This window comes from Staurois parvus, unplaced genomic scaffold, assembly GCF_062004578.1.
Source record: "Staurois parvus isolate SC_StPar_1 unplaced genomic scaffold, SC_StPar_1.0 ptg000827l, whole genome shotgun sequence".
Classification (NCBI taxonomy): domain Eukaryota; kingdom Metazoa; phylum Chordata; class Amphibia; order Anura; family Ranidae; genus Staurois; species Staurois parvus.
In genome coordinates, this window is record NW_028318623.1 from 7,892,274 (window position 1) to 7,948,866 (window position 56,593).

The window sequence follows — 56,593 nt, forward strand, 5'->3', positions numbered from 1 at the left end:
TAGGGGATCATGGGGCCCCTGTGTCCTTGCCCAAACTCAAAAAAGCCTATGAAAAAGGTACCAGGGGCATCTTATGGGGCCCCCTACTGACCCCGGGCCCTCAGGCAGTCCCGGAATTTCCAAATGGTCAGTCTGCCCCTGGTAATACCTCATCTGGAATATGCAGTTCAGTTTTGGGCACCAATTCACAAAAACAACATTGGGGAACTGGAGAAAGTACAGATCGCGGTGCTGCACACTCCCATTTATAAACGGCCACCCGCCCCTGCACTGCCACCATCCGGCCGTTTTATATAGGTGGGCCGGACAGGAAGTGGTTAAACAAATCTAGTACTGTTCTTGCATATATTCAGTTGAAGTGCATGTAAAGTCAAATCTTCTCATTTTGCATTTTAGATGTAAGAGTAGGAAGGGTTAGAACATCTGTCAGTGGTTAGATCTTCTAGGGCCCATTTACAGTTAACTGTGCTATTATAAGTTTTGACACATTAAAGCGTACATTCCCAGAGTGTAACCTTTTACATCAGAATAGTATTGGTATATATAGTGGAAAGCTAGGTGGAAAAGCATGAACTAAAAAGAAATGTCCTCATATTTTATTGTGTTCTTCTGCTGAAAAATAGAAAATCTTTCCGATCCTAAGATGTTCTTAGCTGTAATACTATTTAATTTATATTAACTCCACACGGTCCAATTTTTGCAAATGATACAACTAGACATGTGCAATTCATTTCATTACAAATCAAAATTCAGATGAAACTTTCTGTATGCTGAGATTCCTATGTATCCGAATCACAATAGTAATGACATGATGCGATTGTTTGGGTCCTTTTTTTTCTTCAAGGTTTTATTTAGCCAAAATAATCCAACATTATAATGAATGATCCAAACTGATTGGGATCCATTTTCTTTTTATTTTGCATTAACATTTTTCACCATTATAAAAATATGTGCTCCATATGAAATAAAAACACATTGCAATAAATATAGTAAGGTACAAAAGCGAGATAAGATGATGATTCCTACTTTTTGTGTTTGGGGTGGATGGAGGTGGATCCATCAGAATCCCTGAATCATAACATAACAAATGAATCCGATATTAATTTCATTCCATTTGTTCTTTTGGATCAATTTTGTTTTATTTTGCATTAACATCTTTCAACATTCTATAAAAACACCCCTCACAGCTCATTCCATTTCTTTGTGTGTTGGACTAGCAGGGATGACTCAGAGTGCATACGTAATCCCCTGAAATAACCTGTTAACACCGTAAAACAAATATTGCCAATCTTCCAAAATCTATTAAATTAATCATTCTATATGTGGAAACAAAATAAATTACCTTAACCAATGAATCCCACACGAAACAATTTTTTTGTCGTGCACATCTCTAGATACAACAGATATAAATGTAATTCGATACTATAAAAAAAGATGGGTGGGAGGTATTTATGGAGGGATGTTGTATATTTTCGGTCTATGCATTAAAAAATATATATATATAATATTGGTTACATTTTAAAAAAAGGTAATCTTTATACCAACGCTGACTCTAAATCCAATTCTAATCCAAGATGACAAACATGTGGTCTGGTCCTCCACAAGTGAACGCTTTATTCCAATAGAAAAAAAAAGTCTATACTTTCTATTTCCCTCAACTTTATTTATTTCAGGTACTTATATAGCGCCTTCCATTTATGCAGCGCTTTACATATATATTGTACATTCACATCAGTCCCTAACCCTCAAGGGGCATACAATCTAAGGTCCCTAACTTACATTGATACATACACATACTAGGGACAATTTAGACAGGATCCAATTAACCTACCAGAATGTCTTTGGAGTGTGGGAGGAAACCCATGCAAGCACAGGGAGAACATGAAAACTCCATGCAGGAGGCGCCATGGTTGGGAATTGAACCTATGACCTATTTACTGCAAAGCAGACATGCTAACCACTAAGCCACTGTCTTCCTCACAACCCTACTTACAGTATCTACTGTATATAGGGCTACAATATCTAAATAATGCTACAACTGAGCCATTGCCCTGTCGTATCACCACGTGATGGTTTGCACTCTATCCCCTGAAAAGGAACTGAAAAAAAAAATTGGAGATTGAATTACTCCTTTCTTTTTAAATGATCCTATTAGAATGCAAACCCTCAAGGCTGATATGTTGGAGTAGTTTTCTACCCATTATGCACTAGATATGCCCCCAGTGATGCAGTGGAAGGCCCACAAAAGTATAAAAAGGAGCACCGTACAACAGTCATGGGTCTCATTGATCAGCAATATAGACTGGAACTGGCACACAAAAAGATAAAGACCAAGTGCTACATTGGTGGAACTGACCCAAATCCACACTAGGTTGTTGGAGGAGCTGGGAAAATGAAAATATGTTATTTAATTCATTGATAGTCTTAATTAGACCCAAAGTATTGTCAAGGTATCACATCCCTATATAGTCGTATTAAAAAGGTAAAATAAATGCTTGGGATTTTTAATTGGCCCCAAGAACACAAACAACTGAATTAAAATTCACAATTTATTACTACAATTTATTAAGAGACAAAAGGTAACAAAAGGAAAAAAAAAACTTACATAGATTCAAAACCACCATATATTAGTACAGCACATCTTCAAAGCTTCAAGTGTACAAAAAAAGAAGTACACTGTACACTTTGAGCATTGAAGGTGTGCTCTCCACATATATATTGCATATGTTTTGAATCTATGTACATTTTCTTATGTTACCTTTTAAAATTTTGCAGACTATTGTGTCTTTTAAAGCGGTAGTAAACCGCAAAAATTAAAACAAAAATCTTCTCCCTGCAAGTTAAGAGCATGATGTGCTAGTGAGAACTTTACTACCACTTTGGGAAATTGTATTATCAATATTGTGAATTTGAATTCAGTTGTTTGTATTCTTGGTGCCAATTAAAAAAATTCCAGGCCGGGTGCACAAACTAGATATGTCATGGCATCCATTACAGTGCAGGAAGAATTCAGTCTAAGACTGTGGACACAACAAACTGGTTTTAGCTCTATTGTGACGTTGCAACTTGAACATATGTCAGGGTCCAAATCCATTCAAACATGTTTACACCAAATTCAAGAGTTCCTTTTGCTACATGGCTCCACAATTACACCCAAGGCTGATTTACCCGAGCACTACAGCAAATGGAACTCGGTAAAAGCCTGGAGCCTGGTTGGTCTTTCAGTACAATATTATACAAACATTTGACAAATTCTTGCCCCACACTTTGTTACAGCTTTCAACTCACTCTTCTCATCTGCCTCTCCCTCCCCAGAACCATGTACTACAGTACTAGCCAAGAAGGGTGAAGTCCCAACCTACCAAATTATCACCTAATCTTGCTTTCGAACATGGACAAAGCTGTTTGAGGTTCTAGTGAACCTATTACTTCCATTGACCATAAATAAGACACATGGTTTTCTCTTCTCAATGGATGCCATGAAGGCGTTTTAACAATTAATTTTGCTTCTTAGATTCCTATACCTTTTGCAAGCTGGAACAGGATTGCCTCCCCATTTTTTTCCCCCATTATACAAGAAAGCCATTTAACTCTTTTATATGGCAAGAAAAAAAAAACAAAAACACAACTTTGGATTATCAACTTGGCAACCTTAACCTGTCCTAAGCAGCAAGGAGGCATAGGTCTCCCAGACAAAGACATATTTCTAGGCATTCCAAATCACTACACTTGTAGACTGGAACTTGTATGTATCCCTGAAGGACTGGATTACCCTAGAACAGTGATTTTTCTCCAACTAAATTCGATTCCTTGGAGCTCCTTGCATTGTATACCCAAAAGTGTCCATGGTATCCCACTTATAGTACCTAACTTATGTTGATTCTGAGATGCTTGAGAAGAACTATCAATTTTCTTCACACCAGGTCCAGTGATGCATATTGAAACTTTCAAAAACTTTGAAATCCCTCCACGATTATCTGAGAAATTTACTGAAAGAATCTCTAAAGAAGATCTGGTATAGATGAAGGGAACACCAGCTGTTCTGCCTATCGCCTCCATTTTCTGTCACTCCAGGTACTGACCTTTAAAGTAGCTGGTGCAATGCCCCTTGTAGTAAGCAACCATTTAGGCAAAGAGACCACGGTAGCAGTATTTAAACAAATACAACAGGTGCTATTAAGTGCACGAAACAATTGCACACAAACTTCAAAAACAAAAAAGCCATGTCCCAGCGATATAACAGAAAAAAACAGCAGGCTGTCCAGCCTCTACATACACAGATTTAGAGCTTTCACCAATCTTTGCCCTAACAGACTTCGCCTGTCCATTCCCCAGGCTGGAGAGCTCTGATTCTAACTTTCAAGGGAACCTAAATTACTAGACAAGGAGAGCAAAACCCGGAGTGGATAAAAGGACCAGAGGCCTCAAAATCTGTAACAAAGGCATGTGAGATGTGTAAATCTATTTTTCTGCAATATACAGTATATGCTCACAGCTCATTGACCTCTCTATGCTTGTGTGATTTACAAACGCATACTGATATGTACATGGTTGTGTGCAGCACCTGGACAAGGCCTATTTTAACCCTTTCCATTCAACAGGGTCTGTACGGCCGGGAGGTGGGAAGGATCTGCTGATCACGTGCCCACTGTGATTGGCTGTCAGTGTTCTCATGATTGGGACCCGATCCCAATTGTGGGTGGGGTCATATTTTGCCCTGCATGTGGGGGTACCTTTTCGTGCAGAGCACTCTCATCAATGCTGATCAATGCCTGGGACCAGGAGGAGGCTACAGTCATGTGAACAGTCGAACATTAAGGCAGTTCCCTGACTTAGAAATTAGCTTACAGTGTGTGTAGAATCCATTTTGCTTGAGGTGATTGTAGCCGTATTAGTGCACTTGCGACAGAAACAATTGAGTACTGTCCGGGATACTTTTTTTATTTGCACTTACATACAATTTTGAGGACAAGCTTTCGGGGTATGTCCCCTTCTTCAAAGTCCAAACAGTACTATTACAAATCACAAAGTTTAACCGTTTCAATACCGGGCAATTTTACACCTTCCTGTCCAGGCCATTTTTCAGGTTTCAGCGCTCTCACACTTTGAATGACAATTGCGCAGTCATACAACACTGTATCCAAAATAAAATTTTATCATTTTCTTCACACAACTAGAGCTTTCTTTTGGTGGTATTTAATCACTGCTGGGGTTTTTATTTTTTGCTAAATTAACAAAAAAAGACCAAAAATTTTGAAAAAAAACCCACATTTTTCTTTGTTTCTGTTATAAAAGTTTACAAATAAATAATTGTTCTTCATAAATTTAGGCCGAGATGTATTCTGCTACATGTCTTTGGTGAAAATAACCCAAATTAGGATGTATTTTTTAGTTTGTAGGAAGGTTATAGAGTTCACAAACTATGGGATAGATCTGATTATTGATCAATCCTGAAGTACTGACGGCCAAGCTAATTTCTTGAGGTCCAAGAATTTCAGAACAGTACAGATATCCCCCAAATGACCCCTTTTTGCAGAGTAGACAGTCCGACGTACTTCATAAGAGGCATGGCGAGTTTTTTGAAGTTGTATTTTTTTGTCATAATTTTTCGGAAAATTAAAAAATTTAAAAAATTATTTTCACTATTTTTTTTTTTACATACTGTCACCAGTGCAGTACAGCGTCATCATATAACTGGCATGGCGGTTAACAGAGACACTGACTGGTGACAGTATGAAAAAAATATATATATATTTTTTTTTTATTTTTTTATTATATTTAATTTTTTATTAAATTTTTTTATTTTTTTTAAGATTTTTTTTTCATATTTTACTATGACCAAAGTAGTACAATGTTACCATAGTAACATTGTACTACTTTGGGGAAGTGATCAGTATTTTTTTTTTTTTTACACAATTTGCTTATAGAATTACTTTGCTATAAGCAAGCATTTACCTGAATGAAATCGATTCATTCAGCTTTTTTTTTTTTTTTTTTTTTTTTTTGTGCTTAGCTGTGATTTGGTCACAGCTAATCACATGACATGTGCATGTGATTAGCTGTGACCATTCACAGCTAGGCACTAGTATACAATGGATGGCATCATGAATGAAGCCATCCATTGTATACAACTGTCATGTGACCTGCTGTGATTGGTCACAGCAGGTCACATGGTACCAGCAACGGGAGCCGGTACTCGGATCTGTCATCGGCCGTGTCCGAGGTGCACGGCCGGTGACAGATCGCACTGCTGCGCCGCTCTGCATTAGCGCAAACTGCGCATGTGCGGGAGCACGCCAAATGGCGTGCACCCGGAGTGAAGAGACACATCTGAAGCCGCCAAACGGCCATTGGCCGGGCGGCTAATGGTTAAGCAGAATGTTAGAAGGGATTGAGAAAACAAAAAAGGCTACAGATAAGATACATCAAGAGCGAGGGGGGGAGGGGTGGGGATACTACACTCACACAGAGGGGGTCAAGCTTCAGCTAATAGTCATAAAACTGTCGGATAATGGTTGAGGAATCCCATGTCCAAGTTAAGGCTGTTATCTTTTGTGTCAAATAGAATTATCATTCCTAGTACAAATGTTTTTCTTTCCTGGATAGATTTGAATTTTCCTTTCAGAACCAAAACATTGAGGTCTTCCATAATGTGGTCTGGTTGCGTGAAATGGTGCCCCACAGGTGTGCAAAGGTCATCTTCTTTATGTTCCTTGAGGTATGTCTGTGCAAATTCATCCTTGTTTTGCAACTTCTGTCCTGTTTCGCCAACATAAGATCCTTTGTTACATTTTCTGCACTGGATAAGGTACACAACATTACTGGAGGTGCAGCTGTATGAGCCGGAAATATTGAAGATCCCTTTTGAGTGTCTGACACTTTTTGATGGATTGATTTGGTTGCACATTTTGCAGCATTTCTTATTGCAGGGTTTGCTTCCATTATTTGTGACATCATAATCAGAAGGAAGTTTCCTACTGATTAGTTTATTTCTGATGTTGGGGGGTTGTCTGAAGGCCAGTATTGGGGGTTGCTGGAATATTTCTTTCAGAGTTCCATCCTCTGTTATGATGGGTTGTAAATCTTTGATTATTTTTCTTATTCCTTCTAGTGCCGGGTTGTATGTGGTTATTAGAGGTACACGGTTGTTTGTTTTTTTCTCTTTGTACTGAAGTAGATTTTCTCTTCGGGTTCCCAAGGCTGTGTTTATGCTGGTGTTGATAGTTTTGTCCTTGTAACCTTTCTTATGGAAGGAGTCTGCTAGTGTCCCGAGATGTTTATCTCTGTCTCTTGGGTCAGAACATATTCGGTGGTATCTAATGGCCTGACTGTGTATGATGGCACGTTTCGTGTGTTGGGGGTGGAAGCTAGAACTGTGGAGGTAGTTGCCTCTGTCCGTGGGTTTCCTGTATATTGAGGTGTGAAGCGTATCATCCCTGATGTATACTGTGGTGTCTAGGAAGCTGACGTGTGTGTTTGAGTATTCCATTTTTAGTTTGATTGATGGATGAAAAGTGTTCATCAATGAGTAAAATTGTTTTAGGTTTTCTTCACCTTCTGTCCGTATGATGACATTATCATCAATATAGCGAAGGTATCTGTATGGTTTTTGTTCCATGCTGTTCAGGAATTGTTCCTCCAGGTCAGTCATAAATAAATATCCCTGTATAGTAATATCCCTCACAAGGATGGATTAGCTGCATGTCACAGATCATCCTCACCAAACAACAAATACACTGCTGAGGATGTTACGCAGCTCATTGAATTCATACTTACACACAACTACTTTGCTTTCAATAAAGACATCTATCTTCAATGTATGGGCACTGCGATGGGAAGTAAAATGGCACCCCAATATGCCAATTTATTTATGGCTGACCTGGAGGAACAATTAGTTAAATCTTTGTTGTTCTGCTGCATCTGGCAACAGTTACATATCGATCTTACATTTATTTATGTCAGGTACTTATATAGCGCTGTCAATTTACGCAGCACTTTACATATATATTGTACATTCACATCAGTCCCTAACCCTCAAGGGGTGTACAATCTAAGGCCCCTAAGACACATTTATACATACACATACTAGGGACAATTTAGACAGGCTCCAAGTATCCTATCAGCATGTCTTTGGACTGTGGGAGGAAACCCACACAGGCACAGGGAGAACATGCACACTCCATGCTGGAGGCACCATGGATGAGAATCAAACCCATGACCCATTTATTACAAGGCAGATGTGCTAACCACTAAGCCACTGTGCCATTTTTACTAATGAGAAAAAAATATATAGAGAGAGAGAATGATTTTTTTTTTAAATCTACATTGATATATATATATACATATTCTTACAGTATATACGCATATTTGCACACATACACATATATATACTGCAAGGTACTGAAGACAGCAAGATCAGTTGATCAGCAGTGCTGGTGGGCAGGGTGTAATTGATTCCACCTCTAGTGGGTGGGACCTAAATGTCTCCAATATGGTGGGTGGGGCCTAATTGTATCCACTGTGGTGGGCGGGGCCTAACTGACTGTTTAAAGAAAAAAACAGCTATTTGTCATTTCTTCTTGATCCACGCACTGAGCACAAGTGTTTGTGATTGTTCTGCAAAGGGACTGCAGTTAGAAGAGATTTCTTTGATTGATTTGTGTTTATCACCAGTTAAATCAGCGAGACAAATATCAAATCGATTTCTTTGATTGATTTCTGTTTGTCAGTTATAATATCTGCGAGACAAAGATGGGAATGCTGCTGAGAGCATTGATCTTTGTTATTGTTCTGCATCTGGCAACAGGTACATATTTTTCTTACATTTTACATATATATATAATTTTTTTTTTTAAATACACACACACAGTGAGCTGCACCAGGATGGCAGTAAGAACCGGACAAGAGTTCTATTCCTATTCCCATCTATTTCCAAAACTAAAAGGTTATTGGCTTACTTTAACCACTTCCCTCCTGGCCAATAGCCGAATGGCGGCCGGGAAAACGCTCTAGATTACTGGGTGGACGCCCTCCGGCACATGTGCAGTTTTCGCGCTTGCAGAGCCGCGATCTGTGTACCTCGGACACGGCCGATGACAGATCTGAGTACTGCCCCCTGTTGCCGGTACCATGTGACCTACTGTGACCAATCACAGCAGGTCACATGACACTTGTATACAATGGATGGCTTCATTCATGCCATCCATTGTATACTAGTGTCTAGCTGTGAATGGTCACAGCGATCACATGCATATGTCATGTGATTAGCTGTGGTGAAATCACAGCTAAGCACAAAAAAAACCAAAAACAAAAAAAACCCTGAATGAATCGATGTCATTCAGGTAAATGGTTGTTTATAGCAAAGTAATTCTTTGCTGTAAGCAAATTGTGTAAAACAAAATACTCATCACTTCCCCAAAGTAGTACAATGTTACTATGGTAACATTGTACTACTTTGGACATAGTGAAATATGAAAAAAAAATCTTAAAAAAGAAAAGAAAATCAATAAAAAATTAAAAATAATAAAAAAATTAAAAAAAATTAAGAAAAATATATATATATATTTTCATACTGTCACCAGTCAGTGTCCCTGATTGCCGCCATGCCAGTTATATGATGACGCTGTACTGCACTGGTGACAGTATGTAAAAAAAAAAATTGTGAAAATTATTTTTTGCATTTTTTAATTTTCTGAAAAATTATGACAAAAAAAATACAACTTCAAAAAACTCGCCATTCCTCTTATGAAATACATTGGACTGTCTACTCTGCAAAAAGGGGTCATTTGGGGGATATCTGTACTGTTCTGATATTCTTGGACCTCAAGAAATTAGATTGGCTGTCAGTACTTCAGGATTGATCAATTTTCAGATCTATCCCATAGTTTGTGAACTCTATAACTTTCCTACAAACTAAAAAATACATCCTAATTTGGGTTATTTTCACCAAAGACATGTAGCAGAATACATCTCCGCCTAAATGTATGGAGAACAATTATTTATTTGCAAACTTTTAAAACAGAAACAAAGAAAAACGTGTTTCTTTTTTCCAAATTTTTGGTCTTTTTTTGTTAATTTAGCAAAGGGATAAAAACCGCAGCGGTGATTAACCACCTCCCATCCGGCCATTGTATATAAACGTCCGGACGGTGGCAGTGCAGAGTCGGGTGGCCATTTATAAACGACTTTCCTTGCCCCCTGCTTGCCACATGGCGTCCTTTCCAAAGCGCGCATTGCACATGCCCACAGGGCTGCGCTGCGGCGCGATCTGTCACTGGCCGTGTACCTCGGACACGGCCGATGACAGTTCAGTGTACCGGCCCCGTTGCCAGTACCATGTGACCTGCTGTGACCAATCACAGCAGGTCACATGACATTTGTATACAATGGATGGCATGTGAGGAAGCCATCCATTGTATACAAGTGTGTCTAGCTGTGAATGGTCACAGTAATCACATGCACAAGCTGGGCCAATCACGTGTCATGTGATTAGCCGTGGCCAAATCACAAAAAAAAAAAAACCCTGAATGAATCGGTGTCATTCAGGTAAATGCTTGCTTATAGCAAAGTAATTCTTTGTTTATAAGCAAATTGTGTAAAAAAAAAAAAAAATACTGATCACTTTCCCAAAGTAGTACAATGTTACTATGGTAACATTATACTATTTTGCTCATAGTGAAATATGAAAAAAAATATTAAAAAAAGAGAAAAAAATGTAATAAAAAATAATAATAAAAAATGATCAATTTTTTTTTATACTGTCACCAGTCAGTGCCCCTGATCACCGCCATGCCAGTTATATGATGACGCTGTACTGCACTGGTGACAGTATGTAAAAAAAAAATTGTGAAAATTATTTTTTGCATTTCTTCATTTTCCGAAAAATTATGACAAAAAAAATACAACTTCAAAAAACTCGCCATGCCTGTTATGAAATACGTTGGACTGTCTACTCTGCAAAAAGGGGTCATTTGGGGGATATCTGTACTGTTCTGATATTCTTGGACCTCAAGAAATTAGATTGGCCGCCAGTACTTCAGGATCGATCAATATTCAGATCTATCCCATAGTTTGTGAACTCTATAACTTTCCTACAGACTAAATAATACATCCTAATTTGGGTTATTTTCACCAAAGACATGTAGCAGAATACATCTCGGCCTCAATTTATGAAGAACAATTATTTATTTGCAAACTTTTATAACAGAAACAAAGAAAAACGTGTTTCTTTTTTCCAAATTTTTGGTCTTTTTTTGTTAATTTAGCAAGGGATAAAAACCGCAGCGGTGATTAACCACCTCCCATCCGGCCGTTGTAGTGCAGTGCAGGGTCGAGTGGCCGTTTATAAACGACTTTCCTGGCTCCCTGCTTGTGTGCGCTCCCTGGGAGTGCGCAGCACCGTAATCCGGTGCCCACTGTGTCCTCCCGACACAGTGAAACACCGATCATCGGACGGGACCTCCGTGCGAGGTCCCGATCATGTGATCACTGTCTAGCCAATCAGTGATCACATGCAGAGTAGTAAGCAAATTGTCACTTGTGACATCATTGCTTACTACATGTGAAATCTGTGAATGATCACAGAGGTCACATGGTACAAGGCTATTCACAACAGCCTTGTACCATGTGATAAGCTGTGAGCAATCACGGCTCTCACAGTATTTATCAATGGCTGCAAGAATGCAGCTAGAGGGAAGGAGAAATGATTGCTTTTACTGCCTTTTTGGGTGTAAAAGAAATCAGTGTAAAAAGAAAAAAATCTTCACCCCCCACAAGTAGTACAGTGACACTGTACTGGTGACACTGTACTGCTAGGGTGACAGTATGTAATAAATAAATAAATTAATAATATAAAAAAAATAAAAATGTAAAAAAAGTGTTTAAAAATTATTATAAAAGCTAATTTGGGTTGTTTTTTTTTTTTTACTAAACATATAACGGAATACATTTTGGCCAAGATTTATGATGAAATAATATTTCTTTTCAAAATTTTTGGACTTTTTAATTTACATAGCAAAACAAAAATAAAAATCCCAGTGGTGAACAAATACCACCAAAATAAAGCTTTATCTGTCTCAAAAAATGCTAAAAAATTCCTATGGGTACAGTGTTGCATGAGCGCGCAATTGTCATTCAAAGTGTGATAGCTCTGAAAGCTGGAAATTGCCCTGGGCAGGAAGGGGGTAAAAGTGCCCGGTATGGAAGCGGTTAAGCACTGAGCTATAACTACTTGACATTGGGCAGGTGACAGTTGGCAGTTTTTGAAAACAAGAGTCAGTTTGACCCAATCTATACATATGTAACAACCGTAGTGAGTGTGCCCGTCCAGGGAGTACATGGTCATAGGTTCGAGGCTGGACATGAGATAAACGGTTGTTACATTTTTTGGTTTTTTTGGGGATTGTTTTTTTTAACATTCATTTTCTCTCATTTTATCTATTTGGAAAGCCTTTCATGGTCTCAGTATATTGTTCTGGAAGCATGGTGACAAGCCTTATCTTCCCTTACACAGTGAGGGGGTTTTCTTATTAACTCTTTAAATAAAAAAAAAAGTGATTTTTTTTTTTTTAAATTTCTTAATTTGAGCTGCCTTTTAGTGTCACCTATCAGTGCCAGCCAGTGCCACCTATCAATGCCAATCAGTTCCACCTATCAGTGCTGCCAAACAGTGCCACCTATCAGTGCCAGTCAGTGCCACCTATCAGTGCCAGTCTGTGACGCCTATCAGTGCCCGTCAGTGCTGCCTATCAGTGCTGCCTAACAGTGCCAGTCAGTGCCGCCTATCAGTGCCACCTATCAGTGCTGCCTTTCAGTGCCCATCAGTGATGCGTGTCAATGCCCATCAGTGTCACCTACCAGTGTCTCCTCATCAGTGCCCATCAGTGCCACCTATCAGTGTCCATCACTGCAGCCTCATTAGCGCACATCAGTGAAGAAGAAAAATCACTTATTTACAAAATTTTATAACAAAAACTAAGAAAAAACTTTTTTTCCCCAAAATTTTCAGTGGTTTTTGGTTTGTAAGTAGGGTTTGATGTGACCGGGGGAGGGTAAATGCACATGTCGGGGGTGGCGCCTACATGCAGAAGTTGTTTGCGCTTCACGTTACAAATCTGCGCACACATCGGAGGGGGTTCAGTAGTTCTAGGCCCATTATTCATAGGTAACCCTAAACCGATGACCTGTAGGGGCTTTTAAAGCATCATCTCTGAAAAAATATTGGGTCCTGAAGTTTGCCGCCATCTCATTGGTGTACACAATTCGAACCACCTCCCACCCGCCATATGAGGAAATAACATGTGGGCGGCGGCTCTCTCATTCTGGGAGGGTGTCATATGATATCCTCCCACTCAATCTGCGCACGTGCGCCCCCGGGGTGGTTTCGCGGTGATCGGTGGTGCTCTGTGTCCCTGGGACACAGCAGAAGACCAATCGCAGTAAAGAGCTGATGACGTCGGCTCTATCATGTGATCAGTTGTGTCCAATCACAGCTGGTCGCATGTAAATAGGAAATGCCGGTTATCAGCAGTCCACTCCTCATGCTGATAGTTCATGAGGAGGAGAGGAGAGCAGGTAAGCGGCATTCCTCAGGGGGACATCTACACTGATCATCAGGGCAGTCATCAGTGCCCTGATGATCAGTGCCACCTGTCAGTGCCCATAATTGCCACATACCAGTGCCCATCAGAGCTGCCTTTCAGTGTTGCCTATCAGTGCCAGTCAGTGCTACCTATCCGTGCCGCCAATTAGTGCCACATATCAGCACCAGTCAGTGTCACCTATCAGTGTCCATCAGTGCCGCATAACAGTTCCAATCAATGTCGCCTATCAGTGCCACCTATCAGTGCTGCCTAACAGTGCCCATCAATGATGCCTGTCAATGCCCATCAGTGCCACCAACCAGTGCCTCCTCATCAGTGCCCATCAGTGCCACCTATCAGTGTCCATCACTGCAGCCTCATTAGCGCACATCAGTGAAGGAGAAAAATCACTTATTTACAAAATTTTCTAACAAAAACTAAGAAACTTTTTTTCCCCAAAATTTTCAGTGGTTTTTGGTTTGTTTAAGAAAAAATAAAAAACCCAGAGGTGATTAAATACCACCAAAACAAAGCTCTATCTGTCACAAAAAAAATGATACAAATTTCATATGGGTACAGTGTTGCATGACCGCGCAATTGTCATTCAAAGTGTGACAGCGCTGAAAGCTGGAAATTGGTCCGGGCAGGAAGAGGGTATAAGTGCCCTGTAGGCTAGTGGTTAATAAAAGCAAAAAAAAACCCAGTTGATCCTGCCAGAAATCTTATCAGCTCATAAGTCATGGCCTGGACTGAACGGAGCTAAGGGGAGCGCCAGCATGACTGCGGCTTGCAGATGAGGCGGAGATTGGATTTGGGTGGGAGGATATTCAGTAGGTAGGGGTGGTTACTCACCTGATTGGAGTATTGGAGTTTGAGGGTGGTCTTTCCAGGATGAGGAGAGGGGTTGGGACTTGCTGGGTGTCAGTCGGAGCTTGTGCCAGCACGGGTGAGGTTTCTCCCGCCCTCCCTCCCTGGACCTGTTTTGCTGTTTTGTTTTTGTTATTCCTCTTGTCCTTTGTGTTTGTCGTGTTGTTTGGTTTTGTTTGGGTTCCTTGATTTTATCTTCTTTCCTTGATCAGCATTTTGTGTCCTGGGGTGTTTGGCGTTTTTTGTTTTGTCATGGCAGCCGGCAGGGGTCGCTGGGTCTTTGAAGGCGGTGTTGGAGTGATCATTTGGTGGATTATGGGTTGGGCCCATCGTAGGTAGGGGTGTTCCTTCCCAATTATAAGGTCATGTTGGTAAGGTGGGAGTTCATTGGCTGTATCTGGGACTACGTAGTTGTAGTATTGTCCCCGAGGCAGTGTAGTAGCGGCTGGGGGCCTTTTCATTGGGTGTCAGATACAGCTGAGTTATTGATGTGAGTAACAGTGCCTTCGAAGACCTTGGACCCGGTTGGGGTCATTACTGTCAGTTATTATTTGATTGTACTGTATGAAGTGTTATGTAAGAGTTATGTTAATCCGTTGCCGCCCAGCCTATAGCCAGATGGTGGCCGGGCGAACAGCTCATCCCTCCGGGTGGACGCCATATGGCGTCCTTTCCAGAGCGCGCATTGCACATGCCCACAGGGCCACGCTGCGGCGCGATCTGTCACTGGCTGTGTACCTCGGACACGGCCGATGACAGTTCTGTGTACCGGCCCCGTTGCCAGTACCATGTGACCTGCTGTGACCAATCACAGCAGGTCACATGACACTTGTATACAATGGATGGCATGAAAGGAAGCCATCCATTGTATACAAGTGTGTCTAGCTGTGAATGGTCACAGCGATCACATGCACAAGCTGGGCCAATCACGTGTCATGTGATTAGCCGTGGCCAAATCACAAAAAGAAAAAAACCTGAATGAATCGATTTCATTCAGGTAAATGCTTGCTTATAGCAAAGTAATTCTTTGTTATAAGCAAATTGTGTAAAAAAAAAAAAAAAAAAAAAATACTGATCACTTCCCCAAAGTAGTACAACGTTACTATGGTAACATTATACTACTTTGGTCATAGTGAAATATGAAAAAAAATCTTAAAAAAAGAGAAAAAAATGTAACAAAAAATAATAAAAAAATGATCAATTTTTTTTTTTCGTACTGTCACCCGTCAGTGCCCCTGATCACCGCCATGCCAGTTATATGATGACGCTGTACTGCACTGGTGACAGTATGTAAAAAAAAAAAAAATAGTGAAAATAATTTCTTTATTTTCCGAAAAATTATGACAAAAAAATTACAACTTCAGAAAACTCGCCATGCCTGTTATGAAATACCGGACTGTCTACTTTGCAAAAAGGGGTAATTTGGGGATCTCTGTACTGTTCTGACATTCTTGGACCTCAAGAAATTAGATTGGCCATCAGTACTTCAGGATCGACCAATTTTCAGATATATCCCATAGTTTGAGAACTCTATAACTTTCCTACAGACTAAATAATAAATACTAATTTGGGTTATTTTCACCAAAGAAATGTAGTAGAATACAGCTCGGCCAAAATTTATGAAGAACAAATATTTATTTGCAAACTTTTATAAACAGAAACAAAGAAAAACGTGTTTTCAGTCTTTTTTTGTTAATTTAGCAAAAAATAAAAACCCCAGCGGTGATTAAATTCCACCAAAAAAAAGCTCTAGTTGTGTGAAGAAAATGATAAAATTTTAGTTTGGGTACAGTGTTGCATGACCGCGCAATGTCATTCAAAGTGTGAGAGCGCTGAAACATGAAAATTGGGCTGGGCAGGAAGGGGGTAAAAGTGCCCGGTATGGAAGCGGTTAAGCAACTATTTTACTGAATGAAATTGAGTTTGGTTGTGATTAGCTCTGATTGATCATTTGTGTACCATGTGATCACTGTGACCAATCACAGTTCACAACACAATTATACACAGTGAATGGACTGCTATGGCCGTTTTTGCCCCAAAAGGAGAGTCGCGTGGTTATTTCAGGTGGGAGAAGGTTGAGGGGGTGGTTGTTTTATTGGTTATGTGGTAAGTATTAGCCTCGATATTCTGCATATCCCTCAGTCATGTACTTTCTGCCTCTGAGTCCCTATGTTGGTGACAAGCCCCAATGTTGGTGACAGTGGGAAAAATTAAGCCCCATATCATTGATGAAAGTGAAAAACACTGCTCAAAAAAATGAAAGGAACGCTTTTTAATCAGAGTCTAGCATCAAGTCATTTAAACTCCTGGGATATGGATCTGGTCAGTGAAGTAGCAGAGGGGGTTGATAATCAGTTTCAGCTGCTATGGTGTTAATGAAATTAACAACAGGTGCATTAGATGGGCAACAATGAAACGACCACCAAGACAGGAATGGTTTTACAGGTGGAGACCACTAACATCTTTTTCCCTACTCATCTTTTCTGACTGTTTTTTTACTAGTTTTGCATTTGGCTAGGGTCAGTGTCACTACTGGTAGCATGAGAAGATATCTGGATCCTACAGAGGTTGCACAGGCAGTCCAACTCCTCCAGGATGGCACATCATTATGTGCCATTGCCAGAAGGTTACTTTAGGAGAGCTGGACAGGCTGTAGAAGGTCCTTAACCAATCAGCAGGATCGGTATCTGCTCCTTTGTGCAAGGAGGAACAGGATGAGCACTGCCAGAGCCCTACAAAATGACCTCCAGCAGGCCACTGGTGTGAACATCTCTGATCAAACAATCAGAAACAGACTTCATGAGGGTGGGCCCTGTGCTCACTGCCTGGCACCATAGAGCCCAATTGACATTTGCCATTGATCATCAAAATTGGCAGGTCCGCCACTAGTGCCCTTTGCTTTTCACAGATGAGAGCAGGTTCATCCTGAGCACATGTGACAGACGTGAAAGGGTCTGGAGAAGCCACGGAGAATGTTATGTTGCCTGTAGCATCGTTCAGCATGACTGTTTTGATGGTGGGTCAGTGATGGTTTGGGGAGGCATATGCATGGAGGGATGCACAGACCTCTACAGGCTAGACAATGGTACCCTTACTGCCATTAGGTATTGGGATGAAATCCTTGGACCCATTGTCAGACCCTACGCTGGTGTAGTGGGTCCTGGGTTCCTCCTGGTGCATGACAATACCCGGCCTCATGTGGCAAGAGTTCCTGGATGATGAAGGAATTGATACAATTGAATGGCCCCCACACTCGCCTGACCTAAATCCAACAGAACACCTCTGGGATATCATGTTTCGGTCCATCCGACACTGCCAGGTTGCACCTCAGACTGTCCAGGAGCTCAGTGATGCCCTGGTCCAGATTTGGGAAGAAATACCCCAGGACACCATCTGTTTTCTCATTAGGAGGATGTCCCGACGTTGTCAGGCATGCATACAAACACGTGGGGGCCATACAAACTACTGAGGACCATTTTGAATTGCTGCAATGAAATTTCAGCAAAATGGACTCGCCTGCTGCATCATTTTTTCACTTTGATTTTTGGGATGTCTTTGAATTCAGTCCTCTGTAGGTTGATAATTGTAATTTCCACCAAACGATGGGGCATTCTTACATTCCTAACACATTACCCAGTCCATATCAGTATAGATATCCAGGAGGAGATTTTTCCCCATTGAGATCTGATGTGTTTTCAGAGTATTCCTTTAATTTTTTTGAGCAGTGTAAAATAAGCCATGCTGTTGGAGGCAGTGAGATAAAATAAACCCCACTGCTGGTGATAGTGGGAGGGAAATAAGCACCATCATTGTTGCCAGTGAGATAAATTAAATTCCATTGTTTGTGGGAGAAATATAAGCTGCATATTGCAGTGGCGTCAATGGGGGAAAATGAGCCCTATTTTATTGGTGTTAGTGGAAAAAATAAGCACCATCATGACACGGATGGAAAAATAATCCGCACATTGTTGTTGTCAGTGTAATAAACTAAGCCTCATTTTTGATGACCATGGAGGAAAATAATCCTTCATATCATTGTTAAAAATAGGCAAAACTAAGCCCCTTTGTTGGTGTCAGTGGGTTAAAATTAGGCCAATTACTGGTGACAGTGGAAGGAAAATATGCGCATTCATTGGTGTCAGTGAGCTAAAATAAATTCCATTGTTTGTGTCAGTGGAAGGGAAAAAACTCTACATTATTAGTATCAGTGAGATGAAAATAAGACCCTATCATTGGTGAAAGTAAGATAAAAAGTAAACTTCACCAAGAAAAACAAGCCCAAAATCTTTGTATTTCACTGCCATTTACTCCCAGAATTTAGTATAGACCAATCTTCAGCAAGCCAAACCCAGGCCAGTTTGCTCATCACAACTTATAATAAATAAATAAACTGACAGATTCTGTTTTTATATGTTTTAGTTATTGTTAACACTTTGTCAGAACAAAATCAAGACCTAAAAATAAGAAATATAAAGCTATGTGCAATACATGAGAAAAATGAAGGATCAAAATATGTTATATTTTCAGGATGTCACACCCCTCTGACCTCCAAAGCTTGTTAGATAACTCAGAGGGAGGGTTGGTCACATTTCACCTCAGGGTCCAGTCCTTGGCAATAGTGGAGCACCAGCCACTTTTAGATGCAAGAAATGAAGTTTATTGACTCAACACTCCAAGGAGAGAGGATTAGTGCACGGGACACCTATGGGTTAGGCAGACTCCAGGAAAGGATACTTGTATTCCTACACATAGAGGACCTTCAAGCAAACCCAGATTCTGTGAATGCAGCTCCTGAATGTAATGCGCTGGAAGCCCAGAAGAGATAACAGAAAGATGAACTATTAATTCAACTCAGGTTGACTACAGCTTAGCAAATACTAAATATAGATAAACGCTCCTACTTAAGGCAGGGAAACGACATCTCTTGAGTATGTACAAAAAATGCTCACATGCCTGAGAGCAGATGTCCTGCCAAAATATGGACAATAATGTGTAAAAAGGGGAAAATAAACATGTAAGTCCTGAAATCAATTTGGATCAGGAGAGAGCCAGGAGGAAGTTGGGGGTAAGAGTGTGTCCAACTGTCTTATGCTGCTGTGAGCCTGCATCTCCCTCACTGTGAAAAGCTTGGTGAATATCGGAAGGAGGCAACTGATGATCACGTGGTTGCTTGAGTAGATAGTCCATGTGCTGGAGAGTCGGTGTGCAGCTTTTAGTCTCTGCGAGGATTCTACTAGTCATCACCAGTATTAGAGATTCTGTGGAAAATTTCTTCTTCAGCAGTTCATCAAGATAGCCAAGGAGTCCTCAAGTGTGTTCAGTTCTTCGGTTTTGGGGGGTATTCCATGCTCCCCCTCATCCAAGTTCAATGTTCCAATAAAACTCTAAAATGACACCCCTACACTGTTCCCTTGAGCCAGTGGAAGAGAGAATAAAATGCTGTGTGCCTGGCTTTGCATGCTTTTACTGAGAGAAAAGGACTAAGTTCAACAGCGTCTCTTTCAGGGGTGCACTACACTCGTTACACAATATGTATGGCATTTCACACAAACAGAAATGGCAAGAAGGTGCTCATTTCTTTATATAGCACCAACAACTTAGGTAGCACTTTAGATATTGTACCTTTACTCCCTGCCCCAAAGATTCTTACCTCATATACCTGCAGAGCTTTCTAGGGTTCTTACCCCTGAACTCAGTGAGTTACACACTCCTGCACTTTGTGTGTTATACACTCCTGACCCCTGCATTCTGTACATTCCTACATTTGGTGCAATATGTACTCCTAACCCCTTCATTACTTATTCCTGACTCCTCTGATGTTTCTCCTGACTCCTCTGATGTTTCTCCTGACTCCTCTGATGCTTCTCCTGACTCCTCTGATGCTTCTCCTGACTCCCCTGATGCTTCTCCTGACTCCCCTGATGCTTCTCCTGACTCCTCTGATGAAGTCTCCTGACTCCTCTGATGAAGTCTCCTGACTCCTCTGATGAAGTCTCTTGATTTCATCAGAAGCATACCTCATTATATTCTGCTGAGCATTATAACGTGCACAATGAAAGTCATATGTATTTCTGAAGGAGCCTACAATCTAATGCTCCTACAACAGTCATTAACTTATTCCAAGACCAACTCCTAGTTAGAAGCTCAGCAAACCATTAGTATGTTTTTGAATATGTTTGAATCCACCACCCAGCACAGCAAGGTAACAGCTAAACAAAAATTCTGCCTGTTCCATTTTCTTTGGGGGAAATAACATTTTTCTTATTTGGTCACTGATTTTTTTTCAGTGGCATTTACTTTACCAACAAAGAACTTGCCTGCGGCCTCATTCATTGACTGCTACACTATATCAGTATTATATATTTACAAACAGTTAATAGTGTATGGCCATATCTGGTCTGTAGTTATAGAAAACACTGAATACTGTATGGCCAGGTTTGGACTGCATTGAACACTTTGAAGAGATTTTTCAGGCTGAGAAAAGTTTAATGATGCAGGGAAAGTTTCACGGTGGAAAGGCTGTCCCCTTGCTGATTGAGGATCGTATGTATTATGTGAGTACGTTGCATCCCAGAAATGCTGAAGGGAAACCTAAAGACAAAAAGTGATATGCAAACATTAAAAAATATTGTGCAGACAAAAGTGAATGGCGTTATATAAAAATATAAAACAAACTATTAGGGGCTGTGACCCTTCCCTGCTCTATCAACGACCAAAAAAAATGGCTTTAGATATCTCTTTACTGATCTCCCTGGGTAGTGTGAACCCGGAAATACTCAGCTCTGAGAATCTTTGGCTTCAGAGTTGTCAAACCTCGGCCACTCTGACTGAGGAAGAAGCTAATTAACCATTTCCCCCCCCCCTTCCTGACCAGGCCATTTTTCGAGTTACGGCACTGCGTTACTTTAACTGACAATTGCGCAGTCATGCAATGCTGCAACCACATGCAATCTCCCCCCAAAAAAAAAAATACTCTCCAGCAATACACACCACACTGAGCATGTGAAAAATGCCTACGGTTCAGTCTGTCTTATCAGGAGATAAGAGGTAGGTGCTTGAAAGAGGGGAGGAACAGAGAAGAAAGGATCAAACGGCCTTTTTGCACAGTGCAGAGGATTAACCCCTTAGGTCCCACCCTGAGTATAACAAGCATGCTTTACTGCATATACAGAGTGATTTTACTGTTGTAGGTTTAGTAACACTTTCAAAATGTTGAATCCACCACCATTTTATTCTACAGGGTCTGCTTTCAGAAAATATACAATATGTTAAGCTTTTAGGTGCAATTTCATGTAAAACAAATGTGCATTTTAGAATGGTTGTGTAAAACGTAAAAAAAATGGATCCAGAAGTGACAGGGTTAGGGATATAAAGGGGGAAATGGTCATGGGAGGGAGAGGTTGAAATGCAATATCTGCATAGATTAAAAGGTGTACATGAACGTCTTGTTACCTTCAGTATTTTCCCGCAGCAGGCTTCATGATGCTGTATATGGATTTGTCCTTGAATGTTAGTTCCTATTTGTGGAAAGAAATGAAGTCATCTGAGCTGGAATATAATTATAGGGCTGGGACTTTAGGTATATGGAAATTATAGATATTCTGTATCTTTCTCATATGGAAGTTGTTACCATTAGATGTCCCAGTACAGCATCCTACTGACAACGCAGTATAGCCAGGACACCAACAACTGGGATAACAGTCGGAAACCCATTTCAGTGCAAATACCCAGCATACAGATTCCTATTCACAGTTCAAATATGTATAATAATACTTACCTCATAGTGAGAAGCTTGACTCACTTTCTCCTGCATATAAAAGACACTTATATTAAATATGATACATTATTACACATATATTATATTATAAAACAAATAACAAATCTTACGGTAATAAAGTCTTATGTATTACTAGAAATGAGTGAACCAATGAATAGACGTGTGCACGCTGGAATTATATATTTTGTTTCATTTCATTCATTCTTTGAAGAATTTTGTTTCGTCATATTCGTTATGTTAAGCCAGTTTGTTTTCGGAATATGTTTTGTATTTTCGGCCTTCCCTTCGTACATTTTTGGTCTTGGGTGAAGTTTCGAAAAATTTTGCAGCTATTCCAGAAGATTGCTATTTATTCAATCTCTTATCAAATTGGAAGGATTTGAATTAGAAGAATTCAATAGTTCAACCCAAACCAACCCAAAAGAAATGGCATGAGCGGATTGGACAATATCAACTGGCGTCATGTGCATCCAAATTGACAAATGGAATGAATTTCAGATCCATTCATCACCCGAATCTGAATTATTTAACAAATTTGAAAATTGAATTAATTTCCCCATGGGCCCAAACTACTATCGCATCATGCGATGTCATCCGAATGAAACAAATGCATTCATTCATTTCATTATAACTTTTTCTTTTGATTCATTGACATTGGTTACTACATCCATAGGGAGATTCGTATACATCCGAATCTCCGAAAATAAAATTTTCATTCCAAAAAAATGAATTGAAATGAAACAAAACACACGTCTACCAATGAACTAGGCTGGAGGATTTTTTTGTCCCAATCCTCTGTAACATTTTTTTTTTATTAAGGATATCAATCGATCACCTCTGAGCCCTATAAAACATCTGTTGCACAAATGTCAGAAGCATTTCCACTGCACACTTGTAAAGGATTAATGCCTGTTTCTTCAGTTCCATCCAGTGCCCAAAATGCAGTTTAATTTTCTGAAACATCTCAATCAGAGGACTTTGCCAAATTTTGGCCACAAGATGTAGCTGAGGATACAGGCATTCATTTCTTACAACAATTACAGGACATTTTGTTCAGCATGCACAGATACTTCAGACATTTGTGCAATGAATGTTTTATAAATAGACCCTCCAAGTGCATGGCCTGGTATTCTTATAGCAACTATTTGCCATTTATCACTAAGCATGAAGGTGGCCCAAAAACTGTCCCCATTTCAAACACAAGCCTGGCACTAATGGATAATAGATATTGGTTTCTTTGGCATCCCTGTTTGGTGCATGCATATAGTTACTATCTGCCATGATAACCAGGTAAAGGAGTCCTTTACACCTAATATGATCACTAGGGATGAGCTTTCAGATTTGGACCAAACTAGACTGAATTTTGACATTTCAACATATAGGCAAACTCAATACAGTGTCCACTTACCAAGAGACACCGAACCTCCAGTTGCAGCTGGAAGTCATACATTTAGTGGCGATATCACTACTACTATCATTACACACTTCCAACATCTAATACTGGCATTTCTTTATTACATGAAAGGTGCAGGAAAGAGCCCCTAGGTGTGTTCCAGTACCAAAAACAGACACATTCCAGTATAATCAGATTACCAAATAAAGCAATTAAGGTGGACTAATACTGCTGGTACTGAAAAGCTCCTCTGCCCCTTCACCCCATGGATTCTACATACAGAGTGAATGAATCTCTTTGATTCTCATGGTTGTTTATTATACGAACTGGAGCATAAGATTTTAGGAACTTTTAGTTCCCTTACTCTAATCGGCCCTTTCATGTATTCATAGGAAGTATTGTAATAAGAGATAAGCATTCTGTTGTTTATTCCCCTTTTACGTGCAAAATTGTCATGCTGTGAGTTTTTGTAATGCTTTAGCATTATTTTGAGTTATTTTGAGGGGACAGCAGTTGTACAGCAATGTACACACACTACTTTACATTGTAGCAAAGTGTCATTTCTTCAGTGTTATCACATTAAAAGATAGAATCAAATATTTACAAAAATGTGAGAGGTGTACTCACTTCTGTGAGATACTGTGTATGTATATATATAACTATCATTATTATTCTATTACCTGAGTTCCTGGCAAAGTCCTTTCAGAAACATGTTCATTCTCATACACTAAGCTACTTGTTGGAGTCTCTAAAAGGAAGGTACAATGTGGTGTAAAAGAATTGTTTTAAAAACACAATGAGATAAAATTAAAAATAAGATGAATAGTACAAAATACAATTAATAAGATCATATAATAAAATCTTATGATCAAATCCATAAGATAACATTACATATACAATCCAATGGCTGCCACTGCATGAGAAATGGGTGCCCAGCAAAGCATGTACAGAGTACATATCATCCAAACTATAAGGTGGCACTCACCAGACTTGAAAGGCTGACAATCAGTGATGAAGTTTTGATTGGATGTTAGGATGAAACACATGCTAAAGACCAAAGAAGGATCTGAGGAAGAGGACCTTGTGCTTCTTTAAAATATTAAATATAAGATCACCGAGTGGACACCTTTGAGGTTCCGTCAATGCTGCCTTATCTTTTGGATTATATATATATATATACACACACCGAACAGCCAAAACGTTATGACCACTGACAAGTTAAGTGAATAGCATTTATTATTTAATTTCCTTGGCATCTGAAACGGTGGATATATTAGGTAGCAACTAGCAAGTAAACATGTTGTCCCTAAAGCTGATGTGTTAAAAGCAGAAAGACTGGGCATTGCAGTTTGCTGTGTATGGGGCTATCAAGCTGCAGACCAGTCAGGGTGCCCATGCTCACCTGTGTCCTCAGCCAAAAGTGCCTACAATAGGCATGTGAGCATTAGAACTGGACCACGGAGCAATGGAAGAAAGTGGCCTGGTCTGATGAATCATGTTTTCTTTTACATCATGTGGATGGTTGGGTGCATGTACTGTACGGTGGTTTACCTGGGGAAGAGATGCCACCAGGATGCAGAATGGGAAGAAGGCAAGCAAGTGGAGACAGTATGATGGTTTGGACAATGTTCTGGTGGGAAAACTTTGGTCCTGCCATTCCTATGGATGTTACTTGACATGTACCACCTACCTAAACATTGTTCCTGACCAAAGACACCCCTTCATGGAAGCTGTATTCCCTAGTGGCAGTGGCCTGTTTCAGCAGGATAACGTATCTTGCCACAAGTCTGATCAGTGGAGGCTCCTTCCTCGTCCAGCCACTCGGCTTCTCCTCTCTACTGGCTGGCTGTGTGTGCCCTGCAGATATTGGCTCCTGTGTGCACTGCCACCTCCTGTGTCATTTCTGCCGGGGGGGAGGGGTCAGAAAAAATGCCACCCAAGGCAAATGTTCAAGAATGGTTTGAGTATCACTATGAGTTTTTGGTGTGTACTTGACCTCCAAATTCTCTAGATCTCAATCCAATTGTGCATCTGCGGGATGTGCTGGAAAAACAAGTCTGATCCATGGAGGCCCCACTTCTCAACTTACAGAACGTAAAGAATCTTCTATTGACTGCTTGGTGTCAGATACTACAGCATACCTTCAGAGCTCTAGGAGGGTCCATGCGTTGACAGGGCTCATTTGGCAGCATAAGGGGGCCTACTCAATTTTAGGTGGGTGGCCGTAAACCTATGGGTGATCTAATTTAAAATAATAATAATAAATAAAGACAAATGTTGTTAATCCAATAAAATTGTGTGTTTTGCTCTACATGGCAGCTATGGTCAAACTCAGATTTGACCTGAATATCCTATAGAACTCCTTCACTAGAAAATCTGATCAATTACTTAGTTTTCTATATGTACTTATTCAAGTGTTTTACATTTTTTGTAATGCTGATCTGATCAAAAATACGTTTTAAACGATATATTATGATGAAGTTTACTCAAACACAGGAAGAAGAATACTATACTGTACTTCTTTTTGCCTTTAGAACAAAGTACACAATGACTTCAAGGAGCAATATCCCAAACACTGTGCCGATGACAATTCCAGCAATTTCCCCACCGCCAAGTCCACTTCCAGAGGTCTGACATAGTGTTGAAGCTGGAGGACAAAATAGGTCAGATAGAGGGAAATTACAAGAGAAAATGGAGAATTAGAATGTTATCAAAGCACCTGAAAGTAAATGAACAAAAACTATTTTCATTGAACAAAACAAAAATTTATAAAGTGTTTTTAAACCCAAATTCTTAATGGATAAGTTCACCTTTATGGAAAGAATAATAAAAGCACATATTGTTGCAGGAAATATTGAGCCTGGAAAGCATTGCACTTGTGATCAGTAGATCATGGGTGCAATGTGGCTCCTGCAGATATGTCCTCTGGCTTCCAGCCCTTATCTCTATACACAGTCCTCTGAAACTCAAGTCCATCTGCAATAGTAGAAGATGGTACTTGCAGTTTATTCATTCACAAGAAACTGAGAACGACAAATCAATGAATGAATGAATGAATGAACTGTGCTGGTGGAGCTCTACACAGCTGTGCTCTTTTAAAAAATTGACAGTAGGTAAGAGGAGAAGAACCCCCACCCACTGTCATGGGGGAAGGAGGATCGGGGGGAAAGGAGTTAGTAAAGGTAGGAGGTTGTTGAAATATGTTACATGTTCCACCCTGTATTGAGGGTAGAAGGTTCCAAAGGAACTGTAGAGGTATGAAAGTTTAAGGCTTAATGTACACGGGACGTTTAGCCGTGTTTATGCACATTTGCATTTAGAAGCGTTTTTAAAAGATAACCCCAGGAGAACCTCCCAAATGACCAGAATGCACTGAAAAATAGTAAATTCACTGAAAAAGGCTACTAAAATACTGAGTTATTTTGTCAAGTCATGCAGTATTTTAGTAGTGAAAAGCATGCATTAATGTTTCAGCTCTCAGCAGGATTCTCACTGACAACTGAATGTAAAATAAAGAATAACTGGCAATTAAAAAATAATAAAAAAGCCCTTCGAGTCTGGTATGGATTTTGAGGGGAAGCCCCACACCAAAATTAAAAAAAAAAATGGCATGGGTTTCCCCCCAAAATCCTTACCAGACCTTTATCCGAGCATGCAGACCGGCAGGTCAGGAAAGGAGGGGGGGGCGAACGAGCACCCCCCCTCCTGAAACATACCAGGCCACATGCCCTCAACATGGGGGGGTGCTTTGGGTATGGGGAGCTCCCCCCCCAAAGCACCTTGTCCCCATGTTGATGGGGACAAAGGTCTCTTCCCCACAACCCTGGGTTGTGGTTGTGGGGGTCTGCAGGCAGGGGGGCTTATCGGAATCTGGAAGCCCCCTTTAGCAAGGGAGCCCCCAGATTGTGCCCCCCCCCACGTGAATGAGTATGGGGTACATAGTACCGCTACCCATTCACAAAAAAAACGCTGTGGTGTGAAAAAAGACAGGAGTCATTCGTTAACAAGTCCTTTAATAAAAGAATGTCCCCCAAAGTAGATCCAACATCAATCACGATGTCCGCCGCCGCCAGACATAGGTCACCATAAGTTATTGCCTGTTGGTGCCTCTACTGTTATAAAGGATTTTGAATTTGGCATTAAGTGGGCAGATGGATCTACAAAACCCAGTCATTCAGGAAATGTAAGTTGTCTTCTCATCGAGTCAGGAGACAAGCTGGTGAGGGATCTTTTTTGGTCACATGGACTACAGAAAGAAACCACTGATGGATGGCCATGTCAATACTGAATTTATAATGAGCGGGCAGCATCCTACTTGAAGGGAAACATTTCTTTGCAGATAAGACAAAGGGATGCAGGGAGAAGCCTTTCAAAGATACGGGACAAAGTACAAAACTATGATAAACTACTACCAAGGTGAAAATAAAATGTATACTGTGTGTATCATTACTATGTTGAGCTTTACAGTATTGTAGTTTTGTGTTAATGAACTTTATCTATATCTTCTCCTGGGACTGCAGAGAGGAATTTACTGTTGTGCTTCACTAAGCAACCCTACAACTCATTCTTTTTTTTTTTAAGGCATAATTTCTTGCGATCGTGTTACCCATTACTATAAAGCAATTTTTTTATATATAATATATGAAAATAAATTTTAAAATATTATATATATAAAATTTGTAATTATGATTATTTAAAGCTAATCTGTGCTTTTGCCACAAAGGGCAAAGAAACAGGGTATTGAGGAGTAAAGAAAAGATTAGTGTATGGTGCTTGGGGATATGAGTATTAAAGTAAACCTACATGGGCAAAGCTCAGGTTCACTTTAAATGCTTCTGATTAGCTGCTTAATAAAAGTTAAAGAGTATGTAACCCCAACATTTCATATTCCTGATAAGTGCCTGTTGTACCATGTACCTGTGTGAAAAAAAAGTCTCCTGTATTGCTTCTTTTGTGTGAAATCCCTGGTGTTCCTGGCAGTCCCTCTGTTTCCTATTAAAATCTGACCACACTAGGCAGGAGAGCACAGCGTGGTCAGTTCTCTAGCTGTGCTCAGCCAGCTCATAGGTAAAACAACCTATGCAGTTTAAAATAGAAATGAAAGGCAAAACATTTGTGTATAGATATGAAAACATTATAAATACCTTTTTTCCATAAGTGATCAGATACCCTCCGTTCTCAGGCTCTGAGGAAGAGGCAAGTCCTCGAAACGCGTCAACCTTTTGGATGTCTAAACTCCCTATTGCGGACTGTTACTCAGCGCGGTGTTGACCCAGCTGTTCTTTTATGATGTGCCTTGACTATATTGTCGTTTGTGAGTACAACACCTGCTTTATTTTTTATTAAACATTTTTTATGGTAATGCACTAGGCCTGTGCGCCCTCTCTTTGTTCTTTCCCCATTCAGTATATTTGGATTCCCCCAGTCCATTTGAGGGCAGCAAGGTGTGCATGTTCCAGGACATTCTTAATGTGGTTGTAGCCGGCATCGAATCCATCCCCAAGCGCAGGAGCATTTGTGTTTGCTGGTTCTTTGTACCCTCTGTTCTCACCTGCATAAGAGCTAGGAGAGGAGAATCAGCAGTGCACTGACTTTCCCAGTGAATTGCTGTACAGGTGGGGGAGGGGGGGACCTATCAGGAATATGAAACATTGTGTTTATGTATTCTTTAGATTGAATTTTAGTGAAAAATAAAGCAAAGCTCAACACTTATTAATGTTTTTTTTAAGCAATTACTACAGCAACGGGTATTTTTTTATTTTTTTTTAAGAAAAAAGTGTAAGGTCCATTCATACTAGGACAGCATTCCTGTGCGATTCACATGCAGTTCTGTGCAGCAGACATGCGCATTATTTCATAATCAATTATTGGCCGAAAATCTGATTTTTGGGGAATCTGATGTACACGAATCTCTGAATGGACATAGTAATGAACATCAACGAATCCAAAAAAAAAAGTTATAATGTAAGCTATTGCTTCATTCAGATGACGTCACATAATGCGATAGTAGTTCTGGCCCATGGGGAAATTAATTCAATTTTCCAATTTGTTCAATAATAAATATAACAAATAAATCATTCAAATTCAAGTGAATTTGTGATTTAAATTGAATTTGTAATTGTCACAGTCATTCAGTTCCGAAATCTAATGCAATTCTTAGGTTTGAAAAATTTGGGGCCGACAAATTTTGCATTATGCATTCAATGGCGTCCGAAAATATTGAATCCTGAATATCGAATCCACCTGAATCCATCCAAAAAGTATAGCAATCTTCTGAAAAAGGTTTTGAATCTACTAAAGAATAAACAACATGAATCCCGAAAAAGGATTGGTTCAAAATAATGAATATGACGAAACTAAATTCTTCAATGAATGAATGCATCTGAAACTAAATGAAACAAACAATTGCGGCGTGTGCATGTCTATTGTGCAGTGCAATTTCAGTTCATTCATTTTGAATGGGCTGCAGTCGCACCACACCGCACCAGAAGTACCACATGGACTACATTTTGAAAGGCACTGCAACCTGATCGCATGGTACTTTTGTACCATGTGATCTTGTGTGGACAAACGCACTGCATTTGCAACTTGCATTTGCTGTGTTGTTAACTTTGCACTGACACCCACTGCAGATCACAAGGGCATTGTGTTTGGAATGTGGTGCGGAAAACCACGCGGGAAACAACTGATCACATGTAAACAGACTTGATGGGTTTTAACAGTCCTTTCCTCACACTCTGTGTCTATGTAAAGAAAGGACAGCTGATACCCGTCAAGGCTGTCAGTACTTTGTTTGCACTGATTATCAGTGCAGCCTCTTCAGTGCAGTTTATCAGTACCAATCAATGCTGCCTATCAGTGCCCATCACTGCAGCTTATCAGTGGCGCCTCATCAGTGCACATCAGTGAAGAAAGAAACTTACTTATTTGCTAAATTTTATAACAGAAATAAAGAAACTTTTTTCCGTTTGATTTGCAAAAATAAAAAAAACGTGATCACTGTGTCTGTAGGGCATTATGGAGGTAAAAGGCCAATCACAGCAGCCTTTTACCACGTGATCAGCTGTGTCCAATAACACAGAAGATCACAATGTAAATACAGTTGGTGGTTATTGGCAGCACTTTCCTCACTTGTCCCAGCATGAGGAAAGTACTGCTGATAACTGGCAAATGACACAGAGGATATCTGCACCAATCATCAGGGTACTGATGATCAGTGCACAGCAGTGCCACCCAGGAGTGCCACCCACCACTGCCCAGCAGTGCCTTTCATCAGTGCCCAGTAATGCCGTCAGTCAGCGCCACCCATCAATGCCGCCTATCAGTGCCTCCTCATCAATGCCCACCAGAGCTGCCTCATCAGTGCAGCCTATCAGTTCCCATCAGTGTTGCCTATCAGTGCAGCCTCATCAATGCACATCAGTGAAGGAGAAAAATTACCTGTTTGCAAAATTTTATAATAGAAACAAAGAAAAACTTTTGTTTTTCACATTTTTTGCTCTTTTTTTTAATGGTGCAAAAAATAAAAACACCCAGTGGTGATTAAATACCACCAAAAGAAAGCTGTGTGTGATAAAAATGCAAAACAATGCATATGGGTACAGTGTTGCATGACCACACAATTGTCATTCAACGTGCAACAGTGTTGAAAGCTGAAAATTGGCCTGGGCAGGAAGGGGGTGAAAGTGCCCGGTAGGCAAGTGGTTAACCCCCTGTCAGGTTTTTTTTTTAATTTCCCAAAAGCGGGAGATTTCCTTTCACTATTTGTCCCGTAGCCACAACAAGAAGTGACAGAGACTCTCTCCAAAGTGAGGTCCCCAGAATAGGTGTCACCATTAGAAGATTTCCCCTCTATTCCTGTTCTGGCGGCAACTCAGATTTTGGTTTTACCGCTCCCTTCCACTTCCATTGACAATGGTCACCAGATCAAATAGAGAGCGAATCTCCGCAACGGGTGACACAGACAGCAACGTAACTCAGACTGATGTTGTGAAGCTTTACCACTCGTTCCAAAATAAAAAGATATCATTTTGGCTTCAGATACACTTTAGTGCCGGTGCGATGTACAAATTGAAATCGCACCTGAAATCACATCTAATGAATGTTGGTGTCTTAACATGTAGTTCTTGTATTACTTTTTCTACAGTTGTGTTGGGACTTCACATACATAGAATATAATGGAAATCGCACTGCAAATTTCAAGAAGTCGTTGGAAATCTTCACAATTAGCAATAAAGTCTTCAGAAATCGCACCTGAAATTGCACACAAATCATGCGATTTAAAATTGCAGCGGTGTGACCGGTGACTTAAAGCTAGGTTAGGACCAGATATACAAAATAAACTTCTAAATTAAAAAGATATTGAGAGACACCAATGTTTTGTACTTACAGGTTCAATGCTCCATTCACACTTGTGCAACTGGTCATGTGACTTTGGATACATAAAGTCGCATGACAAGTCGCAGCCCATTAATTTCAATGGCACTCTTTGCAATCAATGCGACCTAAAGACTCAACAACAAAGGTTCCTGAATTAACTTCCCTACATCAATACTTTGATGTCACTTGAGTGCCAGAGAGTGTCAAAGTTGCATCACAATTATCAAAATTTGCACACCAAAGTCACATTGGACTTTGGAGTCGCACTAATGTGAACCGAGCCTTAGTGATGGAATTCTGCTCTGATGGCAGATGATTCTTATACCTACCGAATGTTGCATCCACATATACAGAGTCCATGGCAGTAAGCTGCGTCACTGAGTTCCTGGCCACACATGTGTAAGTCCCCTCATTCTCAGCCTTCTCTTGAGCTACCTGAAGCTGGCTCTGCTGTTGTTTTATATCTGTCCCATTTAGTCTCCAATGGTAGGTGGCTGGTGGGACAGAATCAGCAGAACATTCTAATAAAATGACGGAATTTGAAGGTGACGTGGATTTTACTTTCACGTTTTCTGGGCCATCTGCAATAACAAAAAATTGAACATCAGAATAAAAGGGCTAAAGAGAAAAAAGTAACTGACTAAGTGATACCAAGATATTTGAAAGATTTCCTCTCTATTACCATTCTGGTGACAACCCTAAATTTTGGATTTTCTTTCACTCCCTGTGCTTTCGCTCTCAGTGATTTCACTCCCTGTGATTTCACTCTCTGGGATTTCACTCCCTGTGATTTCGCTCCCTGTGATTTCGCTCCCTGTGATTTCACTCTTTGTGATTTCTCTCCTGTGATTTCGCTCCCTGTGATTTCACTCCCTGTGATTTCACTCCCTGTAATTTCACTCCCTGTGATCACAATAAACAGGACAAATGTCCAGTTTTACTGGGTGGACTGTTTTTTTATGGAAGCATTTTGATGTAGTTTTGATTAATTTTCAATGTAATTCAATGGGGAGGTTTTAAACGTGCACTAGAGATGTGCACAACTGTAAAATGTGTTTTGTTGTGTTCTGTATCTGTTTGGTAAGTTAATAATGTAATGTTTCATCAAATTTGTTATGTTGCAATGTTTCATTTTTGCAGTTGTTTTCCTATATTCGGAATATTTTTGTATGTTGGTTATTTTCAAATCGATTCGAAAAGATAAGAATTCAAATTCAAAAATGAATGCAGTGAGTACACTAAGGTATAAAAAAAAAAGGAAAAGAGGATGACTTAGGCTGCTTTATTGAATAGAATAAAGAATAGAACAAAACAGAATAAAAAATACAAACGAATAGAAAAATATAGAATGAACATAGCCGACTTCTAAAATTCGATTTCCGAAAGATGGCTATATTCATTCTATTCTAATAAAATCTATTCTATTTTTTCTTTTCTACTATTTTTTCTATTCTACTTCATTCTATTCTATTTTAGCATTTTTTTTATTCCATAAAAGTTTATTTAGAAGTGACAACATGTTACAGGAAAATATAAAGAAATGCACAGACAGCATCAATCAGGTCATAGATACAGCTTAAACCAAAATACAGGAAGAAACAACATGGTAGAGTGCGACACTGTGGATAACAGAAGCATGGCAAATTATGGCAGAGATAGGCCTGTAGTACTCAAGGTTCAAAAATGTACAATAGAGAAGGTAATAACAGCTTACTTCCACCAAGTGAATATTGGCGTACTGGCCTATGCATGGAGGAAATGAACCTTCAGAGCCTAAACCAAAAGCAGTGCGCTATCATGAGGCCAAATGAGCATCGCAGTATAAGAGAAGACGTCATGAGTACCATTGACTATCCTAGAAGATATAAGCTAACCATACACCAAGTAATCCTGGATAAAATGAAGACTAAGCCTGATCGAAGACTAAGAGGTTGTCGAGAATGAAAAGAAAAAAGGGGAATAGAAAGAAAGAAAAGGATAAGAAAAGGAAAAGCATGGGAGTCATAGTAGAGAGAGAGAAGAGAAAGAGGGGGGAAAAAAAAAAGGGGGAAAAAAAAAAAAAAGGGGGGGGGGAGAGGGAGAAGGGGGGATAAGAGGCAAAAAAAAAAAGGGGGAAGCAAGGGAAGCGAAAGGTCCGGGCTGCGAAGTGTGTGTCAACAGTGTTAATGGAGATCATAAATGAGAGTGTCAAGAATTTAAACACTCACCAAAGCTAAGCAGGCAAATATAAATTACCGGAAAGGAGGTCATTACCACGCAGATTATGAAAGAACCAAGGGCATAACCAGAGGTAGGGCTGAGCTCAATCAGGTATCCCGACCCATGAGAGATCCGAATTCAAGGGTAGTTACAAAGTGGGTCCAGCAGGCCCAAACATGTGAGTATTTAGTTGGCATGTCAAGTGCAGTCGCAATCAGTTCCTCCATTTCCGCCACTTTGCTTATTCGATTGAGCCAATCGCGTATAGTTGGGGGGTGAGTGGAGCCTAGCATTGCTAGGGACTTGAAATATTGACTCCTAGGAATGGGGGTATGATGAAGCAATAGCTGAGCAGCAGAGAAAACTATGGGCAAAGTGGTCACTGAAATCACCAACCGGTGGACCTCCAGCCAGAATGGTTGAATAAGTGGACAGGACCACCAAATATGCAAGAAAGAGCCATCAGGTGTCCCACATCTCCAGCACACATCAGGGACAGAAGAGTTAAACCGATGAAGTCTGGAGGGAGTACGATACCATCTAGTGGCTAATTTGTAGCCATTTTCCTGCGTCAAAACATTACTCGAGCAGGAGTGGGAGTACATAAAAATGCGGTCCCAATCCGACTCCGATAAATCCGTCTTTAGGTCTCTGTTCCACGCACGGCAAGAGGGGAAAGAAGTGCAAGTCCTGCTGTCCCCTAGGAGAGGATAAATCTCAGAGATCAAATGCGTCCGCGGTTCGGATTTAGAGCATAAGGATTCAAATGGAGTAACAGGGCGAGTCCAATTATGGCGGGATTTATGGAAAAGCAGGAAGTGTCTAATCTGAAGAAAGGCCCAGAGAGGGAATTCGCGGATATTCAAGCTAACCTTCAGCTCCTGTAATGTTTTCACCTTGCCGGAGTGAAGAAAATGTTTTACTAGAATCTGATCGTGTGGCCAGTAATTTGATAAAAAATCCTTGTGCAACCCTGGGGAAAAATCTGGATTCAGGCGGATCGACGTCAAGGGACTAGGAGAGTCTGAAACGGACGACGTTTTACAAGCCTTGCGGAAAACTTCTAACGTGGGACCTATCAAAGGATGGGAGAGGAGAACCTGAGGTGTGTGTTTCGGCAATAGCCAAGGGATCGATGGTAGGGGAGTGGGCGAAAAAGCCTTCTCCAAAAGGACCCAGTCTTTGGAAGCAGAATAGATGTGCCAATCGACTATGCGGGAAAGATGACACGCCCAGTAATAGCGGTGTAGGTCAGGGAGCCCAATGCCCCCGCTGAGTTTGGGACGAGTTAGCTGAGAGAACGAGACCCGCGGACGCTTGTGATTCCATAAAAAGAATGAACATAGTTTCTTACAAGAAGCAAAGAATGTCATTGGAAGTAGAATTGGCAAAGTTTGGAAGAGATAGAGGAGACGCGGAAGTATATTCATTTTAATAATTGCAGCCCTACCAAACCAAGAGAAGCAAGGGCGATGCCACTTGTTTAGGTCTTCCTGTATGACTTTGAAAACCGGTAAGAAATTTTTGGCATAAAGGTCGTCCAGATTACGGGTGAGATGTATACCCAGATATGGAAGGGCATCCCTCACCCACTGAAATGGAAAATGAGATTCACAGAAGGAGACGAGATCAGTGGGAAGGGTTATGTTGAGGGCGAATGACTTTGAAAAATTAATTTTCAGGTTCGACAAAAAGCGGAAAAAAGCAAAGTCTTTCAGCAAACTCGGTAGAGTGGTGCGAGGGTCAGCCAAAAAAAGAAGGATATCATCCGCATAAGCAGCAATTTTGTATTCTTTGTCTGCCATCCTGATCCCCTTAATATCTGGATTAGCGCGAAGTTGTCTCAAAAGAGGTTCAAGGGAAATGACGAACAAAAGCGGGGATAGGGGGCAACCCTGACGAGTGCCATTTCCAAGGCGAAAAGGGTTTGATAAGTGTCCATTAACGCGAACTTGAGCTGTAGGGCCCGAGTATAGGGTCATAATAAAGTTCAGCATTTTCTCGCCCAGGCCCAAAGCTACCAGCGATCCCCGCAAATAATCCCAAGCAATCCTGTCAAACGCCTTCTCAGCGTCCAATGAAAGGAAGAAGGCCGGAGAGTTTGATTTGCAAAGCCAGTGTTGGAGATTAAGGGCCTTGATAGTGTTGTCCCTTGCTTCTCTACCAGGGATAAATCCCACCTGATCCAAGTTAATGAGGGATGGGAGCAAAGGGAGAAGTCGGTTAGCAAGCATCTTTGCAAACAACTTAATATCCACATTTAGCAGGGAGATGGGTCTGTAATTAGACACCTGAGAGATATCTTTACCGCTTTTGGGGATGACGGAAATGTGTGCTTCCAACAGCCTATGATGTGGCCTAGGGGACTGAGAAAGAGTATTGAAAGCGGAAAGAAATGGAGTACTCAGAATGTCCAGAAAGGATTTATAATAAGCCGCAGACAAGCCGTCAGGACCCGGACTTTTGCCCGCTTTCAACTGCCGTACTGCGCACTGCAATTCGCTTAAGGTCAGATCTTGGTCCAGCGATAAAACCGTCTCCTCAGAGAGAGCGTTTGGACCATGAAGACGAAGAAATTCAGAGATTAGGGACACTCTAGGCCTGTCAATGTGCATCGGGGGACGTTCTGGTGGAAGATTATAAAGGGACTTATAAAAATGTTCGAACTGAGAGGCAATATCAGGATTGGATGTGGCCATCACACCCCCAGGGCCTCTTATTTTATGTATAGTCATATGGGAACGTTTTTCCCGAAGAGCCCGAGCTAGAAACCTCCCGCTTTTATTGGCAAACTCATAATAAAGCTTTTGGGAGAGGATGAATCTTTTCTTGACCACTTTGCCCAGCTCAGTGAGAAGTCGCAAGCGAGCATTTGTGAGTTCCGAAAGAGTCGACGCAGCCAGAGTCTGTTTATGTGCCCTCTCCAGAGAGCGTATCCTATCTGTAAGTAGCTGCAAACGTTGCTGTCTGTCTTTCTTACGTCTCGTTGCTGCCGCTATAAGGCAACCCCGGATAACACATTTATGAGCTTCCCACTGCGTAAGGGGGGAGGTATCTGAAGAGCCATTTAAAGAGAAATATTCACGCAGATCAGAGCGAATGTCTTGTTCAATAGCACAGTCTGCTAGAAGCGAGGCGTCTAAGCGCCATAGCTTCGAACGAGCAAATTTCTCCGGGAGCCGCAAGGTTACGGTTATGGGGTGGTGATCGGAGAGGACCATCGGCTCTATAGAAGCAGCATGTAGAAATGGGAGGTCCGATTGTGACAGAAAAAGGTAATCAATCCTAGAATACTTATTGTGCGGCGGAGAAAAGAACGTGTAATCCTTAACAGTGGGATGGAGTGTGCGCCAGGAGTCATGTAATTGCAAGTGTTGCAACTGCAAATGTATCTGCCTAAGGGCCTTAAAAGGCAAAAACGAACTGCCGGAGGAGGAGTCTAGCAATGGGTTTAATGGGACATTCAAGTCCCCCCCCAGTATCAGCATACCTGATTGAAACTCAGCCAAAGTAGCAGCAGTCATACGCATGAACGTGACCTGTTTGGTATTGGGAGCATAAATGTTGGCAAGTGTGATGGGTCTGTTGGAAAAAGAGCCCTTTACAAACAGATATCTGCCCTCCGGGTCAGCAAGGGAATCCTGTAGCACGAATGGAAGATGTCTGGCAAACAGGATAGCCACTCCTTTCGATTTAGCCAGTGGATTGGTGGCATGAAAAACAGTAGGGTATCTGAAGTTAAAAAGCTTGGGTATGGAGTCCCTGCGAAAATGCGTTTCCTGGAGGAGGAGTATATCCGCCTTTTGCTTATGCGCGTAAGAAAGCAACATAGATCGCTTTTCGGGAGTGTTCAAACCCTGAACATTGAGTGAAAGAATTTTTAAGGACAGCAGTCCCGCGTTAGAGGCGGGAGAAAGCATGACTGTCGAGCTTGTTCGCGGAAGCCTGATGACACAACTGCAAATGTGCAGGGAGGGAGGAGAAAAGAAAAAAAAAATGGGGGGGGGGTGGAGTAGGAGAAGAGGGAGAGAAGTAAGGGGGTAGAGAGCGAGAAAAAAAAAAAAAAGAGAAGGAGAAAGAGAACTCCCAAGAGAGAAAAAAAAAAAAAAAAAAAGAGGGAGGAAAGGGGGGAAAAGTACTACACGGCTCGGGGAGAAGACCAGCTAGTCCACGTATGAAAGGAGAAGTACAGAAAGAAGGAGGAAAAACCGAAAAAGAAAAAAATTAGAGCCAAAGAGAGAGAGAAAAAAAAAAAGGGGGGGGTGAGAAAAAGTAGAGGAGAGAAAACTAATAATAGTAGCCTAATGTAGGAGGTCAGTGAAAGCTCACAGAGCTCACTGTGTGGGGAACGAAGTAAGCGTTGAGCCAAGAGTGAAGCAACCGCCGGCCGGTCGCCTTGTAAAGTGCATAATCAAAAAGACAAAACTAAAGGAGGGTGAGTGTTGAAAAAGGGGAGGCTCAAGCAAGGCATGTAATACTGTGTACAGTAAAGGCCAAGCTAAAAGGGAAAAGACCTTGGACAACCCCAAGAGGTGATAAGCCAGGAGGCGTATGCGGGTGCCCGCAGGATTGGTTAGCCCGAGGGGCTAACCAATCCTGCACGAGGACAGGGCAAATTATATCCGTATAAGAACAGAACCTACAGGCAGGACATGTAAAACAGTAGATCTGTGAGAGGCCGTAAGGAGTAATACAGGCTTATCAATTAAAGAAGCAATAATACAACATAACATATGAACAAATGCCATACAGGAAAAACAAATTTCAATACAAAAACTGAGGTCAGGAGAGAACCCTAGAAAACAGTACACCCCAGCTTCAGGCATCCGTACTACTCAGGATCCCCAGACTCAGTGCCAGAACTGTTACCCCGTGGAGACGAGCTCATCTAATTATAGCAAAATATGGAACGGATTCTACCAAAACCCCTGTGACACCCACGAGAATGAGCAGCACCTCTCCCATAACCAATGCTGAAAGGAGGGGGGGCACACCCCCAGGACTGGGGGGAAGCATAGAGCCCCAAGACAGCCGTAAGCGCTTACATAAAAGCAGGTCACAGGGGAGTACACCAACCGGCTCCGTGAGGCCTCAAACAAAGTGCGCAGAGGTGATGGTCATTCACGCGGCATCGTTCAGAATGTAACAGGGCTCCCAGCAATCCCCTGGCAGCAGCATTGTGAGGTAGATCCCTCTCCGCCCCGTCCCACCCCCCTCCCCCTAAATAACAACTGCCCCTCATCAAAATCCCGTATCTAGTGCAGAACTCAAAAAGGATATCAAAAGTAACCACGGGTATCATATAGAGCACGTGTCCGAAGCAGGAGCAGAGGCAACTCCCTCCGGTCAAATAGACCCCAAAAGGCTGCAAAAATCCTTCAGATGAAGCCGGGTCGCGGCCTGGGCTTGTAGTGCAGTACAAACTGGAAGGAGCCGGCCTTCCCGAGAGCTTTCACCAAACCGGAACAAGAGGAGCTTAAGACAGGAAGTGAACCGGGCACCCGGAAGGAGATAGAGACCCCTGCTGTGGGAGCAAGACCATTCTTCTTCAGTAGGCAATATACTGCGTGGAGATAGCTCCATGATGCAATAGGCGCAGAGATCCAGAGCAAGAGCAGTAGGCTTGGTAGCGCAAGGAGAATCCGCAAACCAATGGGGTGTATACCGGGTGTCGATCTTGAACAAGTCTCCTGACCTGTACGCTAATAAATATCACCCCTAAACCTGGGGAGGTGGCATATCAACATGGATGACTAAAGCCTGCGGGAGCGACTGTAACGAGGCAACAGTAACCGTTGGGGCAAACCCGTAGAGCCCTACTCAAAGCAAAAGTAGCTGGCCAATCACAAATCAGCAGGAAAACTGGAAAAACGGAGGCTGAAAGCCTGCTGGTGTAGCGGATCATTGGTTCTCGTGCCGAGGCTTCCTGTGTGCCGGGGAGGCCGTGGGACTGGAAGTGTCCATAGAGGCCCCTGCAGGGAATCGTGGAGGTGTCGAAGGGACCATCCGGCGCCGTCACTGAGCAGGGTTAGGCCCGCCCGTTGCACCATCTTCAGCTCTCAGATCTGGGGCACGTGGCAACCTCATAGACCCGTTCCAATCGGGTAAGGCAATCGGAGGAATATCCAAAGCAGAGCAAAAAGATGGCAGTTCTTCAGGAACACGTAGGTTGAAATTACGGCCATTCACTTGAGCAGAAAGGCAGAACGGAAACCGCCATCTATAGGGGATGTTACGCGTGCGGAGAGTATCCAATAGGGGGCGCAGCGCCCGCCTTTGTTGCAGGGTCAGATTGGATAGGTCCTGATATAGCTGTATCTCCGCCCCCTCATAAGCAAGATGTCTTCTCCCCCTGGCGCATTTGAGGATATCCTCTTTAAGCGGGTAACTTTCAAGACAGCAAATTATGTCCCTGGGAGGGTCTGTGTCTCCCCCCCTAGGACGGGTCGCCTGGTGTACACGTTCAATAGCAATCATGGTCGAAGGAGGGCGACCTAGGAGGTCATTAAAGATAGCTATTACCGCTTTAGGGACATCACAAGGTTCCACTGATTCAAGAAGGCCCCGGACCCTAATGTTGCGTCTGCGTCCACGATTGTCTAAGTCCTCAATGTGTCTATAAAAATCTCGAATGGTCGACACGTGCAGCGCTGATTGTTGTTGTAAATCAGAAATTGCCGCCTGATTCTGCCTGGTATCCAGCTCCACCCGCTCCACCCTTGTGCCCATAGAGCACTTTAATTCAGTTAGGGCAGAGGTTAATGTGGTGGTTAAGGTGGTCTTTATATCAGCTGCCACAGCCTGGAGGTCCCTTAATGATAGTGAATGTGTAGCACGTGAGGAATGTGAGGAATCCAGCTGTGGCACTGTGTCCAGCACAGCATATTCGGCTGTGCTTGCAGAGCCTGTGTCAGAGACTGCAGAGGGAGGGGGAGAGGGGGAGAGGGGGAGGGAGCTGGAGAGGGAGAGGGCTGCGGCCCGTCTTTCAGCTGGGAGCGGAAGAGCTCCTTTATATGCCTCCCCTGAGTGTTCTGACCCCGCGGGGACCGCGATCTGGCCCCAGAGGGTGCCCTGTCGGTCTTCCCCATAGCAGAGGGGAGATGTCTCACCCGTCAATGCAGAGCAGCAGCAAGGTAGGAACCGGCCGGCGGGAGCTCCGTGATTACACGGCCATCTTCACTCGCGGCTCGGCCACGCCCCTATTTTAGCATTTTATAGTTTATTCTATTCTTCTTTTATATTCTATGATTTTATATTTTATTCTGTTCAGCAGCCAGGGACAGGTAACAGGGACACAAATGAGGGTAAATCTCCCAAATCGAGCCATGAATAGCAGGAAAAAAATGGTTTTTGGCTCAGCATTCCCCTATACTAAGCTTGATTACAGGCAGGATACTTTGTATTTTACTGTTAGCATGACAGTCCCGGCTACTTACAGGCCACGGTCATTGTGACGGGATCACTGTTCTCCGTACTGACAGGGTTACTAGCCTGGCATCTATAATCTCCGGAGTCCGAACGCTGAATCCTGGAGAAGGAGACAGTCCTGTTATCTTGAGATAGAGTGGCCCCAGAAGGGAGAGGGGCTCCTGAGGGGACCCTGCTCCATAATATTCTCTCTGCATTAGTAGAGGTACAGGTGAAGGCGACTGAAACATTTTCTTTAGGAAGCGAAGAAGAAGTTGTGATTGTAGGTTTACCAACCATGTCTGTTGGGGGAGAAAAATGGGAACAGTTCTACTACAGGAAGGTCTTTCTGGTTCAACTACACAATTGTAACAAAAAATATAAAACTGCACTTGGTGCAAAATAAACATGAAAAACAAGCATGCGATCTTAACCCCCTGGTCACATCAAACCCTACTTTGAAATTTTGCGCCTTGCAGTGAAGTCGCAAGATTTCAAAGTCAGATGACATGCCGATTTCAGGTGCGATTATCAAGACATCTGATACAGATATCTATGCAAATCGCACAAAAAGTACCGCATGTACTACTTTAGAAATCGGTGCGGTTCTGACCAAATTGGATCGTTAAGACCGCTCTAATTGTGGACAATAGGCTGCAATTTGCAAGTCGCATGGCATGATAATCGCATGCCAATTCGCATTCAGTGTGACTGGAGTCTTACTCCAAGACCAGGCCTATTTTAACACTTTTTATTTACCTGTAAACATTTGTTTTTTTTTTTTTGCTAGAAAATTTCTTAGAAACCCCAAACATTACATACAGTTATATTTAAAATAATAGCAGTCAGACATCACTAACCGGATCAATCACTGTTTTTGGTAGAAATGATATTTCTACATGGCAAATAATTTACTAGCAGGTGTAGTAGAGTAATAGAAATCCAACAGACCCAACAGTCATGACATGCATGCTGCTGATTCTGTGTAATTGAATCACTCATTGAAAGGGGCATGTTCAAAATAATAGCAGTGTGGAGTTCTATTAGTGAGGTCATTCATTCTTTGAAAAACAGGTGGCAATTATTGCCCTTATTTAAGGAAGGAAGGCAGCAAATGTTGTATATGCTGGTTACAGTGGATTTCTCTCTGAAATTCTGAGAAAAATGGGTTGTTCCAGACATTGTTCAGAAGAACAGCGTACCTTGATTAAAAAGTTGATTGGAGAGGGGAAAACATATAAAGAAGTGCAGAAAATGATAGGCTGCTCAGCTAAAATAATTGCAAATGCTTTAAAATGGCAACCAGAACCTGAAAGACGTGGAAGAAAGTGAAAAACTACCATTCAAATGGATAGAAGAATAGCCAAAATGGCAAGGACTCAGCCAACAATCAGCTCCAGGAAGATGAAAGAAGGTCTAAGGTTACCTGTGAGTACTGTTACAATTAGAAGACGCCTATGTGAAGCCAAGCTATCTGCAAGAAGCCCCCGCAAAGTCCCACTGTTGAAAAAAAAGAAATGTGCTGAAGAGGTTACAATTTGCCAAAGAGCACATTGACTGGCCTAAAGAGAAATGGTGCAACATTTTGTGGACGGATGAAAGTAAGATTGTTCTTTTTGGGTCTAGTGGCCGGAGACAGTTTGTCAGACGACCCCCAAACACTGAATTCAAGCCACAGTACACTGTGAAGACAGTGAAGCATGGTGGTGCAAGCATCATGATATGGGGATGTTTCTCATACTACGGTGTTGGGCCTATTTATCGCATACCAGGGATCATGGATCAGTTTGAATACATCAGAATACTTGAAGAGGTCATGCTGCCTTATGCTGAAGAGGAAATGCCCTTGAAATGGGTGTTCCAACAAGACAACGACCCCAAACACACCAGTAAACGTGCAACATCTTGGTTCCAGACCAACAAGATTGACGTTATGGAGTGGCCAGCCCAATCCCCGGATCTTAATCCAATAAAAAACTTGTGGGGTGACATCAAAAATGCAGTTTCTGAGGCAAAACCAAGAAATAGAGAAGAACTGTGGAATGTCGTCCAATCATCCTGGGCTGGAATACCTGATCACAGGGGCCAGAAGTTGGGTGACTCCATGCAACACAGATGTACAGCAGTTCTCAGAAACAGTGCGACTACAACCAAATATTCATGAAGTGATTCAAAAGAAAGCAAAATCTTCAAACATTTTTCAGTTTATATAGTGAATGTTTGAGTTTGTAAAGAAGAATACAAAAACTGCTATTTTTTTTGACAGTCTAATATTCACTTTTCTTCAATTTTTTTAGAGGAACAACACAAATTTGATATATTTTTCTTCATGTTTTGATTTGGAATAGAATGTGTCGTGTTCCCAATGCATTTGTGTGGATGGAAATAAAACCTATTAGAAGGATTTTGAGCTTTATTCACTTTTTTCAACACACTGCTATTATTTTGAACACAATGTATATTTTCAGCAGAGACCCTAGAGAATAAAATGATGGTTGTTTATGTCACGCGGTATTTGTGCAGCAGGTTTCAAACACATTTTTTTTTCAAATACACTCTATGGAATTTTAATGCTCAAAAACACAATATAATACCCAATTGTTTGGTAAAATATAAAAGATGATGTTAGGTCAGGTCAAAAAATTTGTAACATGTCATTCTTTAAGATTGGAATGGCGCCAAACTATTCGCCTGAGCAAGGAACGATGGGGGGGGGGGGTGCATTACATTTTCTATTTATTTGAATGTTTTCATTTTTACACTGTCACTTTATTTTTTTTATCAAAAAGACCCCAGATCCCTCCTCTGCACTTAAAAGCATTCAAAACACCAAGTTCCATGCTTTTATTTTTTTAAAATGGCGCTGTTGATATCCGGATAAACGTGGAAGTGACGTCAGGTCATTGCTTCCGGGTTACCACAGAGGAGACCCTGATCAAAGTCGATTTGTTTGTTCGGGCGTCTGGCCAGCCGGCGATTGCATTGGCTGATAGCTTGGGTCTCTAACAGTGACGTACGGCTACATTGCTGGAGCTGAAGAGGTACTTTAGGTTAAATAGGGGGGTGCTAGAACCCCTGTCTTTTTTTTTATAATGTTCTCGTGTTTCACCCTTAATGCTGAGTAACACATGCACTGGCCCTTTAAAAAAAAAAATCACTTGGCATTGGACTGGCTGTGGCGCCGGCAGTCTCTGATTGGCTGTACACCGAAGATCCTGAACAGCTGGGATGGAGCTGATGCTGGAATAAGGCGATGTCTGCTATAACCCCCGAAACTATTACATGAAAACACGAGTCCATTCTGGATAAATCTGACAATCTTCTGATGGATTACTCACCATAGATGTTCAGGTGTACATTGGTATCACTTCGTCTATCTGATTGTATCTTCACTCTGTAATCTCCCTCATCAGAAATATTTAGGTTGGAGATCTGTAGAGATCCATTTGGGAAAGATGTCATCCTATCACGGATGAACAGAGGTCCAGGAATTATTGGATTATCACCAGGGATATATATAAGGATTTGATATTCTCTGTCTGTGGTCGGTCCTTTAAACCAAAGAAAAGACTGAATTGTCCCAGTAATCCCAGTAACACTCAGAGTGACAGATCTCCCAATGACCGGATACGGAGGGATCACCTCAATACTCATCATTCCACTGGACACATCCACCAACACACCGAGGAGAACTGCAAGAGAAAGTGACAGATAAGAAGATCAGGGATCAATTGTTTACAATGTGTAAAGTGTTCAATCCATGAGGTCTATGTATCAGCCCCATTCACACCTGAGGGTTTTGTAGCTCAAAGCTCAAAGCTCAAGAAATGCTCAGCAAGCAAACACTCATTGTATTCAGTAGTCCTTGTTCACATTGGAGAATCCTGTTGCTTGTAGCTGAACACCTCTCGCTTTAAAAAGTACATGAACTACTTTTCAGGCAGAATTGAGTGTTTTTGTCCCCAAAGATTTCAATGTGAACACCTGAAACCCTTGATTCAAGCATTTTTTTAGTCCAGGTTCACACCTATGCAGGTTGCCTTTGAAGGTCGTACATGAAGGTAAAAAGGCTTGAGCCTTTAGAACTACTTTAAGTTCACCGACATCAATACCGAACACATTCACCCCCTCCCTGCCCAGGCCAATTTTCAGCTTTCAGCGCTGTCATGCTTTGAATTACAATTGTGCGGTCATGCAACACTGTACTGTATGAAATGCTTATAATTTTTTCACACAACTAGAGCTTTCTTTTGGTGATATTTGACTGCCTTCCAACTACTGCTACAGGGCGGCAGGGCTGCGCAAAATCACACATAAATATATATATATATGTGATTTACATTTCCAGGTAGGGAGCGCGTACACCGTCCTACCCGCACCGCCATTGGCGGCTAGGAATGTCAATCACCGGGTCCCAGCCGGAGATTCCCTGCAGGCACCCGACGATCGCCGTGTAAAGCTGACGGGAGAGATCTGTGTGTAAACAATACAGGTTTCTCTCCTGCCAGCGAGCAAATGCTGCTGTGTATTTCTCTGCACAGCATGTCTCCCTAGTCAAACACACATGGCACATAATGTTAAACAGCACACAGTTAACCCTTTGATCGCCCCAGATTTTAACCCCTTCCTGCCCAGTGCCATTAGTACAGTGTCAGTGCTTTTTATTAGCACTGATCACTGTATCAGTGTCATTCAGATGTCAGTGGCAGTTAGTTCCCGCCGCAGTTCCGCTATAAGTCGCTGATCGCCCCCATTACTAGTATAAAAAAATAAAAATACAAATTCCACTATCTATACCGCCATTTGTAGACCCTATAACGTTTACGTAAACCAATTAATTTACATGTATTGGGATTTTTTTTTAGCAAAGACATGTAGCAGAATACATTTTGGCCTAAATTTATGAAGAAATTAAATTTTTAAAATTTTTTTACTGGATATGTTTTATAGCAAAAAGTCAAAAATATTGTTTTCTTTTCAAAATTGTCGGACGTTTTTTGTTTATAGCGCACACAATAAAAAACGCACAGATGATCAAATACCACCGAAAGAAATCTCTATTTGTGGGAATAAAGGACATACATTTTATTTATGTACAGCGTTGCATGACCGTGCAATTGTCAGTTAAAGTAACGCAGCACCGTATCACAAAAAGTGGCCTGGTCAGGAGGGGGGGATAAATCCTCTGGAGGGCAAGTGGTTAATCAGCACTGTTTTTTTTTATTTTTTGCTAAATTAAAAAACAATTTTTTGAAAAAAAACATGTTTTTCTTCATTTCTGTTATCAAATTTTGCAAATAAATAATCTTTCTTCATGAATTTAGGCCAAAATGTATTCTGCTATATTTCTTTGGTGAAAATAACCCAAATCTGTGTGTAATGTTCAGTCTGTAGAAGAGTTACATAGTCCACAAACTCAGAAAATCGATCACTCCTGATGTACTGAGCCCCCGAAATGCCAGGATAGTACCAATAACAACCAAATGACCCCTTTGTGGAAAGTTGACCGTCCAAAGTATTTTTTTTTCTGGTGTGAAGGAGATCAGGAACATTGACTGGTGACAGTATGGAAAAGGACAAAAGCACAGTGGTTAAATGCTTAGCACTTCTGTCTAGCAGAACTCGAGTTGTTGGTTCAAATCCCATCCACAGCACCACCTGCCTGGAGTTTGCATTTTCTCCCTGTGCCTGCATGGGTTTCGCTCCAAAGACATGCTGGTAGGTTAATTGGCTTTTGTCTAAATTGGCCCTAGAATGTGTATGTATGAATGTGAGTTAGGGACTTTAGATTGTACACCCCTTGAGGGTTAGGGACTGATGTGAATGTACAATATGTATATGTAAAGCACTGTGTAAATTGACAGCACTATACAGTATAACTACCTGAAAGAAAAAAGAACGTATTTTTTAAAATGTTTAAATTTTATTTTTCTTTATTACATTTTTTTCTTTGTTTACATTTTCTTATACAGTATACTGTGGCAACAGCAATACAGTGTTACCATAGCAACACTGTACTACTCTGGAGAGGTGTTCAGGGGTGGAGCCTGATCACATATCATGGTAAAGGGCCAATCACAGCGGCCCTTTACCAAGTGATCAGTTGTGTCCAATGACACAGCTGACCATGATGTAAACACTGTTGCCAGGTTTTGGCTGCACTTTCCTCATGCTGTCACAGCGTTAGGAGAGAGGACAACCGGTAACCGGCAACTGTGAAAGAGGACATCAGTGCAGCCCCAACATTGTCCATCAGTGCAGCCCCAACATTGTCCATCAGTGCAGCCCCAATATTGTCCATCAGTGCAGTCTCAAAGTGTCCATCAGTACTGCCAGTCAGTGCCGCCTATCAGTGCCCATTGGTGCCGCATATCAGTGCAGCCTCTTCAGTGCCTCCTATCAGTGCCCATTGGCACTGTGCAGTGCAGCCTCTTCAGTGCCTCCTTGTCAGTGCCCATCGGTGCAGCCTATCAGAACCCATCAGTGCTGCCTAAGATTGCAGCCTCATCAGTGCAGCCGATTAATGCCCATCAGTGCTGCATATCAGTGCCCATCAGTGCAGCCTCATCAGTGCACATCAGTGAAGGAGAAAAATTACCTGTTTGCAAAATTTTAAAACAGAAACTAAAGGAAAACATTTTTGGTCTTTTTTTTGTTTGTTTAGCAAAAAATAAAAACCCGAGTGGTGATTAGATACCACCAAAAGAAAGCTCTACTTGTCTCAAAAAAATTATAAAAATGTTATTTGGGTACAGTGTTGCATGACGGCACAATTGTCATTCAAAGTGCGACAGCGCTGAAAGCTGAAAATCGGCCTGGGCAGGAAGGGGGTGAAAGTGCCCGGTAGGCTAGTGGTTAAATAAAGGTGCTGCAAACATATAAAATGTGTGTTCAGCACATTAGCTCCGGTCACTTCAGGTGTGATTTGGCATGCAATTTGCATGTCATGCAACTTGCAAATCGTAGGCCAAGTCGCACCATATTGTCCGCTATTAGAGCGGTCATATCGGTATTGTTCCGACTTGGTCAGAGCCGCACCGATTTCTAATGTAGTGCAGCTACTTTTCATGCGATTTGCATAGACATCTGTATCAGATATCTTGCAAATCGCAAGGAAATCGGCAGGTCACCAGATTTTGAAACTGTAAGTCGCACGATTTCCAAATCATCTCAGATGTGACCGGGGGCTGAACCAAGATTAGAAAAATAATAAGTGCTGCGCTGCTAATAATATATAAGTGACAAAAACCCAAACTTGTGATTATATCCGTGCAAAAACAAATATATGAACCACGGACACAATCACAAGTTTGGATATTTGACACACATATTTGATTAGCAGCGACAACACTTATTATTTTTGCAGGAACTAGATTTCTCCAGCATCCTAGGAGGGTGCTATATCATCAAACTGTGGAGACATATGACACTACTTACCAAGCTATACCTGCTTTAACTGTCATTTTGTAAGAAGACATCTTCCTATGGCTTTTAGAGATCTATTTAGGCTGCTACTCCCATCAGTCAAAGCAGCTTCTTCTAAGCCGGCTAAATGTATATTTTAAAACATCCATTCCATTGCAAAATATGAAATACCAGAAAATCCTCCACCCTTCCCGATGTGAACTTCTCCTCCTCATCCAGGACACCCCTGTACCATTCCTCTCCCTCACCAAAATCACCTCCGCTGTAATGTGACTACTTGGCCCCCAGCATCACCCTATAATTCTTCTCTACTTCACCAAAAACCCCTTTTACTTCCCAACTCTAGCATCCCCTCTGTCCCTGTCTATGCTGTGTTTCTCCTTCTCCACCAATTCCCCCTTCCTCTCAGACATGCACTTTTTCTCCTCCAGGCTCCTGATGGGGGGGGTAAGCCGCACGTCATTCATAAACCAGTAAGACTGAAGGATTCACTTAGATGTCACCCATTATGCCTGCCTGACTGCAGAGTCATTCATCAACATTATTATTATTATTATTATTATACAGTATTTATAAAGCGCCAATAGTTCGCTCAGCGCTGTACATTAGACAAGCAACTGGGCAATATCCATATTTATCCCATGACAGGTTCACTTTATGGAAAAACAAAAACCAGCATTACAGACCCCAGTCTATGGGTATACATTTTGGAATGCCCCGGCCCATACAACCGTATCATGTCATTGGTAGTTTCTCAGTTGGCACTTACCTGGCACAATAATACTGAAGCCGAAGCAATGTTGCTTGGTGACCATTTTCTGACTTCACAAACTTAGACACATAAATGAATACAACAGGGATTTATTTCATGAGGACTGCGGCATCTCTTTGTTCCTTGTAATCCTCTGGGTCACTTTTGATTCCTTTATTTGGGTCCAGGATATATGAAATCTGTAAATCTTAGATTGTAGGTGCTTTATGTCCAGTGTTCCCCTGTGCTTCCTCTATGTCTGGATGACTCTTCGTGTATGGGGGAAATGCAACGTGCGGGAGGAACAGTAAGGGAAGTAATGTAATATTTCACAATCTGTTACTCCGCACACGGCTGGTTCCTACTGAAACCATTTAAAGAAAATAGTATAAAGCTTCCACATTCTAAAAATGTAACAAAAAAAATTGCTAGACAAAAATTGTACAGCCAGACTAGCGGATATTTTAGGCACAGTGAGAGACCACACTATCATATAAAAATATCACAGTTTATTAACATAAGATAATCACAAAAATAATTTTTTAGAACAAGAGATACACAACCCCCTAACACAACGGGGGGGGGGGGGGGGGGTTGTGGTACATCGCCTATTACTTACATATGACGCATAGCATGTCACCTATAGCATGGATGTTGATTTCAAAAAGAGTAAGACAGAAATAGAAAATGGTCAACGCGTTTCGCCTATATATCTGGCTTCTTCAGGTCCATAACTTCTGTGTAAGGGAGAGCAGTACTACTATATATACAATATAGAGAGGACAAGCAATATATACACAATCAATTATATGCAACAAAGTAAAAAATATATATAATAGACAAAACCAATCATTAGGCTTACATAGGAACGCGACAGCCAGTGATATCTAGTCTGGGGGGTGGACATAGGAGACCCGAGTGCAGAGCACAGGCAACAGACCAGGGAACTCGACAGTATATAACGGAGTCCTATAAAAAGAAGCACATAGAGCCACCAGCAAATAGTATAGTTGTGTTGTAAATCTAAATATACTAATTAACGAATGCTTAGGCCAAATATATGGACTCGTACTCACAATGATCATAGATTGTGCCCACATATAGCTAGAACAGTAAAGACTCAAAACGTAGAAGCTGGAGGCAATGTGGGATAAGGATCAAAACGGCGTTGGCAAGCCTAAAGAAAATGACCATATATAAGATATGGGCTAAACCCGGATTAAAGCCGTGTATTATACATCAAAAAAGACTGCAAACTTACTGGTGGCTGGACGACATTAGGGAACTGGTCTAATGGGCAGACAATATATACTCCAGATTATAAACTTCCGGATCAAGGAACCAAAGTCATGATAAGGCAGGAGCCCAGCACCTATAGTGGTGCATATGAAAAATGTCACCTATAATGCCATAAAACAAAATAAAACGCTCAGGGGATGTACAGGAGACTTATAAAAAACATGGCTCACTATATATGTGTTACTAAACATAATACTTCACCTTCTTTTTGAGCATCAAAGGTGATCCAGATGGACAGGCAATGTAAACCATTTAAATTTCCGCATGCTCCTCAGATTATTAGTGGTTATTGATCAGCAAATTGATTTGCCCCAACCAGAATTGGTACAACAAGTAGGGTTGTCACCTCATCCCTTTAAAACCGAACAAATATTAATGACACTCAGGTTCTGAGGATAATTTATTGCAGATAAGGTACTACGTGGGTTTAATTACTACCTTAATCAGCCACAGAACCTGTGTAATTAATATGTGTTAGGGTTTAAAGGGATGAGGTGGCAACCCTAGCAACAAGGCATTTCACAGGAAGGTGACTGTCATGTACATTTTGCGTCCACATGCCTACAGTATTCAGCGGGCCCCCCATAAACCCTTGCATGCTCTCTGCACCTCCATTGGTTCTACTGTCCTTACAAATAGCCAGTGAGCATAGGTGCTGTAAATAGGCACATCCAATTGGCCAGTGGCATCACAGTTCAGGTAGTACTATCAATATGCCCAAAATGCCAAGGGCAGCATAGCGGCTAAGTGGTTAGCACTTCTGCCTGTCAGCACTAGGGTCGTTGGTTCAAATTCCAACCACGGCGCTACTTACACAGAGTCTGCATGCTCTCCGTGTGCCTGTGTAGGTTTCCTCCCACACTCCAAAGACATGCTGGTAGGTTAATTGGCTCCTGTCTAAATTGGCCCTAGTATGTGTATGTATGAATGTACACTATATTGCCAAAAGTATTGGGCCAGCCCTTCAAATCATTGGCTTCAGGTGTTCCATTCACCTCCATGGCCACAGGGGTATAAAATCAAGCCCCTAGGCATGCAGACTGCTTCTACAAATATTTGTGAAAGAATGGGTCGCTCTCAGGAGCTCAGTGACTTCAAGTGTGGTACCGGGATAGGTTGCAACCTTTGCAATAAGTCCATCCATGACATTTCCTGGCTACTAAATATTCCACGCTCAACTGTTAGTGGTATTATAACAAAGTGGAAGCAACTGGGAACAACAGCAACTCAGCCACAAAGTGGTAGGCCACGTAAAATGACAGAGCAGGGTCAGCGCATGCTGAAGCACACAGTGCACTGAATTCGCCAACTGTCTGCAGAGTCAATAGCTAAAGACCTCCAAACTTGGTGTGGACTTCAGATTAGCACAACAACCGTGCATAGAGAGCTTCATGGAATGGGTTTCCATGGCCGAGCAGCTGCATCTAAGCTTTACATCACCAAGTGCTATGCAAAGCATCGGATGCAGTGGTGTAAAGCATGCTGCCACTGGACTCGTGTGGTTATTTCAGGTGGGAGAAGGTTGAGGGGGTGGTTGTTTTATTGGTTAGGTGGTAAGTATTAGCCTTGATATTCTGCATGTCCCTCAGTCATGTACTTTCTGCCTCTGAGTCTCTCTCTGTGGACTACAGAACATCCCGCTCATGCCCATCCTAAGCTGACAACGCTGCTCCTCCATGGATACAGTCCAAACAATTTTAGTACTTAATTATTTCCCACCCAGGACAATTCTGGCATTTCTCTCCTACATGTAAAAATCATCATTTATTTGCTAGAAAACGACTCAGAACCCCCAAACATTCAGGGAGCGCGCACAAGCAGGGAGCGGGGAGGACATTTATAAACGACCACCCGCTCCCGCACTGCTCCCGTCCGGACGTTTATATACATGGGTCGGATGGGAAGTGGTTGAGCTATAAGCAATCATAATGTGCAAAAACATTGGTAACATTGTACTACTTTGGACATAGTGAAATATTAAAACAAAATCTTAAAAAAAAGAAAAAAAAATTAATTAAAAATTATTTAAAAAATTTAATAAAAAATTAAAAATTATAAAAAAAATTTAAGAAAAATGTATATTTTTGTTTTTACACTGTCACCAGTCAGTGTCCCTGATCACCGCCATGCCAGTTATATGATGACGCTGTACTGCACTGGTGACAGTATGTAAAAAAAAAATTGTGAAAATTATTAATTATCCGAAAAATTATGACAAAAAAAATACAACTTCAAAAAACTCGCCATGCCTGTTATGAAATACGTTGGACTGTCTACTCTGCAAAAAGGGGTCATTTGGGGGATATCTGTACTGTTCTGATATTCTTGGACCTCAAGAAATTAGATTGGCTGTCAGTACTTCAGGATTGATCAATATTCAGATCTATCCCATAGTTTGTGAACTCTATAACTTTCCTCCAGACTAAATAATACATCCTAATTTGGGTTATTTTCACCAAAGACATGTAGCAGAATACATCTCGGCCTAAATGTATGAAGAACAATTATTTATTTGCAAACTTTTATAACAGAAACAAAGAAAAACGTGGGTTTTTTTTCCAAATTTTTGGTCTTTTTTTGTTAATTTAGCAAAACCACCTCCCATCCGGCCGTTGTATATAAACGTCCAGACGGTGGCAGTGCAGGGTCGGGTGGCCGTTTATAAACGACTTTCCTGGCCCCCTGCTTGTGCGCGCTCCCAGAGACTACCGGAGACTTTTAACCAGCTATGCCTAAATATAGTCTTCAGCTGCTTTAGCTGGTCTCAGCTAACTCATTCATATTTACTGTCTCAGCTTATATCTGAAGAATTGTAATACTACCATTTGTCAAAAGACCATTCACACATATTAATATTAATTATAATTAATCATAAAAACCAAATATATTGCAAGCTTGCCATCGATATAAGTGCCGAATCATAAATTTGATTTCTAACATATATAAACGTCCGGACGGTGGCAGTGGAGGGTCGGGTGGCCGTTTATAAATGACTTTCCTGGCCCCCTGCTTGTGTGCGCTCCCTGGGAGCGCGCAGCACCGTGATCCGGTGCCCACTGTGTCCTCCGGACACAGTGAAACACTGATCATCGGACGGGACCTCCGTGCGAGGTCCCGATCATGTGATCACTGATTAGCCAATCAGTGATCACATGCAGAGTAGTAAGCAAGATGTCACTTGTGACATCATTGCTTACTACATGTGAAATGTGTGAATGATCACAGAGGTCACATGGTACAAGGCTATTCACAACAGCCTGGTACCATGTGACAAGCTGTGAGCAATCACGGCTCTCACAGTATTTATCAATGGCTGCAAGAATGCAGCTAGAGAGAAGGAGAAATTATTGCTTTTACAGCCTTTTTGGGTGTAAAAGCAATCAGTGTAAAAAGAAAAAAATCTTCACCCCCCACAAGTAGTACAGTGACACTGTACTGGTGACACTGTACTGCTAGGGTGACAGTATGTAATAAATAAATTAATTAATAATATAAAAAAGATAAAAATGTAAAAAAAAGTGTTTAAAAATTATTATAAAAGCTAATTTGGGTTATTTTTTTTTTACTAAACATATAACGGAATACATTTTGGCCAAGATTTATGATGAAATAATATTTTTTTTCAAAATTTTTGGACTTTTTAATTTACATAGCAAAACAAAAATAAAAATCTTAGTGGTGAACAAATACCACCAAAATAAAGCTTTATCTGTCTCAAAAAAATGCTAAAAAATTCATATGGGTACAGTGTTGCATGAGCGCGCAATTGTCATTCAAAGTGTGATAGCTGTGAAAGCTGGAAATTGCCCTGGGCAGGAAGGGGGTAAAAGTGCCCGGTATGGAAGCGGTTAAGCACTGAGCTATAACTACTTGACATTGGGCAGGTGACAGTTGGCAGTTTTTGAAAACAAGAGTCAGTTTGACCCAATCTATACATATGTAACAACCGTAGCACAGTGGTGAGTGTGCCCGTCCAGGGAGTACATGGTCATAGGTTCGAGGCTGGACATGAGATAAACGGTTGTTACATTTTTTGTTTTTTTTGGGGTTTGTTTTTTTTAACATTCATTTTCTCTCATTTTATCTATTTGGAAAGCCTTTCATGGTCCCAGTACATTGTTCTGGAAGCATGGTGACAAGCCTTATCTTCCCTTACACAGTGAGGGGGTTTTCCTATTAACTCTTTAAATTAAAAAAAAAAAGTGATTTTTTTTTTTTAAATTTCTTAATTTGAGCTGCCTTTTAGTGTCACCTATCAGTGCCAGCCAGTGCCACCTATCAATGCCAATCAGTTCCACCTATCAGTGCTGCCAAACAGTGCCACCTATCAGTGCCAGTCAGTGCCACCTATCAGTGCCAGTCTGTGACGCCTATCAGTGCCCGTCAGTGCCGCCTATCAGTGCCGCCTAACAGTGCCAGTCAGTGCCGCCTATCAGTGCCACCTATCAGTGCTGCCTTTCAGTGCCCATCAGTGATGCGTGTCAATGCCCATCAGTGTCACCTACCAGTGTCTCCTCATCAGCGCCCATCAGTGCCACCTATCAGTGTCCATCACTGCAGCCTCATTAGCGCACATCAGTGAAGAAGAAAAATCACTTATTTACAAAATTTTATAACAAAAACTAAGAAAAAACTTTTTTCCCCCAAAATTTTCAGTGGTTTTTGGTTTGTAAGTAGGGTTTGATGTGACCGGGGGAGGGTAAATGCACATGTCGGGGGTGGCGCCTACATGCAGAAGTTGTTTGCGCTTCACGTTACAAATCTGCGCACACATCGGAGGGGGTTCAGTAGTTCTAGGCCCATTATTCATAGGTAACCCTAAACCGATGACTTGTAGGGGCTTTTAAAGCATCATCTCTGAAAAAATATCGGGTCCTGAAGTTTGCCGCCATCTCATTGGTGTACACAATTCGAACCGCCTCCCACCCGCCATATGAGGAAATAACATGTGGGCGGCGGCTCTCTCATTCTGGGAGGGTGTCATATGATATCCTCCTACTCAATCTGCGCACGTGCGCCCCCAGGGTGGTTTGGCGGTGATCGGTGGTGCTCTGTGTCCCTGGGACACAGCAGAACACCAATCGCAGTAAAGAGCTGATGACGTCGGCTCTATCATGTGATCAGTTGTGTCCAATCACAGCTGATCGCATGTAAATAGGAAATGCCGGTTATCAGCAGTCCACTCCTCATGCTGATAGTTCATGAGGAGGAGAGGAGAGCAGGTAAGCGGCATTCCTCAGGGGGACATCTACACTGATCATCAGGGCAATCATCAGTGCCCTGATGATCAGTGCCACCTGTCAGTGCCCATAATTGCCACATACCAGTGCCCATCAGAGCTGCCTTTCAGTGTTGCCTATCAGTGCCAGTCAGTGCTACCTATCCGTGCCGCCAATTACTGCCACATATCAGCACCAGTCAGTGTCACCTATCAGTGTCCATCAGTGCCGCCTAACAGTTCCAATCAATGTCGCCTATCAGTGCCACCTATCAGTGCTGCCTAACAGTGCCCATCA

General features: G+C 41.6%; 1 protein-coding gene across 1 annotated transcript; it reads right to left on the reverse strand.

Moving 5' to 3' along the window:
* Nucleotides 1–18,845: 18,845 nt before the first annotated feature.
* LOC149443905 (cell adhesion molecule CEACAM8-like) lies at nucleotides 18,846–50,114 on the reverse strand. Its single transcript, XM_089655225.1, has 9 exons — nucleotides 49,797–50,114; nucleotides 44,941–45,294; nucleotides 41,632–41,904; nucleotides 32,326–32,577; nucleotides 26,136–26,264; nucleotides 24,298–24,365; nucleotides 22,225–22,254; nucleotides 21,900–21,964; nucleotides 18,846–21,038 (listed from the first exon to the last, which is right to left on the reverse strand). Exons 1-8 carry the CDS (start codon nucleotides 49,840–49,842, stop codon nucleotides 21,902–21,904), a joined length of 1,215 nt encoding a protein of 404 aa, XP_089511351.1. The 5' UTR covers nucleotides 49,843–50,114; the 3' UTR covers nucleotides 18,846–21,038; nucleotides 21,900–21,901.
* Nucleotides 50,115–56,593: the final 6,479 nt, after the last annotated feature.

What these genes read in the sequence shown, in the direction of transcription:
- LOC149443905 (XM_089655225.1), bottom strand. Translation starts at nt 49,842, where the DNA reads ATGGTCACCAAGCAACATTGCTTCGGCTTCAGTATTATTGTGCCAG. An exon ending in CGTCACAATGACCGTGGCCT is followed by an intron (nt 32,578 to 41,631) that starts GTAAGTAGCCGG and finishes TTGTTATTGCAG; the next exon opens with ATGGCCCAGAAAACGTGAAA. An exon ending in GGACTTTGCCAGGAACTCAG is followed by an intron (nt 22,255 to 24,297) that starts GTAATAGAATAA and finishes TTTTATATGCAG; the next exon opens with GAGAAAGTGAGTCAAGCTTC.